A 68,965-nucleotide genomic window follows, 5' to 3' on the forward strand; every position below is an offset into this window, starting at 1 on the left:
AGATCCTTTCTTTGTAGCTCGACAGTATATATATATATGGCTGTCCTATTACTCTATTATGTTGCTTCTAGTTCTGGACATACTACAGAGCATTAATCTGGGGATTAGATTGCTGTTAGGAGTGATTATGCAAAATATATAATCTTTCTTTAATCATAATGATGGATATATTTGCAATCTTCAAGCTTATATCTTTCACCATTGGAGCATGCAATAACATGACGCACGACACATATGGTTCAAATAAACCAGAACCCTTGTGATTTGGATTGGAAACACAAAAGAAAGAATAGTTTGTTCAATAGAAAAAAAACGATACCTATATAAAGGATAAAAAAAATGTGTGTGCAGTCGCAATGCCCGGAAGGTGATGTTTATCTTCATGTGCTTGGAACAAACTACAATGTCGTGGCATGCCGGTGATCTGTGTAAGATTTCTTTGTCATATAATTTAATTACGACACTAAAGAAATATACCAGGAGTCTATTAATCAAAGGATAACTAGGAGTTATTTAACGGCAGATATGCATTTTTGTAACGTCATGAAACTCCTTTTCATACTCCTGTCTAGACCCTCTTGAAACCATTCAGATCTGGCTTCTATATCTACAACAATTTTTAAAAACAAAGTCTTTAATTGACATACAATACCTTGCTCGACACGTCCCTGTCGTATTTAGTGAACTCGATTTAATATTCTTCCATTAGAAGTTCATGAGATCTTTCCCAAATACGTGGAACACATCTTTTACTAGATGTTCATGTATCTTCACCTTTGTTTTAGGCGACAATATCTCTGAAAAGTCGGAGGTTACTATCGTTCAAGAAGCAGTGATCAACTGATCATGAATCTAGTGGAAAGTATAAATTTTTCTTCATCTAGCTAGTGATAAAAAAAAAAGTTGAGAATTGAAAAGGGTTTGTAGAAAGGAGAATGGAGAGAATTCATTTAGTATTTTGCTGCGTAAAAATCAAATATGACTGACTATGACATAAGATAAAGGGGTTGAAATTTAATTTACCTTTTTAAAGATTCCTAACGGTCAAAAGATCTGTTGATTAACGGTTGAGAGGGAATGCACGTTACTCACACCCGATCGGGGAAACCCGCTAAGGATGGCAGCGGTGTTACCGCCTTACCTGCTATATATACCCGATTGAGGGTACCTGAAGGTACACCACCACCCCTAATCAATCGTAATCACAAAACATTAAAATCACCCGCTAAAAATCGAATTGGAGCACAAATAAAGTAATTTAGTTACAACTAAAAGCAACTACATATGTTCTCCCGTATATGCTTGTTTTTACGTTTATACAAGTTTGTATTAATTTCTCCACCAAAATGACAGGTATAACGAAAGAGACCACCAATTCACAAAATTTAATTAGTGCAAATTGGAATCTCATAAACTAAGGAGAATGAAATATTGATGCCCTAAATATCAAATTTAATTCTTGTAAGATGACTTGTCTCCTAGCTCTTGTTTAAGGACGCTGGGAGTTGCATCATGACGCGAAGATTGTGACCAACAGGCAAATGCAAGTGAAGATATCAACATGGTCGTGGCGAAGAATTATTTTTACGTGGTACACTACTTTTAGATGCTTCAGTTTTATGCAGTGGCGGAGGTACATATAAGAGACCGGGTTCGCCCGAACCCGGTGTTTTTTCGATTTTATCTATAGCTTACACTATCGTATTAACGAACGAACCCATTGTTTTCAAGCGAAGGAACCCATTTCATTTTAAAAGAATATTATTGTAAAAGTATTTACTAGTATTCTGGCCGGCAACAGGAATAGAAGAAACGATGATGGAAAAAAAAGATAGAAAAGAAGAAGATGATACAATAAGATATAACTATTTGTCTTTTCTTTTAATAGTGGCTTGTTTGAAAATAAGCCCTCAAAACTTATATATATTCCTATTTATTTATCAATTTCTTTTATTTTTTTTCTCAGATAATTGAAGGTACACCTACCAAAGGTGACTGCTAAATATTTCAAAAATTTTATTAGCTTGTTCTTGATTGTTTTTAACAGTTTTTTATCTTGTTTTTTTTTACTTGAAATGAAATATACCAAAAGTATTTTTACCGATGATATTACTATAGTTTTTATATTATTTTATATAATATTTTCTGTTAGCATTCAAAAATATACATATAATTAAATTTTTGACATATTCTGTAAGCAAAACTTTTAATTAAACGTTAAGATTTGATCAAATTCTTTAATACAAATTACATATGATAAAATAGCTCGACGATAAGTTGGAGTTATTGAAAGATGAATTTTATGTTTGTGTCTTCCATAAAATGACGATACACTATTGTTATAATAATGATATTGCATTTTTTATGTAATCCGACCCGACCCATTTCAACCCGGAAACTTTAACGCCGGATAGTTATTAAATCAATGCAACGAAAAATTCCGAACCCATATGAGCAAATTTCTGGCTCCGCCACTAGCCAGATATAAAAATTTGGGTCGGGCAAAGTTCATTCCATAGTAAAAGTACCATAAAATAATAAAAAAAATAAAGACACTGTCATTAATACATAATATAAACACAATGGGGAAGAGCGGTGTCTGTAACTTTGCATGACTGTAAAAAGTTTATTTTATAAAACGCTAAACATAACAGGCTGCATTAAAAAAAAGTATAGGTTGGTTAGAATTGAACATGTGACCATCATTTTATAAAATGTTAAACATAAACGGTTGATGAGAATTAAACCTACCATCTTCAGTTAAGAACAAATGACTTATCCACTAGACCAATTGCTTGTAATGTAAGAAAGATGGTTCTCTCGTAACTTAAAAGACCAATCGGGTGGTTCTGGGGAACCACCTATTTCTTAAGTAGATCCGTCCCTGGAAAGGGAATGTATTCGGATCGTGATGAAATTTTGTGAAGTGTAATTGGAGACATCAGGATGAGGGATCGGGATGGACGAAAACACCATGCCTCTGTTGGGTTTCAACGGTGGTTCGGAACGAAAATGGTCAAACTATTTTATCCCGTTTTAATATATAATGTTCGTTTAAGTAATTATTAGTTATTTAATATATAAAAACGAACAGAAAAACGCAACGGATATTAACAAGTAAAACGAACCATAAACATAAACCCGAACTCGGATTCGATTACGACATATACGAATGCAATTAATATAAATCACAACCATAGGTAAAGGTTTAAGTTTTTTGTACCTAGGTTATCAAAACCGGGAAGAAACACCGAGAGCTAACAAAATCGAGCTAGGAATGACACAATCAAAGAACTGACAAGAAATCTGGCGAGATCTGCGACAACGGCGGCTGACGACAATCGGCGGAGGTTTCCGGCGGTGACGGTAGCAGCTGGTGGTGGCGGCAGAAGGCGACAGACAGTGGCGGCAACGAACCGAACAACAGTGCTTCAAACAGCAACAGGGTCAACCGGTAGCAGGTTCGCCGGAAAATCGGGTTTGCCGGAAAAGAACCAGGTCGCCCAAAAAATGTGTCTTAAGGTTTCAACAACATCGGGGCTTCTATGGAATAGCGGTGGTGCTTGCGGTGACTGAGGAACAACTGGTGGTGGCTGTTTTAGGTGTACGGCGGCCGGAATTGATTCGCCGGAAAACCGAGCAGCCAAAAAACGGCGCCGGAATTGCGGCTAGAGATGAAGGTGATGGATTAGGGTTTTATGGTAAGTAGGATAATCATAATCAAATGGATATAATTCTATTTATAGAAAAAATAATTAGGGTTTAACCATTTAAACCAATTGGGCTTAAAGCCCAATTACCAAATCAAAGCCTAATCCATCAACTTAACATTCTAATTGATTGTGTCGGCCCAGTTAACGATTAAGTGGGCATATGATTCGTTACCCTCGGTGTAACTCATACCGGGTCATATTCGGGTCGGTCCGCGCTGACTTGACCCGAACCGACCATTAAATACAACAGTCTCCCACTTGGACGGATTTGGGTCAAGTATCACAGCGCTAACAGTTAGAGGCGTTCTAGCTACATATAGCTGTCCCCAACCGATTATGACATTTTTAAATTCATAACCAAAATATCTTGGAATACATTATTGCAAGATAATGAACTTATAGTAATCGTTGTCATCTATCCTTTCTGTAAAAGACATCAATTGAACAATGAGACATGGATCAAATCAATCTCATATAGTGTTCAATTATTGTAGTTCTCGATATAGAGTCAAAGTTGTCCAATCAAACACAAAGTAAGTTTGGGTGAGGCCTCACATTTTACCAGTTTGAATCAACGAGGGCGCCAATATGTCTAACTGTTACATTTTAATGTAAGAGTACAGAATCCCATCTTGACTACATACAACTCCCACTAAACTTCAGAACATTCTCAATCAATGCCTTTATGGCTGGCAGTTACGCAACAGCGGTTGACATAATCAAAGAATATTCCTCGGTAAACGAAAGTTCCAATATGTATATCAGGTCTAAAGATACTAAATGAGCATACTATTATCAAAACATCTTATGATCAAGATCCATGAAGATGATTTGATGCGAGTTACATCCAACGTCATTCATAATGAGGTATGTGAGTTTGGAAGTTAAACTGCTTGAGTCCAAAGTTAGAATAGTCTTAATTCAGAATCGTTCCCACAAGTCTGACCGTCTACGGATAATTTAGAATAAAATATTCATGGATTAAACGTATTAAAAAGAACACAATTGTATTATTCAACGTTTGCATTTAACCATTAAATCAAAAGTGAACAGAGAAGTACAACCGATTAAACGTTTATACATCCAAATACTAAATCAAAATAAATCACTAGCAAGTCTAAGCCCAATAGCCTCTCTATGCTGATCATGCTTGTCCTGAGTCATCGGCTTAGTGAACGAGTCAGCTAGATTTTGATTTGTGTCTACTTTGCTTATCACGATGTCACCTCGTTCCAATATTTCCCTAATGAGATGGAACTTCCTTAGAATATGCTTGTTTTTGTGATGAGACATTGGCTCTTTGGCTTGAGCAATAGCACCTATTTTATCACAGAACACGATTGGTTTGCGAATACTCGGAACCACATCGAGATCGGTGATGAACTTCTTCATTCAAACAACCTCCTTAGCAGCATCTGATGTAGCTATATATTCGGATTCGGTGGTAGAATCCACCACTACACTCTGCTTGGAGCTCTTCCAATAAATAGCTCCTCCATTGAGAGTGAAAACGAAACCTGACTGTGATTGAGAATCATCTCGGTCAGTCTGGAAGTTAGCAACAGTGTAACACCTTACGGTGAGCTCTTCTTCCACTCCCCCAAACACCAAGAACATATCTTTGGTCCTATTCAAGTACCTTAGAATGTTTTTTACATCAGTCCAATGGGCAATGCCAGGACTCTGTTGAAAAGGGCTGGTCATGCTCAAGGCATACGTGACGTCTCGTCTAGTACACAACATATCATACATGATAGAGCCAACCGCAGAAGCATATGGAATTGCTTGCATACGCTTAGATTCAATGTTCGTTGCCGGAGATTGTGATTTTCTCAACACGGTTCCTTTAGTCATTGGAACAGCTCCTTTCTTGGAGTTTTCCATTGAGAAGCGTGACATTACTTTGTCTATGTAAGTACTTTGACTCAGCGGTAGAATCCGCTTAGATCTATCTCTATATATCTTTATTCCCAGAATATATACGACTTCTCCAAGATCTTTCATTACAAAACAAGATTCCAACCAGTGCTCAACTTCCTTAAGCATAGGAATGTTGTTTCCAATTATCAGTATATCATCCATATACAAGATGAGAAATGATATAGTGCTCCCACTTGCCTTTTGGTAAACACATGGCTCATCTCCATTTTTGATAAAACCAAACTCTTTGATTTTCTCATTAAAGTGAAGATTCCAGCTTCGAGATGCTTGCTTAAGTCCATAAATGGACTTGTTCAATTTGTAAACCCTATTAGGATATTTTGGATCGACAAAACCTTCAGGCTGAACCATATAGACATCTTCAGAAAGATGTCCATTAAGAAAAGCTGTTTTGACATTCATTTGCCATATCTCATAGTCATAGTATGCAGCAATGGCAAGCAATATCCTTATTGACTTAGTCATAGCAACGGGTGAGAAGGTTTCATCATAGTCAACCCCTTGAGTTTGAGTAAAACCTTTCGCGACTAGCCGTGCTTTATAGGTTTGCACATTTCTATGCATGTCGGTTTTCTCTTGAAAATCCATTTGCTCCCTACTGCCCGACTAACAGGGGGTAGCTCAACCAAGTTCCAAACTTGGTTATCATGCATGGATTGCATCTCGGCGTTCATTGCATCTCGCCATTTCTCGGATTCCGGATCCAAGATAGAAGATTTGTAGTTAGTAGGCTCGTCGTCAGACTCGGCTACTAATAAGACTTCGGGACCATCTAGATGCCATAAGTATCTAGAATTTGGTACGGGAGTCCTACTACTTCTGCGAACGCTCGTGTTCACGTCTGATGTATCAGCAACAACAACTTGTTGATCAGACGCTCCAACTTCCAAAGCGGTTGTTTGTGGTTCTCGAATCTCTTCAATATCGACAATGTTATCTCCAGTTCCTCGATCGAGAAATTCCTCCTCGAGGAAGTGACCTTTCCTCTTGATAGAAATCGTATTTGTATGTATCAGGATGAAAGAAGTAATAACCGCTTTGGTTATAGTATCCGACGAAAACAACTTTTACGCCGCGGGGATCAAGTTTGTCATCAGACTCACTTTTGACATAAGCATCACATCCCCACACTCTAAGGTAAGACAAATTGGGCTTTCGCCCATGCCATATTCATATGGGGTTTTGTCTACCTTCTTAGTTGGAGCTAGATTGACAATGTGGGCGGTGGCCATAAGGGCGTAACTCCAAAAGTAGTGAGGCAAGTTGGTTCTACACATCATCGATCGAACCATGTTTAGAAAAGTTCGATTTCTCCTCTCGCTCACGCCATTATGTTGGGGTGTGCCAGGTGGAGTGAGCTGTGAAACAATTCCACGCTCTTTTAGATGAGTGATGAACTCTGAGCTGAGATATTCTCCACCTCGATCTGATCGAAGTATCTTAATGGTTTTACCAAGTTGGTTTTCCACCTCGTTTTGAAACTCTTTGAACTTTTCAAAAGTTTCATGCTTGTGTTTCATAAGATACACATAAGCGTATCGACTATAATCGTCGATAAAAGAAACAAAGTATCTTTCATGGTTTCTAGAATTGGTTCCAAAAGGTCCACACACATCAGTATGTATGAGTCCTTACAGATCTCTTGCTCGTTCACTTTATGAGTGAAGGAGTCCTTGGCGAGTTTGCCAGCTAAGAAAGATTCACAATTTCAAAAGAGTCTGGTCCTGTGGATTCAAGAATCCCTTTGGATTGGAGTCTTTTAACTCTTGCTTTACTTATGTGGCCAAGTTGGCAATGCCATAGAAAAGTATCATTGATGCCAGATTTGATACGTTTTGAAAGATGATATACGTTATTATTAGTTTGAACATCAATTTCATAAATACCATTTCGAGGTTTAGCCTCAAAATAGATATCATTCAAGTAAGCAGAAATAGCCATGCCATTAAAAACATACTTAAATCCTTGTTCAAACAACAACGAAACTGAAATGATGTTTTTTGGTCAAGCCAGGAGCATACAGACAATATTCAAAGGAAAAACTAGGCCAGATGGACAAGTAAAAAGAAATACTCCAGTTGCCAGAACTGGTACTCTCTTCCCATCTCCAACGATGAGTTTCATGCTGCCTTTATTCAGTTCCTCCACTTCTCAGGCTCCTGCAAGACATTAACGATGTGGAAACCACATCCAGTATCAAATACCCATGTGTTGCTAGAGACAGTGAAAAGTTCAATAACGTAAATGGAAATACCTCGAGAAGAGCCTTCACCATTGGCTCTTTTCATCTTAATCTCAGTAAGGTAATCGGGACAGTTTCTCATCCAGTGCCCCATCTTGTTTCTCAAAGGGCGGCGGTGGTGGCTTTGCAACTTTCTTGTTAGTGTTGGTGGCAAACTCGGCAGTAACAGTAACTTTCTTCTTGCTTTTTCCCTTAAAACCCCGATTCTTTGGTTTTGTCTTCTTAACACCAGAAGATCGAATCATCAGAACTTGATTGGTCCTTGAAGAAATGTTCATCTCTGTAACACCGTGAAAATTTTGAGTTCAAAGTATCAACTTTTCAAAGTCTAGGTACTAAAATTGCCAAATTCCAAAGTTGAGGGTTAATTATGAAAATTCGGGTTTCCTGACCCATCGCACAACGTCTGCCACATGGCGACACGTGGCAGACCTACGTTGTGACTCACCTGGGCTACGTCGCGGTACGCAACGGGTGCCTAGGAGCCCATCGCGTACCGCGATGGGACACCAGATTTTGCCTATAAATAGCAAGGTCGGGATCTCACTCTTGGCACACCAAAACCTGCTCTTCTTTCTCTCTCTAACATCTTTTTACTATACCACAATCGTATACTCATTTGCCTCGATAAACGTGCCTTGTTTCCTCGTAAAACGTATCCCGAACCTTCAATTGTGTACCAACGATTCCTTGAAGTTTGTGCCACCCTCCACCTTATTCATCAAGAAGGCGTTGTTATGGCAAAGAGTCCCGAAAGACGTGCCGACGAGTGTTGAAGTTGGCATATCAAAGTTGTTCGAGAAAAGTAAAGCGGCTTTGGAGTGCTGCTCAATTCTCTAGAGTTTCTATACGCCACTAAGGTTAGGCGTAATAACGAATTCAATATAATTCAATATTATATTAAAGGGTGAAGCCTTAAGTCGAGGTTATACTCGATGCCTCGATAAAAGAAAAGAAAAGAAAACATAACAAAGAAACGAATAAAAGAATGATATTGAAGATTGTGATAACATATATATGTGTGTAAGTATATATGTATATATTCTTTGTTATGAAGATATTATTTAATGAATAAAGAGTATTCTTAAATAATAAAAGAAAAGATTACGTTTCTTAGAGAAGAAGAAACGTCGGGTTGTGAATATAAACTAAAGGTTTATAATTTACTTTTAAACTAAAGGTTTTCAAGTAAATAAGAATTGAACTAAAGGTTCAATCGAGGATTGAGATATAAGACTAAAGGTCTTAAGCCGGATCGTGTATCCGACTAACAAATATTTATACTCGTACTATAGGTGCGAGATAAAGAAAGGGAAAGACCCTTGGACGGTGAGTGAAGCCGATCCTAAAGAGACAAGGTGAATACGCCCCCAAACTTTTAAACTTGTTTTTAAATGAGTCAAACTTGTTATGTGAAATTTTTTACAAGGAACTATGTGTTCCTAAAACCGTTATAACTATGGGTATAAACCTAGCCCTCAGGCTGTGGTATACGTATGTCTGGATCCTTACATAGGTGGTACTATGCGATGTATGGGCATGATCGCACCACCCTTGGTCGTAGGACGCTCTCCTGCAGGGAGTACGACCTTATGTGTATATTTACGGGTACTTAATTAAGTCGAATGTTGCGGTGTTTGCTGAGGTGACCTAGCTTAGAGGCTCTAGTTTATAATGTGTTATTTGACTTTGTTATTCCTAAGCCATGATGGGCCGAGGCAGGCGTAGTCTCGAGGGGTAATAAAGTAAAAAGAAGTTATTTTGCGTCAGCGTGTTCACCGGCATTCGTTGCTGACGTATTTTCTTACATTTTGAAGGTGAACAAGTTTAGCACTTGGAGTGACGAAGTGCTTTGAATATCCGATGGCTCGGATCTTTTGCTAAACTTAAACTTATAAACACTAGTGGTTTTGTAATGTAAAACAAATAATCTTTTGGAATATTTTGGAAATCTTTTATAATCCCAACTTTTGTATTGTAAATATTTACAACTTAAATCCACAAGTTTTACAAGTCTTCTGCTAAATGAATGCAACTCTGATTTATTTACACTTGTGGTACCAACTATTGATCATACTCCTAGGCCTTAGATAGGGGTGTGACAGGTTGGTATCAGAGCCATCGATTTTAGTGAATTGGGTATCATAAAACAATACCCAAGCTTCGATCCAAGTATAGGAAATAATTGTTTATATGTTTTAGGGATAAGATAGGCTGGTAACCTTTCTTTCCCACTCTATATTCTAAACCACCCATAATATTAGATGTCATTCAAAGCTCACATCGAAGACTTTGTGCGCAAGGCAAAGGAGGCTGGAATTGCCGAACCCTACCCCGAAGACAACATGAGTGAGGGATACTATGAGGCGTACTTCAACCAAGATGAGGAACACGACTTGACCAAATCAGTGTACTACCCCGTAAGCAGGCACTACCCAATAGATGTTCCCGATAGTCCACCGAAACATGGAATTGATCCACCAAGACACTCAAGCTACCATCCACCGACAATACCGATGTATAATCCCTCCGAAATACCAACGTACCACCCATCGGAGATCCCAACTTACCAACCCTCGGAGATACCACAATATTATCCAACCGGATACCTATCAAACTCTCAACCATCCTCCGAGTGGATGAAATATCTCTCAGAACAATAAGAGTGGCATGCCGGAAGTTCCACCTTCAAAGAAGTTAGTTCCCAACCATAAAACGGTGAAGGACCGTCCTGTAGACCCAAGATGAGGGTAATGATGCCTTCTGAGATTTTCCAGATGATCCCAATAAACAATGAAACTACACAACCTATGGAGGAAGATGAACCAGAAGAGAAAGAAGAGGAAGAACCCGAAGAAGAAGAAGAACCCGAAGAAGATATTGAGGAAGAACCGGAAGAAGAGCATCTTGATAACCTTCATGAGACGTCAAGCTTAATGGAAGGATCACTCACTTCCCAAAACGCAAGCTATGGCTCTGTGGATCCATATGTCCAACATCTTGAAAAATTGAGGAATCAAGCTTCATCAAGATTCCCACCATTTCAAGGGGAAATCAAGAGCAAGCCGACGAGATCCGAGAGTAGAATCACGCTGCCAAGACCTACCTCTACCTGTCATCCGACATGGACTATGTTCCGTATCCAGAGCCGGGGAATCATTACGAAATGGTGACTCTGGGTTACCGTGACCCACCTCCGCAGTATGGATATCCCAATATAGTCCCTCAATCGTATGACGAACATCTGGATCGTGCGTTGCACGAAACCGATGATTAGAGGAAGAAGGTAGATGAGGAAGAGAAGAAAAAGAAGAAAGTTGGAGAAACACTCCTTCGTAAGTGCAACAAAATATCGAAGGTTGTGAAGAAGTTTTTGAAGAACTAAAGATGGTAGAATGTAATGAGAAGTTATGTGTGTAAAATAGTTTTGTATGTGATGTGTATAAATAAAGAACGTATGAAACGTTCTTATGTAATGATAGGACCAGCTATATATCGTGGGAACGATATATATATATATATATATGTATGTATTGTAAAAATATATATATCCTTGGGATATATATATATATATATATATATATATATATATCAATGTGTAATAAATAAACGTGTGTTTAATAAAGAAATGTTGTTAAAATTTCAGACCAAATTAAAAAGAAAAAGACAAATATGTCTGAACAAAGTAACAACAACGAGAACGCTCGAAAAGAAAAAGAAATGAGAGATAAGGGGAAAGGCCCTGAGAATGAGCGAGAGGAAGAAATTCCCGAAAAAATACATGAACAAAATCCAAAAGATGATTAAAGATGCGGTTAGGGAAGAATCCACGTTTAGATCTCAATCTCGACAATCTAGACATTCCCGAACTATTAACCCTTCCGTTCATCCATCGAAATCTGTTAAATCTCGTCCTAAACCATTTCATGATGAGGAGAGTGTACATGAGTCTAACGCCGACGATGGCATTAGACGAGAATTGAAAAGGTTGAAAATTAGTGGGTGTGCGTTCAAAGATTTACTATGGACCGAAAGAGTTCCATGGTGGAAAAGGAGCCATCACAACTGTAAGATGGCTTGAGGAGATGGAAACTCTTGTTATCACAAGAAAGTGTTCTGAGGAGGAGAAAATTCAGTACTCTGCCCTAATGTTCAAGGGTGAAGCGCACGAGTGGTGGAATGCGCTATTAATGAGTAAGGGAAGAGATGTGATGTACGGCCTGACGTGGGAAGAGTTTAAGGCCATGGTGATGGGGAAGTTTTGTCCGATGCACGAGACTGATCAAATCCAAACTAAGTTCCTTAACCATAAGGTCGTAAGGACAAACCTTCGAGAATACAATACCAAATTCCTCGAGTACTGTCGCCTTGTTCCCCAGCTGGTTAACCCTGAGTCCAGCAAAGTCACTCGATACATATGGGGATTGCCGCGGGAAATCTGCGACATGGTGAGGTCTCACCTACCTCAAACCGCTGACTCTGCTATGGAGTTGGCCGGTTATTTGATGGGCGGCATGGTCCGCAATAAGGAAGAAGACAAGAAAGTGACACCAACGACTGCTCAAGGAAAGGTTGGAGGAAGTTCCAACTTTAGAGGCAAGGGCGTAAACCAAAGAAACTCTACGCCATGCAAGACTTGTAGAAGGTACCACACGGGTAGATGAAACTTTGCCCCGTCTCCTAAAGTCTGTGAGTCCTGTAACCGTACGGGACATGATGCCGCTAATTGTTGGAAAAAGAAGATGACTTGCTTCAACTGCAAGGAAATGGGCCATTTGAGTTTTGAGTGCCCAAAGAACAAACCCGCTGCTGGTGGTGCGGGTGGAAGTGGCAAAGACAAGAAATGAAACGCTCGAGTCTTTGTACTCGACACAAAAAGGGCCGCTGATATGCCGGAAACCATAACCGGTACGTTTCTAGTCAACGACACCTATGCTAGAGTTTTATTTGATTCGGGTGCCAATTTAAGTTTTATAGATTATAGTTTCTGTAGTCTATTAAACGACCATTAACAAAATTAGATAAAACTCTAAGCGTCGAGACGGCTAGTGGCGAAATCGTTAAGATCTCCGAAGCCCTTGAAAACGGAAAAATACTTCTAATGCTGGTTATATTTTGCCTATATGTTTGTTACCCATGAGTCTGACTGGTTTTGATATTGTACTTGGTATGGATTGGTTATCCGATAACCACGCTCGTATCATCTGCAATAGCAAAACTGTTGAACTTGAAGCCCCCGATAAACGAACGATTCGAATTGAAGGGGATAAAGATGCTGACCAAGTTAGCATAATTTCTATGATTAGGGCTAACAAGTTTTTGAATCAAGGATGCCTCGCATTCATGTCCTACGTCACTAAAGAATCCAAGCCAAAAGAAATCAAAGACGTTCCTATCGTTTCTGACTTTTCTGACGTCTTTCCTATCGAAAAAGAACTTCCTGGTATCCCTCCCGATCGTGAAGTAGAGTTTAGGATCGATCTTATTCCTAGTACTGCTCCGATCGCTAAAGCTCCATATCGTTTAGCGTCGACCGAAAATGAAGGAGTTAAAGAAACAACTCGACGAATTATTGGAGAAAGGTTTTATTCGACCGAGTTCGTCGCCTTGGGGAGCACCAATTTTATTCGTCAAGAAGAAGGATGGATCCATGCGAATGTGTATCGATTATCGTGCGTTGAACAAAGTCACAATCAAAAACCGATATCAACTCCCTCGTATCGATGATCTTTTCGACCAACTTTAAGGTGCTATCTATTTTTCAAAAATCGATCTTCGTTCCGGTTATCACCAACTCAAGTTCAAACCGAAGATATTCCGAAACCGTGTTTCGAACAAGGTATGGACATTATGAGTTCACGGTCATGCCGTTCGGACTTACTAATGCCCCAGCTGCGTTCATGGACATGATGAATCGTATATGCAAACCTTACTTGGATAAATTTGTTGTCGTATTCATCGACGACATACTTATTTACTCTAATTCTAAGGCTGATCATGAAATTCATCTTCGAACATTACTTGAAATTCTTAGAACCGAAAAGTTGTACGCTAAGTATTCGAAATGCGAGTTCTGGTTGCACGAGGTACAATTTCTTGGTCACGTCATTAACGTTAATGGTATTCAATTGGACCCTGCTAAGATTGAAGCTATCTCTAAGTGGGAAGTTCTGAAGTTGCCAACCGAGATCCGAAGTTTCTTAGGTCTGGCCGGCTATTACCGTAGGTTCATCGAGAACTTTTCTCGAATAGCCGTTCCCTTAACTTCCTTAACTCGCAAGAATATCAAGTATGAATGGGGGATGAAGCAACAAGAGGCGTTCGATATACTTAAACAAAAACTCACCCAAGCACCTATCTTGCCTTTGCCGGAAGGTACTGAGGATTTTGTTGTCTTTAGTGACGCATCTCACTCGGGATTGGGATGCGTACTAATGCAAAACAAGAAAGTAATCGCTTACGCTTCTCGTCAACTCAAAGTACACGAAAAGAATTATACGACTCACGATCTAGAGTTAGGCGCCATAATTTTTGCACTTAAGATATGGAGGCACTATCTATATGGAGTAAGATTCATCGTGTACACTGATCATAAGAGCTTGAACACATCTTTTATCAAAAGGAGCTCAACATGCACCAACGGCGATGGATGGAAACGCTCAATGACTACGACTGTGAGATCGTTTATCACGAAGGTAAAGCAAACGTAGTAGCTGACGCCTTAATTCGTAAAGAGCACGAGAAGCCGAAAAGAGTTCGAGCGTTACGTCTAGAGCTTCAAATTGATCTTATTGAACAAATCAAATCCGCTCAAACTCAAGCGATCAATGAAAACCAAATCGCCGATGAAAAACGCAACGGCACCATTGACTCGTTAGTCAAAGGTGACGATGGTATCCTTAGACTCGGTAATAGGATTTGGGTACCAATCGTTGGAGGGTTGCATGAGAAAATTTGGAGCGAAGCTCATAATTCGAAATACATGATGCATCCCAGAAGTGATAAGATGTACCACAATCTCAAAGACAACTATTGGTGGAATGGAATGAAAAGGGATGTCGCTTCGCATGTTGCGAAATGTTTGACTTGTTTGAAAGTCAAAGCTGAACACCAAAAGCCTTCGGGATTGCTTCAGCAACCCGAACTTCCCGTTTTGAAGTGGGAGTTAATCACTATGGATTTTATTACTAAACTCCCGAAGACAACTCGACAACACAATGCTATTTGGGTTATTGTAGATTGTTTAACAAAGTCCGCACACTTCATACCCATCAATGAGTCGTACTCAATGGATAGATTAGCGCGCATCTATGTAAACACCATTGTCGCTTTGCATGGAGTACCGCTGTCTATAATATCTGATCGAGACAGTCGTTTTACGTCTCATTTCTGGAAAAGCTTCCAACAAGCTCTTGGTACAAAGTTAAACTTGAGCACTGCCTATCATCCGCAAACCGATGGGCAAAGTGAAAGAACGATTCAAACGTTGGAAGATATGCTCCGCGCTTGTGTGATCGACTTAGGTGGAAGTTGGGATGACCACTTACCCCTAACGGAATTCTCATACAAAAATAGCTATCACACAAGTATTCAAGCCGCACCATTCGAGCCGTTATATGGTCGAAAGTGTAGAACGCCCGTGTGCTGGTCTGAAACCGAAGACAACCAATTATCTGGACCCGAGATAGTCCAAGAAACCACCGACAAGGTTATACAAATTCGAGAAAGACATAAGATGGCACGTGATCTCCAAAAGAGTTATGCCGATGTCCGTCATAAGCCGTTAGAGTTTAATGTTGGTGACAAAGTGTTATTGAAAGTTTCGCCTTGGAAATGCGTTGTTCGCTTCGGTAAGAAAGGAAAGTTAAGTCCTCGATTCGTTGGACCTTTTGAGGCACTCGAGCGAATCGGCAATGTTGCATACCGTTTGCGATTGCCTGAGGAAATGCAAGGAATACATGATGTATTCCATGTTTCGAATCTGCGTAAGTGCTTGACCGACGAATCTTTGGCTATGCCATTAAAAGACGTGGAAATAAATGAAAACTTAAAATTCGTAGAACGTCCAATTAAAATTAAAGATTTGAAAACAAAGAAATTGAAAAGAAAAACTTTGAAAATTGTGAAAGTTAAATGGGACTCGCGTAGAGGGCCCGAATATACTTGGGAACTCGAATCAGAAATGAAAAGAAAATACCCACATGTGGCACGACGCTTGCCACGTGTCAACACGTGGCACAACGTCTGCCACATGGCGACACGTGGCAGACCTACGTTGTGACTCACCTGGGCTACGTCGCGGTACGCGACGGGTGCCCAGGAGCCCATCGCGTACCGCGATGGGACACCAGATTTTGCCTATAAATAGCAAGGTCGGGATCTCACTCTTGGCACACCAAAACCTGCTCTTCTTTCTCTCTCTAACATCTTTCTACTATACCACAATCGTATACTCGATTTTCCTTGATAAATGTGCCTTGTTTCCTCGTAAAACGTTTCCCGAACCTTCAATTGTGTACCAACGATTCCTTGAAGTTTGTGCCACCCTCCACCCTCATTCATCAAGAAGGCGTTGTTATGGCAAGGAGTCCCGAAAGACGTGCCGACGAGTGTTGAAGTTGGCATATCAAAGTTGTTCGAGAAAAGTAAAGCGGCGTTGGAGTGCTGCTCAATTCTCTAGAGTTTCTATACGCCACTAAGGTTAGGCGTAATAACGAATTCAATATAATTCAATATTATATTAAAGGCTGAAGCCTTAAGTCGAGGTTATACTCGATGCCTCGATAAAAGAAAAGAAAAGAAAACATAACAAAGAAACGAATAAAAGAATGATATTGAAGATTGTGATAACATATATATGTGTGTAAGTATATATTTGTATATTGTTTGTTATGAAGATATTATTTAATGAATAAAGAGTATTCTTAAATAATAAAAGAAAAGATTACGTTTCTTAGAGAAGAAGAAACGTCGGGTTTTGAATATAAACTAAAGGTTTATAATTTACTTTTAAACTAAAGGTTTTCAAGTAAATAAGAATTGAACTAAAGGTTCAATCGAGGATTGAGATATAAGACTAAAGGTCTTAAGCCGGATCGTGTATCCGACTAACAAATATTTATACTCGTACTATAGGTGCGAGATAAAGAAAGGGAAAGACCCTTGGACGATGAGTGAAACCGATCCTAAAGAGACAAGGTGAATACGCCCCCAAACTTTTAAACTTGTTTTTAAATGAGTCAAACTTGTTATGTGAAATTGTTTACAAGGAACTATGTGTTCCTAAAACCGTTATAACTATGGGTATAAACCTAGCCCTCAGGCTGTGGTATACGTATGTCTGGATCCTTACATAGGTGGTACTATGCGATGTATGGGCATGATCGCACCACCCTTGGTCGTAGGACGCTCTCCTGCAGGGAGTACGACCTTATGCGTATATTTACGGGTACTTAACTAAGTCGAATGCTGCGGTGTTTGCTGAGGTGACCTAGCGTAGAGGCTCTAGTTTATAATGTGTTATTTGACTTTGTTATTCCTAAGCCACAACGGGCCGAGGCAGGCGTAGTCTTGAGGGGTAATAAAGTAAAAAGAAGTTATTTTGCGTCAGCGTGTTCACCAGCATTCGTTGCTGACGTATTTTCTTACATTTTGCAGGTGAACAAGTTTAGCACTTGGAGTGATGAAGTGCTTTGAATATCCGATGGCTCGGATCTTTTGCTAAACTTAAACTTATAAACACTAGTGGTTTTGTAATGCATAACAAATAATCTTTTGGAATATTTTGGGAATTTTTTTTGTAATCCCAACTTTTGTATTGTAAATATTTACAACTTAAATCCACAAGTTTTACAAGTCTTCCGCTTTATGAATGCAACTCTGATTTATTTACACTTGTGGTACCAACTATTGATCATACTCCTAGGCCTTAGATAGGGGTTTGACAATCTCAGCTGTCTTGAGCATGTTATGAAGTTCCGGCACTGTCTTCACCCAGCCATTCATGTTGTAATTCATTACGAACTGGTCGTAAGAGCTGGGGAGAGAGTTGAGGATGAAATCAGATGCTATCTCATCGGGCAGGGGATAATCAAGTTTATTGAGCTGATCGATGTGCCCCTTCATCTTAAGAACATGCGCACTGACGGGAGACCCTTCTGCCATCTTGCAACTAATGAGTTGTTTCATGGTGTCGAAACGTTCTTGACGGGCTTGTTTCTGGAACATGCCCTTGAGTTGCTCAAGCATCAGAAGGCTCATAAGTCATGGTGGCTAGCATAATGCAGGAGACATCAGCCGAGTCATCCTTATGCTTCTCAAGAACTTTTCGAGCAGCGGTTGTGTTGTTTTCAGGCTCAGTTGGAACAGGTCCATCGAGAACATACAAGCGCTTTGACATGGTGAGAACAAGTCTCAAGTTGCGGTGTCATTCGATGAAGTTGATACCGTTCAGTTTATCCTTCTCAAGGATAGTCTTAAGGGCGTAGGCTGAGTTTTCGTTTGACGCCATCTGATTAATTAAGCAAAAGTAAATTTAATTAGTATTTTCGATGTTGTAGTCCTATTATTAATGACCCAATAACATTAATGAAATAGGAGCATGAGAATCTATTTTCCAGTTATTAAAGGCAGCTGTAGCATACAACATTAATAAGTGGTTAGGCAGACTGACAACGATTGTCAATTGTGAATAGAGCACAACTCTCGGTTATGAGGCCTATAGAGACAACGGTTGTCTGTATAGATACGTTTAGCCTCATCTTTGCTCACTTTAAGTCTCCAGACAGCTGTAGCACGTAACAAGAGAGTAAAGTAATAGTTTTCCTAGTACAGTGACGTGTGAAAGGGCTAGATGTGTCAACGAAACGTTTTCATCTTGATGGAATAGGCTAGAAAACAAGTGCGTTGCTTTAGCTCCAAACACTCAAAATTTCGCAGTATGCCTCAAGTGTGACTTGTAGTAGGATTGGCATAAACTATTGGTTTTAAATTGGGATTAATTTTAAAATTACCAAATAGAGTAAAAGTCAAATTTTACTGTATTTATTATCGGGATGAATTGATGAATCCTTTCATCTCTCAGGACAATTAGTTTTAAATAACCTATTAAAACTAAGTTTGTCACGATACGGCTAACCAATTTTAAGTTAATAGAAAATCTATTAAGTTATTAGTTTTGGAAATCGAAACGCTTTTAATTTGCAAAATATAATTGGTTAATAAAAATGTTTATTTTCAAATTTATTTGGTATTAGTTCGGTGATATTATAATCCTATTATAAACAATCCAAGCAACCACAATAGCAAATAATAATATGTAAATCATTATGGCCAAAAAGGTGATCGGTCTCGCTAGAGCCAATTAACTCCAAGAAATCAACCACAAGGATGGACTTTTTCGTGCATCCCGTCATCTTGTCAAAACTCCCACTAACTCCAAGAAATCCTTGAGCTCGTCCTCGGTTATCTTCGCGTCTTCTTTATTACAAATTTTAATACTAACATAATATGCCCTATTACAAATTTGAACAATCCAAATGGCCAAAAGAATACCGAAAAATAAATATATAACCGTTTACAACTTTTGAAGCATCCATATGGCCAAATAACAAGCTCAACAACCAAACATAACCAAACAAACATAGGTCGGGGCCGGATTTACATATTCAAAATTAAATAAGTTTCGTATCGTTTTGACTTGGTCAAATAAAATAAACAAAACTTTGACCAAATAAAAAATTACTCGAAAACAAATCTAGATCAAAAACTTTAAACGATTTAAAGTTTATGATGTAGATCCAGTTTAAGTGAACCGCCATCGACTCGTACGTTGTAACCTCGGCTCTGATACCACTGTTGGGTTTCAACGGTGGTTCGGAACGAAAACGGTCAAACTATTTTATCCCGTTTTAATATATAATGTTCGTTTAAGTAATTATTAGTTATTTAATATATAAAAACGAACCGAAAAACGCAGCGGATATTAATGATAAAACGAACCATAAACCGAAACCCAAACTCGAATCCGATTACAACATATACGAGTACAATTAATGTAAATCACAACCATAGGTAAAGGTTTAAGCTTTTTGTACCTCGGTTATCAAAACCGGGAAGAAACAACGAGAGCTAACGAAATCAAGCTAGGAATGACACAATCAAAGAACCGACAAGAAATCCGGAGAGATCTGCGGGCATAGGCGGCTGACGGTAGGGGTGTTCAAAATACCCGAACCCGATTAACCCGACCCGAACCCGAATAAGCTAACTCGGTTCGGGTTAAATAGGGTCAAAAAGTACCCGAATAACCCAAATTATTAAAAGGGTCGGGTTCGGGTTTATTTTTGGAAAAAAGTCGGGTTTTGGGTTAACCCGAATAACCCGATTAGTGGTGATACTTAACTTTATTTACAATAATGAAATGGTGAATTAAGCACTATAAAGGCAATATTGTAAGTTTTGTTGATGAGTTAATTATTTTGCTTGTTCATGAAACGTTAAGCGAAAAGTTCATTTATGTTGTGTTCATTTAATTAAACTAACGAACATGAACACATGTTCCACTCGTTCATTTATGTTTGTGAACGTTCGTTTATAAACGTTCATTTAAGTTCATTCATGTTCATTTGCATATCAATAGAAAATTATTAAATATTATTTGCATTTAGTATATCACCATAATTTATTTTATATTTGTTTGTTTGTGTTTATTTAAATGTGTTCATTTATGTTTGTTTATGTATATTTGTTTGTTAATGTATGTACATATATGTTGCTTCATGTTCATTTATCTTTGTTTAATTATGCTTGTGAATTATTCGTTGAGATTTTAAATAAACGAACAAGAACATGCTTAGTTTTTAACTAACGAACATGAACATAAATATTTGTTCGATTAAGTGTCATGCTTGTTAAAAGTAAAATGAACAAACACGGACATGCCTTTATTCATGTCGATTCGATTCGTTTACAGGTTTATATATGATTTATAAGATAATTACTTGTAAAATAATTTGAAAATCGAGTGGAATGAGAAATTTCGCAACCTATATGTTACAAACACAAAAAACAACTAAAAATTATAAAGTAACATGGTTACCCGATTAACCCAACTAACCGACCCGACTTACCCGAATAACCCGAACCCGACTAACCCGAACCTTAATAGGGTCGGGTTGCGAGTTAGATATTTTTTAAGGAAAACCCGACTAACCCGACCCAATTAACCCGAAACCCGATCGGGTTGACCCGATTAACACCCCTAGCTAACGGCGGTCGGCGGAGGCTTCCGGCGACGGCGGCAGCAGCTGGTGGTGGCGGCAGAAGGCGGCGGACAGTGGCGGCAACGAACAGAACAACAACAGTGCTTCAAACAGCAACAGGGTCAACCGGAAACAGGTTCGTCGGAAAATCGGGTTTGCCGGAAAAGAACCAGGTCGCCGGAAAAACGCGGCTTAAGGTTTCAACAACACCGGGGCTTCTATGGAACAGCGGTGGTGCTTGTGGTGACTGAGGAACAACTGGTGGTGGCTGTGTTAGGTGTGCGGCGGCCGGAATTGATTTGCCGGAAAACCAAGCAGCCGGAAAACGGCTCCGGAGTTGCGGCTAGAGATGAAGGTGATGGATTAGGGTTTTATGGTAAGTAGGATAATCATAATCAAATGGATATTATTCTATTTATAGAAAAAATAATTAGGGTTTAACTATTTAAACCAATTGGGCATAAAGCCCAAATACCAAATCAAAGCCTGATTCATCAACTTAACATTCTAATTGATTGTGTCGGCCCAGTTAACGATTAAGTGGACATATGATTCGTTACCCTCGGTGTAACTCATACCGGATCATATTCGGGTCGGTCCGCGTTGACTTGACCCGAACCGACCATTAAATCCAACAGCCTCACCCCACTCCATATAGATGGACCCAAATCAGCCACCTGGGTGTGGGTGTCCTGCATGTTTCTCATTCAAAAGTGAATCAAACTGACAATAAAGTTGTTAGTTATATTAAGTTAAAGAAGTCCAAATGGATCTCTATAAATAGTTTGGTCTTCCCATGTAATAATAAATAAATAACAAAAACCTCTTCATAAGGACATCATCTTCATCTATAAATACCATTCAGCACTTCATTAGTTTCACGCCACAAAACTAGTTACTAGTTAGTACTTGTAATACTAATTATAAGTTAAAAGCTAGCTAGTTTTCACTTCACAATCATGGCCTTGAAAACAACTGTCTTTCTCCTCACACTCAATATTCTCTTCTTCTCTTTGGTAAGTTCACAGCCACCAGCACCAGCAGCCAGTACTTGCCCTAGAAACGGATTCAAGCTCGGTGCATGTGCCGGCTTGTTCGGTTTTAACGGCATAGTTTTAGGAGACGTACCAACCTCACATTGTTGCAGCCTCTTCCTTGGACTTGGTAACTTTGAGGCAGCAGCATGCCTTTGCAAAGCTATTAAAACTGAGTTCTTGGGTTTTTCCTTGGAGGCGGCGCCCTCGTTGAGCATGTTTCTCAATGATTGTGAAAGGCCAGTCCCTTCGGGATTCAAGTGGGATCAGTGTTGATGGAACCCTTTGAGTTTTTGCGAGTGTGTTAGTTGTTCTTCGTTCAAGTTCCTCTTTTGTTTTATGTTTTTGTTTGATTTGGAGTGTGATGTTTTATTATGATTCTGCCATTGTATTGATTTATCGTCACTGTCACACTTAAATGATGTGATTAGGAGAATTATATTTTATTTGAGTTAAGAATAAAGATGAATGTTCACTAAGAACTTCATTTTTTGGTAATCATGAGAACTTTTTACCCGAAAGCTCACAAGCTACCTACAATATCCTGCTAACTAATGAAATTCTCAAGATTTAACAATATTCGGCTAACCAATGAGATTCTCAAGATTTATTATCTTTGAATAGGACTTGCTTCTTATTCATAAAACAAAAAAGATATATGCAATTTCTTAGAAGGTGGAGGTTATACTCATTAAAATAGCTAGTGAGAGACGTTGGAATTAACTTAAATTAGGGGTGTAAGGTTAGCGGGTCCAAAAATCTGTGTCAAATATTTCAACACTAGCCCGCACATACATAAATTTGGTCGTCTTAAACAAGGCCTATTTAACCCATTTATCAAAAGAAAAATTGAAAACCAAATTAATATAATTTAAAAAAGGTAGAGTAAATGAGTAATATAAATTTATTTTTATTATTATTTATTTGTTTGAAAATTACTAGCATTCTTTAAAAGGAATTGAAAATTACAATTGTAAATTAGAAAAATGGAAAATGAGAAAAAAAAACACAAATAAAATTATACTATAAAAGGTTTCTTATATAGTTAAATGGATTGTGTTAGTCGACCCAAACTGTCCCTTTTTTTAAATGGATTGTGTTCATCGACCAAAAACCTCTTTTATTTTGTGCCGGGTTGGGTCATGTTTTGGTTTCAAATTGTGTTTGGGGTCTGTGTCGTGTCTCGGGTCGTGTCACGTCCCTAACTAAAATCATTATACATGAATTTGAATATCTACCAAAATGCAATTATGCACTATGTTACTAATATTTGATACATTTATAGACCAAGTGTGGTCGGTCGCCTAAGTAAACCCCATTTAGCCTTGAGAAGCCAAAAGCTCGCTCGACGTCTTTTCTAGCCGACTCTTACACCTGAATTCTTAAACCTCTTTTCCTTTCTTACGATTGGATATGGAGTCGCTTTAACCGGCATTGACAAAGTAGGGTGGATCCCATCAGTTAGATAATATCCACGTTTGTATTCTCGCACATTTACATGAAATGGACACTTAGGCGCGATTCTATTTTGCTCGTTGAGAATTATTGGAGATTCTCATACAACATTGATGTCACTGTTTAAGCCAAGAGGACAGAAGAGCGCATGCCAAATTCACAAAGCATTCATGGCCACCACTTGAACATGATCGGTGGGTATGTGTGAATGGTGATAACCTGTCATATAATGCCCTTACCAACAAAATGTTTACAACTGATGCTATCGAGCATCCCGGAAGATGATGTTTATCGTCGCGTGCTTGATACAAATATTCAATGTCATGGCCTGTCGGTTTACGTATGACGTATACTTTTTGTATAATTTAGTTTCGACATTATAGAAAAATCGGGTGGGCAAAAGTAAAATTGCACTAATTTTAACGTTATTTTACTAATCTCGTGAAAATAATGTTAAAAGTGGCGGAAGGTTAATCAGGCATCATGTGGTGGCGTTGATAGCCGAAAGACAATGGTACGTACATGCACCAATCAGCCAGTGTACCGATGATTAAGTGCTATGTGCCTTATGTCCAAGGCTTGATGCAAAACTACTATCGAGTCGGGGGTCTCATCGGAAGCAGCCTCTCTATCCCTATGGGGTAGAGGTAAGACTGTCTACATCTTACCCTCCTCAGACCCTACCATAGCTTTGCTATTGGTGGGATATACTAAGTACGATGATGATGATAATGATTATAGAAAAATTCCAGCCATTTACGGGAGTCCTAGGGGACATACATAAATACTCATTATATTTGTCAGGAGGATTACCGGTTGTGAGTTGTTTAACGGCCGATGAAAATTTTTTAAACATCGTGAAACTCTTTTCCATCCTCCCCTCTGTTGAAACCATTCAAATCTCGCTTCTATATCTCCAACAAATTTCAAAAACAAAATCTTCAACATACGATATACCTTACTCGAAACGACCCTTCATCGTATTTTGGTGACTATACGAAATAATCTTCCACTAAAAGTTCATGAGCTCTTCCTTATCAAGTTAAAAACACGTTTTTTGTTTCCGTGTCTTCACCTTTGGTGTGAGTTAATATTCATGAGAAATTGGAGGCTACTATCATTCGAGTAGCAGTACTCATCCATTGAATCGCATGGAAAGTATAACTTCTATTTTTCATGTCCTGTTTTAAAATCATAAAAATTTCCTAACCATCTAGTGATATAAAAAATATAAATTGAAAAGTGTTTGTAGAAAGATCAAAGATGAACGGAGAAAATTGATTTAGTATTTTGGTGTGTATATAAAAAAATATGACATTAGATATAATAAGGGGTTGAAAGACATGTTGGTCAACGGTCAAGAGGATATGCACGTTCAGTAACTTATACTTGTGGTCTATACCCGATTGGGGGGAATCATAATGGCGGCGGTGGTGTTACCGCCTTAATCGCTATACTCGGTTGAGGGTACCCGAAAGTGCCCCACCACCCTAACCAATTGTAATCACAAAATATTAAAGACAGCCACTACATCAAAATTGGGGCTCTTAAGTATCTTAGGTTCGAAAGTCACACAAAGCTACTAATGTTCTCCCATACTTGTTTTTTCGTTTACGCAACTATTTGTTAACTTTTCCACCAAAAATGACATGTAAAACGTACAAAAGAAACTCGCTATTCACAAACTTTGATTAGTAGAAATAGTTAAAAACAATAATAATGCTAGAATCTCATAAACTAATTAAGGCGAATGAATAATCAATACCCTAAAATTCAAATTTAATCCCTGTAACATGACTAGTCTCCTAGCTCTTGTTTAGGGGCGCTCGAATTGGCATCATGACACCGACATTGTGACCAACATGCAAGGGAAGATATCAAGATGGAAAGGAAATGTATTCAGATCATGACAAGGGGATCACTCCACTCCATCCAGACCGAAGCCACCTGGGTGTGGGTGTCCTGCATGTTTCTCATTCAAAAGTAAATCAAACTAACATTAAAGTTGTTATCAGTATTAATCTATTAAGCTAAACAAGTCCACATGGATCTCAATAAATAGTTTGGTCTTCCCATGTAGCAATAAAATAATAACCAAAAGCTCTTCAAAATGAGATCATCTTCATCTATAAATACCGTTCAGCATTTCATTAGTTTCACACCACAAAACTAGCTAGTGCCTATAATACTTATAATTAAGTTAAAAGCTAGCCAGTTTTCTTCACAATCATGGCCTTGAAAACAAGTGTCTTTCTCCTCACACTCAATATTCTCTTCTTCTCTTTGGTAAGTTCACAGCCAGTACCGACACCTGCAGCCAGTACTTGCCCTAGAAACGGATTCAAGCTCGGTGCATGTGCCGGTTTGTTCAACTATAATGGCATAGTTGTAGGAGATGTACCAACCTCACCTTGTTGCAGCATCTTATTTGGACTTGCTAATTTTGAGGCAGCAGCATGCCTTTGCAAAGCTTTTAAAACTGAGTTCTTCGGTTTTTCCTTGGAGGCGGCATCCTCGTTGAGCGCGTTTCTCAACGATTGTGGAAAGCCAGTCCCTTCGGGTTTCAAGTGGGGCCAGTGTTGATGGAACTCTTGAGTTTTTGCGAGTGTGTTTGTTGTAATTCGTTCAAGTGTGTCCCTTGTTTTGTTTTCTAATTGTTGCGTTGCCTTGCGTTTTCGTTTGATTTGGAGTGTGATGTTTTCTAATGAGATAACCAATTAACCATTAATTGTATTATTGTTTGGTCCTGTCACAGTTAAATGACGTGATTAGGATCATTTGTATTTTTGTTTGAATTATGAATAAACATGAGTGTTTTCAATATTTGTTAGCTTTGAGTACGATTTGTTGTTCCTTATTCCGATAAGAGATATATCGATGGTAAAATTGATAATAACAGTTGGTGGGTGACGATGGCATTAGCTAAAATTAAAATATATACTATATCATGGTAACGGTTGATATATATAGTGGAGAAAAACATTAAGCAAGATGGTGTAAAATTAATTGGTAGGTATTCCCTTATAGACAAATGAGCACATCTCATGACATGTTGCACACATTCTACACATATTTCTCTCTAAAACTCAAGAACATAGACCAGTTTCTGAATTGAGTACTAATTAAGAGGAGACCAACAGCATGGAACTACCAATAAGAAGTGGCGCTGGCAAAGGCTTGAGCACATATTTCAAAAGACATGGACATCTGAAACTGAAAAAAATTAGGTGGTTTTTGGGCACGATTGTTGATCGATGTCGAAAGGTCAATCAAAAATAATTATAAAATATCATTACTAGCTAGGGCAAGTAAGGTGTCGAATCCACAGGGAATCAGTGAAAAGTGCAAGTGGAACTCAATTTCTATTATAGAAATACTTAAAAGTGGACAGACGATGTCAATCGGTTTAGTTGATTAGTTTGTAAACAATTATGTGAAAATAACAGAACTCCAGGGTTAGGGTTTTGCAGCAAGTTAAGGAATTGATAAACTTCTTTGAACGGTTTCTTATAAAATATGTAAATCAAAAGACTTAACGATTGACTTTGTTGATCGTTATAACTGAATCCGAACAATTGACAAAGTTAAATGAATATCTATCTGATAATCGATTTTACTTGTTGAAACACAAATCAATAATATGGTTAATGATAAACGGGTCAATGACGAAAGAACTTAATCCTAATTGTTGATGACCACAAATCAATTAACTGACAAAAGATTAAGCAATCAATTAAGAAAAACCGTTTAAGCACTAAAGCAAACACAAAGAATTGATCAACCGAATGATTAACCAAATCCAAATCCAAAGTTATAGTCACTACAAATAAAAGGCCATTTAGTGGCATACATTTTTATGGCATTAGCTTTTATGCCACTAATTTAGGTTTTTAATGGCACTTTGCGTATGCCATCTTAATTTTTAGTGGCACTTAGTTTTAGTGCCACTAATTTATGATTTTAATGGCACTTTGTGTATGCCACTAAAAATTTTGTGTCACATGTTTTTAATGGCATTTAGGTTTTGTGTCACTAATTTTATTTTTTAATGGCACTTTTTGTATGTTATCTTTGCTTATAACACATTTTAGTGGCACTTAGTTTTAGTGCCACTAATTTACGATTCTAGTGGCACTTTGCCATGCCACTAAAAATCTAGCGCCACACGTTTTTAATGATATTTAGTTTTTGTGCCACTAAGTTAGATTTTTAATGGCACATAGTTTTAATGCCACTAATTTATTATTTCAGTGGCACTTTGCTATGCCACTAAAAAGGTGTTTTTAATTATTGCTATATGATCCTGATACGTTTTGACAATTGATATACGAATTAAACAAAATATGTTATAGACAATCAAATAATATAAAGTCATGTTTGAAAAGTCAAATAAAAAAAGTGTGATACAATTCTATTTATAACACTTTTAATGAGTCACGTTTACTAATAACAAACAAATAAAATATTGAACAAATATGCACATCACTTACCACAAATAAAATATTTTACAACTAATACACCATTGATGAGTCTTATCATATAAATTCCAACCTCAAACCCCTCTTTCTTTCTTTCTTCCTTCCTTCTTCCCTACAAGCAAATAACACGGCAGCTGACATACAAATCAGTAATCGGCAGATCAATCCGTTCTATAACATATTCTGATTCTGAGGGAAAATCAGTCCACGGCAGATCATATTTTGAATCGGAAAATCAGCCCACTGCAAGTGTCTTTCTCCTGTGGTATTAGAGATCTCTTCCATTCTATTTTTCTAATTTGTTATGGATTATTGTTTTTATTTTTTTAATTTGTTATGGATTATTGTTTTGTTATGGTTAATAGCATATTTATTGCAGTGCTTATTTTTCTGATTTATACTTAGAAATGATGCAACTAATTGATATTTTTATCTTAATTCATTTTTCATGAAACTTATTAAAGTGGTTCTCGATTTGACATTGCTAATTAATAAACTTGAAACATTCATGTTATGATTAAGAATTGATTTATGTTTAATAGAATGGAAATTATTAGCTACTGATGATTGTTTAGTTTTAATAGAAATGTGTGAATTGTTTGTTTGTAATTAAGTTTAATTAAATTGTGTGATAATCTTGAATTAGCAATTAGGATTTCAATTTCACCTTGACCTTAATTTGGGACCTGTTGAGACTAAACCAGGGGGATTTAAATGTGTGAATTGTTTTTTTTTTATATATTTCCATTGGGTATGTATTTGAATGATGATTATTTATATATATATACATTTGTGATAATAATCTGTTACTTTTCATTTTGATTAGTCATGGATAGGTCTTGGATGTATTTCGCACCAAGAACAAGCCAAACTTTTGTTAGCGGGGTGTCAACCTTCTTGAATTTTGCATTTGAGAGAGCATGTGTCAATGGGGACACGATAAAGTGTCCATGTACACATTGTCTAAACATGAAATTTCAAAGTAGGCAGATTGTTCTGGATCACCTAATGAAGAAGAAGTACTTCACCATGAAATGAATGAAATGTTGAATGAAAATTTTCCACCAGAAGGCGGAAGTGGAGAAGAGATACATGAGAATACTTACGGTAATAGTCAAGAGACGGACAATAGAGGAAGTAATTTTGATAACCTTGTCAAGGAAGCTGAAGAAAAGGTGTACCCGAATTGCAAGTACAACAAATTATCATGTGTGGTGCATTTGTACCATTTAAAATGTCTAAATGGATGGAGTAACAAATCACTGTCTATGTTGTTAGAGTTTATAAAAGATTTGTTACCTGAAGGAAATGTGTTACCTAAAGCAACACAACAAGTGAAAAAATCATGGCCAACATGGGATTAGGATACGAAAAGATCCATGCTTGTCCTAATGGTTGTATGTTGTTTTGGGATAACAAGGAGAAAGATGAGGTTTGTTCTTTTTGTGGATCTTCTAGATGGAAAGTTCATGAAGCTAATCCAAAAAATGAAGAAAGTCCTCCTCCGAAGAAAGCTTCAAAAATATTACGGTGGTTTCCTTTAAAGCCTAGACTTCAAAGATTGTTTATGTCATCAAAGACATCAAACCTAATGAAGTGGCATCATATAGAGCGTGTGAAAGATGGAAAGTTACGACATCCAGCAGATGCATTAGTTTGGAAATACTTTGATGAAAAGTTTCCTGAATTCGCTAGTGATCCTCGTAATGTTCGTCTAGCTCTGGCAAGTGACGGTTTTAACCCATTTAGGACAATGAATGTGGCACATAGTATCTGGCCAGTTTTTCTTATTCCATACAACTTGCCACCATGGTTGGTTACGAAGCAACCGAATTTAATTCTTTCATTAATCATCCCAGGTCCAAAAGGTCCTGGAAACAAAATAGATGTGTATATGCAACCTTTGATTAAAGAATTGAAGGAGTTATGGGAATATGGAGCTAATACATTTGATGCATCAACAAAACAATACTTCCAATTGAAGGCTTCCGTTATTTCTACCATATCAGACTTTCCAGGTTATGCCAATCTATCCGGGTGGAGCACAAAAGGAGAACTTGCGTGTCCTGTATGTGGTTTTGATACTGATTCAAAATGGCTAACTCATGGAAGGAAGTGGTGTTACATGTGTCATAGGAGGTGGCTTTCACCTGACCATCGGTGGCGTTCAGATATTAGATCCTTTGTTGGAGGCCAGGAGCTTAGAGTTGCTCATGTTCCCCCTTCTGGAGAGGAAGTTATACAACAGCTAGATGATATGGAATTTCTTGTTGACAATGATGCTGGTGGTCCATGGAAAAAAAAGTATATTTTTTATGTTGCCATATTGGGAACATTTGTTGTTACGTCATAATCTTGATGTGATGCACATTGAGAAGAACGTTTGTGACAACATAGTGGGGACTTTATTGGGACAAGAAGGAAAGTCAAAACATAACTATAAAACAAGGCTTGATTTAAAAGAAATGGGTATAAGAAAGGAACTTCATCTAAAAAAGCGACCTAGAAGTGATATTACTTTCATGCCAAAAGCTTGCTATCAAATGACTCGAGGCGAAAAGACTGAATTTTTAAAGACTCTCAAGTTCATCAAGCCTCCCAATGAATTTTCATCCAATATCTCTCGATGTGTACAATTAAATGAGCGCAAATTAATTGGGATGAAAAGTTATGACTGCCAAATGTTGATGCAAGAGTATTTGCCAATCGCATTGCGTGGAACTTTACCAAACCATGTAAGCTCGGTTATAATCGAGTTATGTGATTTTTTAAGACCATTTGCTACAAGGATTTATCTGAAGTTGATCTACATTTTCTTGAGTCTAAAGTTGCTCTCACTTTATGCAAACTCGAGAAGATATTTCCTCCATTTTTTTACTGTAATGGTGCACTTGGTGGTTCATTTAACTAGAGAGGTTAAGTTGGGAGGTCCCGTTGCATTTAGGTGGATGTACCCTATTGAAAGGTAAATAACAATTCTATAAATCTTTTCCATTATTTGCTAATTTTTAATTTTTAAATTATGAGTGACTTGTATGACTCTAACAGGGAACTTCTAAAACTCAGGTCATATGTACATAATAGAGCTCATCCTGAAGGATCAATTGCTGAAGGTTATATAGCTGAGGAAAGTATAACATTTTGCTCGAGATATCTATCAAAAGTAGTAACTGTCTTCACTAGAGAAATTAGGAATGATGATGAGGGTCACCAAAATCACATTGAAGAATCCAACAATCTTAGCCCCGGTCGTGCCATAGGCCGCAAATTGCCTTTGAAAGTGTTCGTTAAAAAAAGAAAGAGATCTTCAAATTCAAAGATTGATGAGAAGTCTCTCACTCAAGCACATCGTCATGTATTATTTAATGTTGAGTCAATTACACCTTTTCGAGAGTAAGATAATCTACGCTTGTTATTAGATACTCTTGCTCTTCATTTATCTATGATGCAAATTTAGTAATATGAGTTTTCTTTTTAAGGGGACACAAACGAATAGTCAAGGGACAATATCGTTCTCATAGGATGCGAGATTATGATATGAACAAGATTCATGTGCAAACGTTTGCTAATTGGTTCAAGAGAAGGGTAATTTTAAATGAATATTGAATATGTTATTACTTGTTATTTGGAATCATAGTGTAATTAATGTGAACAATTGTGTTGTAGGTTGCACGTATGGAAGAGCAAGATGAAGATGTAACTGAAGATCTAAAATGACTCGCTCGTGGTCCACTTAGAATTGTGAAAAGTTACTCTGGGTACCTTGTTAAGGGTTACCGTTTTCACACACAAAAGCGAGAGAAAGTTTTAAAAACTCAAAATAGTGGTGTTGTTATTGTAGAAGGTGCTTATATTAGAAGTACAGGGCCTAATCATGGAGTGGGTAACTACTATGGTAAATTGAATGACATTATTGAGATAAATTACTCCGGTCAAATACGAGTAGTTTTATTCAAATGTGATTGGGTTGACATCAATAGGGGTTGCAAGATAGATAATGGTGTAACATTGGTGAATTTCTCATACAAGACACATACAGGGGCTGAGTTAATTGATGATCCATTTGTCTTGGCATCACAAGTTGATAAAGTGTTCTATGTCACGGATCCTAAGCATAAAGATTGGGAGGTTGTCAGATATGTAAAAGTCAGAGATGCATTTGATATGGGAATTGTTGATATCAAGTTGGTCCTTATTCGACTGATTGCACATTTGATGTGCCCAACTTGCATCGGGTTGGAAATGATGGTGAAGATGGCATGGACATTACATCTGATATAGAACGTGAAGTAGATGCTGAAGAAAGTGATGACGACTCATTTCTTTTTTGATTACTCATCAATATTATAAATTTGTAAGTATTATTTACTGTCACTATATAATAATCTATATTATATGCATTAATTATATTTATTTATGTTTAGTAATATATTCGTGTATATATATATATAATATTAACAGTTGGTATTCTGGGTACATTTAGACAATATACTCTTTTATGCTATAAGGATAATATGGTCTTTTGGCGCAAGTTTTCTAAATTATGAGGGCAAGCATAATCAAATAATCAATTGACCATTTTGCCCAATTGACGCTTTTTGTACAGTTCAAATAATCAATTGACAATATACTCTGTTACTTTGGAATAAAAAAGATTGTTGGAATAAAGATTATAAGTTGTACCATTTGAGCATTTTGGTCATGTTTGACTATTTATGGTCAAACTTAACATTTGGAAGGCCCTGTTGTTTAAGTTCGTTTTATATGTTGGGAGAAGCTGGGGTCAGTAACTTTGCTGCTTCTTATATTAATCAAGGGTAAATTGGTCATTTTTTGCCCTAATAAAAGTCTACATCTTTTGTAGGAAAAGGCAAAATACTTTGAAAATTGGCGTAAAATATGGAAGGGTAGTTCAGGCATTATAGAGCTTTGGGTTGGATTTGAAAGTCGGACATGGTATTTACTCTATTACATTTGCGCGCATCACACTATTTGAAAGTCGGACATGGGTTCATGGATTCAAGACTCTGAATATGTAAAATGTTTTGGGTTGATTTTGGCTCGGCTCGATTCTGAGTCGATCGGCTCAGTTTGATTTGTATACGAGCCAAGAAACAAGCAGGCCCTCGCTCAGTTCGTGACCAACCGTATAATTCGACCAATCAAAACTGGTCTGATAAACAGTTATGTGTGAAGGCATCACATTATGTTCTTTGGCTTATTTCTTTTATTATATCCAAATTTGTTAATAGGTGATATAACTGAATTCAATCGAGATAAGGTTGAAATCTCGTCTCGTGCACTTGCCTCTGGCAGTTTTGGAACGACAACTTTTATGCTTATGGCCAGGATGTGTCTTGAATTACTTTTTGATGCAGATTAAGACGAGATGTTGTTGAAGTTGATGGAACTTGGTTTACAAGATCAGACTATATATACATATTTACTAATGGTGTAAACAAGATAGACCGAGCTTGTTTAATTAACGAGAAATCGAGCTCATTTATTATTTATTAATTAATTAGCGTATAAGCGTTTAAAATTTTTTTACTTTATTTAATTACTTATTATATCAAATAAAATATATAGAAGATAAATTCGTTTAGGCTTGCGAGCCTAAACGAACAAGCTCGGTTCGGGCGCGTTTTATAAAACAAACTTATCTTTATCCTCGTGCACAGGTTTTAACTCATTTTAGCTTAGCTGATTCAGATTTTTAACGAGCCGGTCTCAAGTAGTTCGAGAGCGGCGTTACATATTTACCCTTACACTTGTAATATTTACTTATAGGGACATGTTGAACTCAAAATTTAGTAAGTCAGAATATGTTAATATGTTTTCAATGTGAATGATTATATGTTAATATGTTTTCAATGTGAATAATTATAATTGTATACGCGTAAATAAACCGAAACACACATTACACACACTTATAGTTTATGTCCTTGAATTTACTTTTGGTTCTTCTCTAAATTATCTTAAATCACAATTAATATATGCACGGTTTAATAACTATTCCAAATTAAAATGATCAACTCTCACTTAAACTTTAAATGAGCGTTCATATACATATCGATAGTCCTTTGACTTCAAAACCATTAAGTCTATCACCAAAAAAAAAACCATTAATATATCAAGATTATAAACGAGCGCTCATCCTATCTTTTTATTTGTCTGCACATCACCAAATCTCTGATGATGTCAGCGTCTCTGGTAACCGTCTCCACATCACCAAATCTCCGGCGACGGTAACGTCTACACATCACCAAATCTCTAGCTTAATACGAGCTTAATTGTTTAACGAATTGAAATTAGTTTTAAGTACTTAACTGAAATACGAGCTTAATTGTTTAACTATTCTGAATTGTGATTATGCAATTGAGCTTACTGAAAATAGGTTTAAGTGTTTAACTGAAATTAGGTTATTTGTTATGAATCGTTATTATGCAATTGAGCTTAATTGTTATGAATTGTGATTAAGATGTTAGTTGAAATTAGGTTTACTGTGATTAAGATGTTAGGTTATTGTTTAGCTCAATTATTGAATCATTTAATTGTTGTTTAGTTATTTCTTAACTGACTAATCGTTGCAATCGATTATCGAATCAATCAGTTGCTGTTAGGTTCAGTATGTTAGGTTCAATAAGGTCATACACGCTGTTGAATAATTAATATGCTACTAATGATGTTTGAATTATATGTTTTTTAATAGATAGTATGGGTAAACGCAAGAGGCTATGTATAGTTTCTAGCAACTTGGAAGAGACTGTTGAAGAAAATGTTGTAGATAATGAGCGATATGAAACTCAAGGTGATGATACCAGCAAAATTCAAGGTGATCAATCAGATTCCGGAGAATGTCGATCTACAAATGGACAAGGTGACGATTTAACCTAATTTGACTGTACATGTACACCTGGTTATAATAATGTTTATTTAGTTGTAGTAAGGTACTGATCGTTAACAAGTTAAAATTTCTTTGACCAATACTAGTTAAAAGAGCCTATAACAAATATATAGGCTATTTTGTCCAGGTTATACTTTTGGTTTTCATTGATTCAGTTCAGTTACTTTTTATCTGGTTGTATCATATTTTTTTATTAATTACAACTTGTCTAGGTGCCCCCAAAAATGTCAGAGGTTATACCCAAAAGGCCGAAACATGGAATATGAATAGTGGTCAAAGAATAGCTGTCACATTTAACCAGTTTGGACAACCTGTGGGAGATGAAGGTAATGAACTAGTTCAGTACCTTGGGACACTTGTGAGGATGTCCGATCATGTGTCGATAGAATATACTGATTGGAGAAAGGTTCCTGAGCAAAAGAAAGAAGACATGTATTTACTTGTTAAGGTATAGTCTATTATCAAGCTTGATATGTGGTGACTCATTAAGAGGTATATGCTAATACATAGTTTTTATTTGCAATCCAAATTTGTTATTCATCCAAAAGAAACAGATGAGATTAAGAAATGGATCTTGTGTAGCATGGGGAAAAAATGGAGAACGTGGAAAGGTTCATTGAAGACACGAGCATATGATTCAAGCAAATCTGTTGATGAAATTGTGGCACAACAAACCAAGGATGACAATAGATTGGATCCAACTCAATTTAAAAAACTTGTTACTCGTTGGTTCACTTCGGAATTTCAAGTAACAATGATCTATAACTTTGATGTCTTATACAATATATATAATTACGGAACTATATTGAATAAATCTAATCAAGTATTAATTAACTATTTACCATAGAGTACATGTGATGCTAAAAGATCGAGCCGCTCAAAGATGAATGAGCCTCATGTTACCGGGACAAAATCGTTTGCTAGACTTTCTCATGAAGAGGTATTATTTTAGTTATTTTGAATTAAATTATTGTCTTCTTTTTGTTTCTTGTCCCTTACTAAACATCAAACACAATTGCAGGCTATGAATAATAATGGTGTACAACCAACACGAGGAGAACTATATATAAAAACTCACACTCGTAAAGATGGAACAATTGTTGATGAGGAAGCCGCTAAAGTTGTGGTAATGTATATTTAGTAACAGTGATCAGTTTCTTTCTTGTCAACGGTTTTTGGTAATCAGTTGTGTTCTTTTGTTTATACTTATTGATCTGATCCAAATTCCAACTGTTTCCACACATTCATTTATTAACAGGTTACTTAATTTTGGTTGTGTTTGATCTGAATTTTGGTTAATCAAGATATTTAGCTGAAAGTAGGGGTGTGCTTGCGTCGGGTTGGGTCAGTTCCGAGGTCAAACTGAACCAAAATTTCGGTTATTTGGTTTTTCAACTGTTCAGTTTTGGTTTTTTGTTTTCGGTTTACAAAATGGGTTCAGTTTAACTTTTGTTTTTTGTTTTGTTTATCGTTTGGGCTTTTAATATTTTGGGTCAACAAAATTACAAAAATGACCCAAATAATGAATTTGGGTCCGAAACTTTGGTTGATACCAAAACCGTATCCAAACCAAAGAATTGGCTCTTTGTAAAACATAAAACCAAACCGTTGGTTTTTTTATTGGGTTTGGTTATTTCTGTTTGGTTATGTCAGTTATTCCGGTTACGGTTTGGTTATTTCGGTTTCATGCACACCCTTAGCTGAAAGTGGAACGGGTCAAACGAGCTGAATGTCATTCAAAGTCTCTCTCTAATGTATAAACCTTCTGAATAGATTTAATACAGAGATCTGGAAAATTATTGTAACAATACTAAATTTACTAATTAGTTATATAAGAAATTAAAATGGCCAAAAAGCTGTTGACAAGAAAGAAATTAAGAGTGATCAATTTACTAACATTAAAAAAACCATTAGTTTATTAATATTGTGTGTGCTTAGGTCTTTTTAAAATTACTCACCTTTATTATTTTGTATTTAGGCTTCATTAAAAGCTATTGCAAGTGACTCTACAAGTAAATCCAAAGATCCATGTGATTTTTCAAATGATGACTACTTAAAAGTTAAAGGCCCGGAGAAAAGGGGATACGTTCGATTAGTTGGAAGGATGCCGACCGCAAAAAGTAAAGGTGACTCTTCAACAAATTCACATAAAGTTGATCGACTAATGAGTGTTGTCAATGTTATGTTGAACGTTATTCAAGAACATATTCCCAATGCAAACTTGGCTTCGGTTCTTAGAGATATGAACATAGAGGTACTCACATTTATAAACTATTGTTTATTATTTTTATTGTTACACATCTATAGATTGACATTTTTTCTCATTTATATGTTTTAGGTACCAAGTACAATTTCTTCGGTTAACCAAGTATCATCTTCACGAAATAATAATGGTAATTTGTTTTATGTGATTTGTTTGTAACTTGAGGTGTAAATCCTAACGGTTAACCGAACCAAAACCGGTTACTTTTCAATTGTAACTAATGATTAGGAACCGGTTAGGGATTTTCACATAGGAACCATTTAAACTAAACCGGTTAACGAACATATATATATATATATATATATATATATATATATATATATATATATATATATATATATATATATATATGATAAAAATATTTGCCTCGTTAGCCGGCTCGAGCTCGACAATGAAACTTGGGCTCGTTTATAGAACGGGCTTATTTTTAGGCTCGGGCTAGTTTAGCTTTTTCACAAGCGTTGAGATGGTTGATTTTAATAGGTTATTATCGATTTTAAATTAATAATTAAGTATGCTACACAAGTTAGCGTCCATATTATTTACATATTGAAAAGTTATTATTTTTCTTATTAGGCACCTTGCATGAAGATTGAAAATGGTGAAAGAGGTTAAGAAGTGTGATGAAGTTTTTAGTTTTTATTCGAATATTTGTTATTTTCCTTTTCATATGATTGATATTTGACTTGACGTGAAAGTTATTAGACATGTAATATGCATATGGAATGCGATTGGTGTGTGTTTAAAATGCGATTGAACTTTTAGTTGTGGTCAAGATATTATAATTTCTATGATTGACGGTTTTATTATTATTTTATGTTAGTAGACGGATAAAAATGCCACTGAAAGTCCAGAATGTTATAATGGCATACGAAAAAAATGCCATTAAAAGACCAAAAATAATTTAATGGCATATGGATAAAAATGCCACTGAAATTCCAAAATGTTTTTATGACATACGGATAAAAATGCCACTGAAAGTCCAAAATATTATTAGTGACATATGGGAAAAAATGCCACTAAAAGTTCGAAAATATTTTAATGGCATATGGATAAAAATGCCACTGAAAGTCCAAAATGTTTTAATGGCATATGGAAAAAATGCCACTGAAAGTCCAAAATGTTTTAATGGCATATAAAAAAAATGCCACTAAAATTACAAAATATTTTTAATGGTATACGAAAAAAAGTGCCACTAAAAGCAGAAAAAGTTGTGTGGCAGACGAGAAAAGTGCCACTAAAAGGCTTTAGTGGTAGCGCTTCTAGTGGCACTTTTTTTGTGTGCCACTCATTCCAACAAGGTTTTTTAGTGGCGCTTATTTGGATTCTTGTGACGCTTTTTGTATGCCATTAAATGGCTTTTTATTTGTAGTGAGTATAGAGTATCAAAACCTAACATGCAACTCAACCCTACGCCCGGAGATGGTTATGAAGCCTTTAGCCTTGCATCTTGATCTTCATACTCTTGATGGTTGTGTTAAGGAATGATTTCATAGATCAATTGAATGATTAGAGTGTGTTAAGATGGTTTATGATGGCCTCCAAGAAGTCCCAAAACTGATGGTTATTGAATGAATTCGATATTAAGGCTTTTGGGCTTTAAATATGGAAGAAATCACCAAAAAACCCTTTTTCCGTCAAACCAGACCATAAGCTACGGTCTTGCCACCGTAGCTTACGGTCAGACCGTAAGCTACGGTCTGGTCAATCTGCCTTACGGTCCTGCCAGCCAAAACTGTTTTCTTCATAAAATCTTCGTTTCAACTTCGTTTTCCTCCCTGTTTGCGGCCACGTCTTCGTATTTCAATTCTCTATCATCTCATAGATCATCACTTTCATTTCCACTCCATCATGAATGCTCCAAATTAGCTTCTTTAAGCTCCGTTAAGCTCCGTACACCTGTAACCACAAACACACTCAAAGTAATCGTGTTCACAATATATAACTAATCAAAACACACGACTTTACACACTTAATACACATATTTCTACCAAACATCACATCCCCACACTTATCCTTTTTCGTCCCGAAAAAGATTTAAAATGGAATCAGAACCAGAAACTGTCTTTGCAAAACACTTAGGTTATTTTAATTAATGGCAGATAACACAAAAACCGCGATTTTCAGTATTGTTATCCACTTAAACCCAACCACCGACAAATCAGGCCCCTAATCATGTTTAGATTTGAAGTTCAAGTTAACATATAATCCAAGGGTGCCACACCTGGAATCGCAAATCCACCTAATTTGTTTCAGATATGTCAAAGCAAAGATGAAATCAAAAAGATTTTTCTACCACCATAACCCAAAAGCTTGTAAATGTTGAAACCTAACTTCACAGATGGATAAATAATTTGAGCATTTACATATAATAATATATTAAACCTCACCCATGGAGGTTCACATCGTGGTTGCTAGCCCAGTGAGAAGCATATAAGCTGTTGGTTTTTTATTCATTAACTTTCATTGATCCTCACCCAGAGGCCTATTCGCCAAGCTGCCAACTAGAGGGAAAACACATAGGTTGTTGGATCTTAATCATATTTTTTTTTTCCGATCCTCATCCATAGATGTCATCTCCAAGTCACTATCCCAGAGGGATAGTGACTTTCACTGATCCTCACCCAGAGGCCTATTCGCCAAGCTGCCAACTAGAAGGAAAACACATAGGTTGTTGGATCTTAATCATATATTTTTTTTTCCGATCCTCATCCATAGATGTCATCTCCAAGTCACTATCCCAGAGGGAGACACATTAAATTATTGGATCTTTTCTCGATTATTTAGCTTTTAATGCTCATTTTGATGAATTCATGAATTGCCACACTTTTGTGCCCATTAAGTGAGATCAAATTTTAAAAGTTACAAGGTTTTAACCTATAGTGGTGCTTATTCATTGACTTAGACATTTCAGTTTCTCCACTTTTCTAATATGGGAACCCATAAAACTTAATGATTTTAATTATATGTATATTAATGCATTTTCAGAAATCTTTCATTATCGGTTGGGCCTACCAACACATCCCAAGTTAAGTGTGTTTCCGTCTTTTATTATCTCATATATATATATACTAGTTTTGAAAGACAATTCCAAATTTTTCTATCATTTTCCATTGTTTTGCAAAAAATTAAAAATTCGGGACATTTTTTTTAACGTTTTTCACCTTCTTAAAACTCTTTCCTTAATACTTTTCCGTATCCCCACACTTAAACGTTACATTGTCCCCAATGTATATTTTCATTTAACAATAGAGTGTGGTACACGAAACTTAAACTATTTCAAAAATCAAAGCAAAGGAAAGAAGCGCATGCACCTGATTCAAATCTTATATCTCAAACGGGTCATGTTGATGAGTAATTTTGCAACCTCGACCCGCACTTCTTGAATTATATTATGACAATATCTACTCCACCGAATCTTGACTAAACCACCATGAGCTTCCCCACACTTAGGGCTTACTATGACCACAAAACACAAACAAAAAGTAACACACAAAAAGAAAACCAAAAATAAAGAAAGAAAAACAAAAGAAAAAGGTCGGGTTGTCTCCCTGTCAGCGCTAAGTTTTTGTTAAGGTCTTCAGCCAGAACGTTACCAGATTTGGCGGTTATGATGGTCTAATGGAGTGCTTACCTTCCTCCACCTCATTCTTTTTACTTCTCCAACACAATGGTAGCTCTAATGTCTCCCACCTAGGCCCAAAACATGCCAACCTCCTTTGTTCATTCTCGAATCCGGGTGGTTTCTTTACCGTCTCCTTCTTTGGTGGTTTCTTCCTATTTTTTTTATCCTTTACCTCATTTGTGACATTCGTCAATTTCGGGTCTCGATTCGTATTCGCTTTGTAAACTATATTGATGTAAACCGACCCGTTTTGTAAACCGAAACCTTGGATATAATAAAAATGATGTATTTAATGTTACAATATTGTTTTACACTTGTTGGGTCTTGAAAACATTCACTTTGGTCTTTAAAACGCTTAAAAATCACTTAAAACGAACTTCGGGGGCCAAAACTGCCATTTTTGAAAAGCTGATGAACAACCCCGTCGCGCTACGCGACGGGGGATGGGTGTTGTGGTCGCGGGGCGCGAAGGGAGCCCAGACCTGCACGTTTTGTTTGTTGTTTTGTGTTTGTTTTTTACCCATTTGCATGCAATTTCTTTTGTTTAACACCCATATTTGACCCAACTCTTTCCCATATATATACACACTTTTTCCCCCTCATTTACACCTGTTACATCTTCATTTTCTCTCCTAAATACAAAGATCTTAAGGTTGTTTTCTTAGTGTTCTTGAGTGTTTGACTTCCAAAAGTCAAACTGAGTTTTATCTTTAATTCTAACTTGTTCATCTAACATTACTAACTCTTGAATATGGTGGTACAACATATATATAATACACACCCCTTGTTTCCTTTTAGGTTACTTCACCGACTCCGGTTGGTTAAGTTTTCGAACGTCATAAGGCAAGGCTTCATGGAGGACTTCGTGTTCTTGATATCTATATACACACACATAACTTATTTATACGTATCATTTATGCCTAACTTCTGCTCATTTTAGTTTGTTGGTCACATTTACAAGTCTTGGATATGTGGAGACCATCTATGAACTCATTGTGAGATGGAAACCGAACCAAACCGAACTTTTGTTAAAAAGACTTGTTGTTGACCTTTTAGTTGTAGAACTTAAATATTTTCATTTGTACATCTTTATACAAGATCTATGATATATGGGTATGTAGAATCCATCAATGAACTTGTTGTGAGATGGAAACCAAACCAATCCGACTTTTACTCGCTTAAGACACACAAGTGTGTTTTTAGCTATCAAGACTTGCATATTTCTTTAAAAATAGTTTACAAACTTATTTTAATTATTTTCTTAAGTACATGGAAATGTTGGATCCAACTTGGTCTCATAACATAGTTGGACCGACAAAACCGAGCATTCACTTAACGTACGTTGTTAGTTCTATAACAATAGATCTACATACTTGGTTAAGTGTTATTATGTTTTAATGAGTTATCTCATAATAATTTATATTTTGGAAAGTTGACTTTGAGTTTGACCATTCGTCAAGACCCTAACCGATACCCGAACACTCGTAAAAACCCGTTTTAGTATCTTTGTCCCAATCGAACTTGCATTTTAGCATTTTTCCCACCTTATTACTTAATATTGGTTAAGTAAATATTAATGTTAGATACTTTAACCCGGTTTTGAGCAAACTCACATTTTTAAGTGGTTATTATTATAAATTCTTAGATGGTTACATTTTAAACCTCGAACTTTAAATTGTTTACTTTTTACAACATTCATTTTGTTTAAAGATCTTCAAGGTAATCTTTCTAAATCCAATACTTCTTTTATTTTAGGCTTCATACGTTAACTAGTCGTTCCGGCAAATCTCCAAATAATCAAACTTTCAAGTTTATTACTTGAACGTGAGTAACTTCATACCCCGTTTTCTATCTTTTGTTTTGGGGTGACATTTCATACTTATTCAAATCAAATGCTTTATATTTGAGTCTTAAACCACAAACGTTATTGTATACTTTACTTAAATAAATGCTCGATTTGGTGTTCTATGCTTACATGATTATATGCTTATGTGTTTACCGCTTTTGGAAGGTTGATTCATAAATCCGTGAACTATTTGGTATTCTCTTACAACACGGTGCCGTTAATGTATTCTTATTAACGACTTCATGAAATCCGAATCTATTTGGTATTCTCTTATAGACGGTGCCGCTAATGTATTCTTATTAGCGAGCTCATACTATCCAAATTATTGTTATTTATTTGTGGTTTTGTATACAAGATTGTGGCGTTTCTTACTATATACATATTGTTCAAACTTATGAATTGCTCACCAACCTTTGTGTTGACAAACTTTATTTTATGAAATGTTATAGGTTTGCATCTAGGTTGATTATGGAGTTCGGTGAGGAAAACGTCACAAATACCGTTATAATATTAGCAAAAATGTACAATATTTGATTTGCTATATCACTACGTGAATATTGACTTTTGGCCACACACATGCTCTAGGCGGTTTGCCACACCTCGGTCTAAATGTGTGGCTAAAGATCGCGTTCGCCACACATTTGTTATTCGTGTGACTAAAAACGCACCTGTTAGAACTAAAAACACACCTGTTAGAACCTTTAGCCACATAAATTAGATTTTTGTGGCAAAAAATCACACCTGCTGAAACATTTAGCCACACTTTTTCAATTCGTGTGATAAAAAACACAGTTGTTCGAAACCGTTAGCCACACTTTCATAAAAAAATGTGACTTTTACTAGCCACACTTAGTAAAATATGGCCAAATATGATCTACGCTCACAGTAGTTTGATAACGATGTGGTTAAAAACTAATACATGCGGCCACACTTACGGGTATATGTGACCATAGAGTATTGTTTGTTAGCCACTTATAAGTTTTATGTGTGGCTAAAAGTTAACGGTGACAGAATACAAAACGTGTGACCATTAGTAGTTAATGGCCACACTTTAATTGTTTCATATGTGGCTAAAAGCTTATACATACGGTCACACTTACGGGTTTATGTGACCATAAAGCATTATTTTATAGCCACTTATAAATTTTTATGTATTGCTAAAAGCTAACAATTATATTAAAACAAAAGTGTGGCTATTGATAATTAATAGCCACATTCTAATTCAAGACCAACCAGACATCCACCCTTCAGTAACCAATCTGAACCCTAATCCATCACCTGTTGCTAATACTTTCATCACTCATTAACATCGATTGAAGCTCATCTTGGTTAGGTAGGTGATTTATACTTTAATTTTGAGAAATTTGGGTGTTTGAGGGTTTGAATGTAAGCAATTAGGTCTTGGATTCAATCGATTAGTATTCGTTCTAATTTAAACAATCTTGATACAAGTTGCAAGTGACGTTTTTGAATCTTTACTTTTTATCATTGTTGGATTTATATTTTCTAATGGGGTTTTTAACATGATTAATTAGAACCCTAGTGATGTCATAAACATGTTAGGGTTTGAGTTTTGTTGAGAACAGTTGGCTGACAGATTCGTTCTCATTTATTGATTGGTTTGTAACTCGCTGTTGAACGATGATTATTGATCGATTGTTGATTTTAGGATATAGTATTCTGAGTCTAGTTTCCAGAATGATAAATTTTGTAATTTTTGGATGAGTTTTGAATACCTTTTATGATTTTACAAAAACATATGTCAAAGCTGATTCGGGGAGTTATATTCTGGTCCATTTTTCGGACACCATAACTCCCTAATGACAAACCCAAACGGGTTGGTTCCACTTCTGGAACTTAGTATTATGAGTTTAAAATATAACCCAATTGGTCTTACACAATTTGGTTTAATGAGTTGATAGAACCATTAAACTAGTTTTTGCTGCGCAATCTGCTGAACTGTTAGTACCTATCTGTAATGGTTGAATTATTATGAGTTTTTTATGCTTGAGAAAAATATAATAAAAATTTTTTGAGAAACCTGATTCATATATCATACTGTGGTAAATTTTTAGAATTTATCCTTAATCTTTTCTTTGTGAATAAAATCAGTTTGTACATGCCATAATCTGTCTCGTGAACTGAATGATCATAAATTAAGTTGTATGATGAATATTTGGTTGCTTTGCCATGATATGATGTGTGGATACATGTTAGGAATTTAGGTACTGTTGACATTACTTATTATCACCAACGATTCGTCGGGTCAAGTTTGTGTTTGTGTATGAGTTCATACGTGGGTCTTAGAGTCATGTGTTGTTGAACATACTCTCATAACTTAAAACACTTGTACTAGGTAACAGCTAGCAAGTCAAATGAATTCATTTGGTTTTGAGAAAACTCTGTTACACGTGACACCAGGTTTTGGATTGAAAACACTGACATACTTGCATACTGGTTTTGAAAACACTAAACGTTTGCCTATACTTGCATACTGGGATTGAAAATACAAAATGTTTTAAAGAATTGATTATGTAACCTGCTGAAACGGGCAAAAACGAGCTAAACTGCTGATTTTTTATTGTTGAATTCCTGCAAAACCGGTCAAAACATGCTGAAACGAGCTACTAAGTGCTGAAACGGACTGAAAATCGATGAAACGAGCTATTTAGCATGATGTTTGCTGTAAAAACGAGCTGTTACGAACTGAAAACTTGCTGAAACGAGCTGTTTGCTGTTAAAATGAGCTGTTAAGTGCTGAAACGGACTGAAAAATTGCTGAAACAAGCTGTTTAGCATGTTGTTTGCTGTAAAAATGAGCTGTTAAGTGCTGAAACGAGCTGTTAAGTGCTAAAACGGACTGAAAAATCACTGAAACGAGCTGTTTAACATGATGTTTGCTGTAAAAACAAGCTGTTAAGTGCTGAAACGAACTGAAAACTTGTTGAAACGAGCTGTTTAACATGCTGTTTGCGGTTAAAACGAGCTGTTAAGTGCTGAAACGAAATGAAAAGTCGCTGAAACGAGCTGTTAAGGATGTTGTTTGCTGTAAAAACGAGCTGTTAAGTGCTGAAACGAGCTGTTAAGTGCTGAAACGAACTGAAAAATCGATGAAACGAGCTGTTTAACATGATGTTTGCTGTAAAAACGAGCTATTACGTGCTGAAACGAACTGAAAACTTGCTGAAACGAGCTGTTTGACATGTTACTTGCTTGTAAAACGAGCTGTTGAGTGCTGAAACGGACTAAAAAATCGCTGAAACAAGCTGTTTAGCATGTTGTTTGTTGTAAAAATGAGTTGTTAAGTGCTGAAACGAACTGGACTGGAACATGAACTTTAATGATAAAACTAAAACATTTCCTCCGTTGTCCTTGTTAAAAAAAAGATCCGAAACCTGTTTTGACCCGTTCCGACCTTGACCCATTTTGACCCAAACCCGTTATGACCCGAACCTTTTGACCCTGACCCGTTCCGACCCAAACCATAACAACCTTTTTTTAGTAGACCCGTTCCAACCCTGACACGTTTCGACCCTAACCCGTTCCGACCCATAACCCGTTTCGAGCCAACCCAACCCATTTGCCACCCCTATGTTTAATGTATATCGACGGGTTAGGCGAGCTGTACCTCTTAAGACACAATTTAAAATTATATGCATAATGGGCCATTAGAGATTTCAAGGCCCAATATGGCCCATTAGGACATGTATGACTTGTTTTCGTCTATTATAGTCTAATATGACTCCCTATAACACGATATAACGCTTAAATATCTAATGTTACATATCACATGTCATAATAGGCCACCAAGAGATTACAATCCCTAATATGGCCCATTAGAGCGACTATGACATGAAAAAGGCTATAATGGGCCACTTATACCAACAAGGCCCAATAAGACCTATTGATGAAAGTATCACATGTTATCGGCCATTAACATCTAACTATGATTAATGACATTCCTATACAACCTTCTTAGATCAACTATGATGTGATAAAGGCTATAATGGGCCACAACCACCAGTTAAGGTCCAATAAGGCCCATTGATGAAAGTATGACATATTATTGGGCTTTAACCAAACTATGACTCGCTAAACTCATATTCAATCCTTTTAGAGCAACTTTGATATGATAGTGACTACAATGGGTCACTAACAACAATCAAGGCCCAAGACGGCCCATTAATGCAAATTATGACATGCTACTGGGCGTTAACACCAACTATGAGTCACTACACTCCTATAGAACCTGTTAAATTAACTATGTCATGATATAGATATATTGGGCCATTAACAACAATTAAGGCCCAATATGTTCCATTAATAAAAGTATAACATGTTATTGGGCGTTGACACATGACTATGGCTCACTACACTCAAATACAACCTCTTTGTAGCGACTATGACATGATAGGTGATATAATGGGCCATTAATACCAATCAATGCCATTTGATAAGACCAACTATGACTCCCTACACTCCTGTACAACCTTTTAACGTAACTATGACATGATAGACCCATACTGGCCATTAACAACAATCAAGGTCCAATAAGGCCCATTGATGAAAGTATGACATATTATTGGGCGTAACCAAACTATGACTCACTAAACTCATATTCAACCCTTTTAGAGAAACTATGATATGATAGAGACTACAATGGGTCACTAACAACAATCAAGGCCCAAGACGGCCCGTTAATGCAAAGTATGACGACCAACTATGACTCACTACACTCCTATACAACCTGTTAACGTAACTATGACATGATAGAGACGATATTGGCCATTAACAACAATCAAGGCCCAATATAGCCCATTAATAAAAGTATGACATGTTATCGGGTGTTGACACATGCCTATGGCTCACTACACTCATATACAACCCTCTTGTAGCAACGGGGACATGATAGATGCTATAATGACCACTAATACCAATCAAGGCCCATTGATGAATGTATAACATGTTGGGCCATTGACACAAATCTAAGGCCATATAATGCCTATTTAAGAAAGTATGGTGTGTTTCAGGCTTTAACACCTAACCATGACTAATGACACTCCTATACAACTCTTTTAGAGCAACTGTGACATGATAGATGCTATAATGGGACACTAACACCGATCAATAACTAGTATGACCCACTAATGAAAGTATGGTTTATTGGGCGTTAAAACTGATTACTAAACTCATATACAACTCTTTTAGAGCAACTATAAATATCACTTGTATTTATTTTATATGTTTTTATATTTAAAATACAATTTTTTATATTATTTAAGGTTTAATTAGTTGTTTTATATATATATATATATATATATATATATATATATATATATGTACATTAACAACTCTTTATTTTAATTATTAAAAATAAATTAAATTCATATTTAGTTCATATTAATTTCACTTCCCTAATAATTTTAAATTAAATTTAACCCCCTCTTTTATTTAAAAAATTTTGAATTACCCTCCCATTCTTAAATTTAATTTGACCACATATTTAACCTACCTTTTTTTTTCTTTCTCTTCATTCCTTCTTATTATTCTTCTTCTTCATCTCTTTACACCCACCATAATCCTCAATCATTAATTCTCTAACTCACTCAATTTTTAACCAAATACTTTGATTCCGGGCTCTAATCTATTTATTTTTGCGAGAGGAGTTCACGTGTGGTGTCGGTTTCCATCAATTCTATCTCGATTTTTTCCGGATTCGTGTTGAGTGTGAAGAACACTAAGAACCAAGTTTGAGGATTTTCAATTTTAAGTGTTATTTCTTACAATTGAAGCTTAGTACATCTTCTTTTATCGCTAAAAAGGTATGTATTTCACTTGTTTGATGACCACAGTTTGCTGACAGATTCATTTTCGTTTATTTATTGGTATGTAACTTGATGTTAAACGATTATTACTGAACGATTTTTGATTCTAGGATTTCGCACTATGAGTCTAGTTTCCAGAAAGATAAAGTTTATAATTTTTGGACATATTTTGAATAGTTTTTATGATTTTACAAAAACACTGGTCAAAGCTGATTCGGGGAGTTATATTTTGGCATGTCTTTCGGACACCATAACTCCCTAATGACAAAACCAAACGTGTTGTTTCCAGTTCTTAAAGTTAGTATTATTAGTTTTGAAAACAACCCAATTGGTCTTGCACAATTTAGATTAATGAGTTGAAAGAACCATTAAACAAGTGTTTGTTGTGCAATCTGCTGAACTGTTGGTACATATCTGTAATGGTTGAATTATTGTGAGTTTTGTATGTATGAGAAAATATAATAAAACTTTTTTGAGAAACCTAATTCATATATTCTATTGTGGTAAATTTTGTAGAATTTATACTTAATCTTTTCGTAGTGAATAAAATCATTTTGTACACGCTATAATCTATCTCGTGAACTAAGTGATCATAAGTTAAGTTGTATGATGAATGTTTGGTTGGTTTGTCATGATACGATGTGTGAATACATGTTAGGACTTTTTAGTACAGTTGACATTGATTATTATTACCAACGAGTCGTCAATTCAAGTTTTTGTTTGTGTATACATTATGTCTAATGTGATTGTGCATGATAGTCGTCGTGCTTTGAGGTTTCGCCTCACATTAACCCTTTACTAGTCATGATGCTAATATTTTAACAATTTTAGGTTCAAAATGTTAGAGCCGAAGTGGAAAAAGATGAAAGGAAGTCAACAAAATGAGTTGGAAGAACGAGTGCAACGAATGGAATAAATGGAAAAAGAACTTAAGGAAAATGAAGAAAGGAGGCAAAAACAATTTAATGAGTTTATGAGAAAGTTTGAGGTCGGTAGTAATTAGTAGTAGTTTCAAATATGTTGAATTAATAACTTATTAGTGAAGGTTTGTTAATGTAAACTTGTTTTGAATTTATGTTATTGTGTTTGTTAAACTTATGAAATAGCCACATATATCTATGTGTGACCAAAAGTATGATAATAGCCACACTTTATATTACAAAAGCATTATGTGTGACAAACGGTAAGACAATGGCCACACCACAAACTACAAAAGAGTGTTTGACTGACAAGTTCACATTTTTAGCCACATTGACAATAACCTCCAGTGCCTATATCATATGATTAGCCACACAATACCTCACTATGTGTGACGAAAAGTTTGACAATAGCCACACTTTAAATTACAAAAAGCATTATGTGTGACAAACGGTAAGACAATAGCCACACTATAATCTACAAAGGAGTGTTTGAGTGGCAAGCAAACATTTTTAGCCACTTTTAATGTAATATCCACTTTCTATATAATATAATTAGCCGCACTATTATTAAATTTAAGTGGCCATTGCTTTGCTATATCCACACGGTATAGTTCACAGTGCATGCTTAACACAACCCTATTGGCCACATTATTATAAAATTCATGTGGCTGAAACATTAATTCATGTGGCTTTATACGTGCAATGGTCACTCATAGTAAATAGTCATGTGGTCATTTTCTACCGTTTAGCCACACTTATTGGAGAGGCTTCTTGATGGCCAACAACTAATGCCTGTACCCTTTAGCCACACTTATTACCACATAAGGCCACTAAAAACTGTGTGTGGTCATATCATACCCACGATGTCGCGACCTTTGGCCACATATGACCTGAACCAAATGTGTGTGGCTAAAGGCCTACGGCCACATTTTTTCGTGTGGCCGAAGGTCAATATTCACGTTGTGTATTTTGTTATATTTTGTTGTATTTGACTTATGAATATTTGGTTATATGACATTTTCGATGTTGTGAAATGAAATGAGTTTGTTAAATATTGTCGCTTTAAATAGTGCCATGCGCTTATGGGCAATTGTTACACCCCGGCATGTTCCGCCGCCTTTGGTCGGGGTGTGACAGATTGGTATCATAGCCATGACAATTAAGATGTAACATCCCAACATTTCGAATAATAATAATAATATTGAATATTTACTCGTCATAACAGAAAGTTTACGTGAGCTAATAAATAAATAGTAAAATGGTAAAAAGGGAGAGATAAGTAGGCTAATTAAATAGAATTAATCATTGACCAAAAAGGAAAGATGGGCCTTAGGTCCATGGGATTAAGGGAGTATAAATACCCCTTAAACCCTAAATCTTTCCATTTCCATCCATCTTATCCACCTTATTCTCCCTACACCTCCATAACACACACTCAACCTTTCCATTTACGGCCGCGAGCTAGAACAAGAAACCGAGATCAAAAATCAAACCTTTATTGATAGATCTTTGGGATACAAGCTAAATACAAGGTCAAGGTTCATAACTAAAGCTAGCTATAACCTAGAAACGTCAAAAGGTATGTTCTCTATGATTAAAGGTTACATTTTTATGAACGAGTTGCCATGAAACTTGACCCTAGAGTAGATTGGATCTAGATGTCTCATAAAAATGCAAACTTGGAGGTTAAAATGAACCTAATAGTCTTATGATAGTATTCGGCTCATGTATGAACCCTAGATCTAGTAAAGAACGTTTTATGGCTAAAGGTCCGAGCTTTATGCTAGGAAATGGGCTAAATCCCGATGAGGGAGTGATAACGGATGTAACAGTTATGACTAATAATGAAAAAAGGTTAAAAATGCATGATTTGAACCATTGAACAAGTTAACTGGGCAAGGTGGGAACATAAGATAGAGAAATGAGCTGAGCTGGGTGTTTTCAGCCAAATTTGAGAATCCTTGGTCAAACCATAGGGTTCTCGGTCAAACATGCAGTCACCAAGAGTTCTCGGTGGCCATGTGTTCTCGGTCAGGGTTCTCGGCCGAAAACACGAGTTCTCGGTCAACATGAGATCTCGGTCAAATCTGAGTTCTCGGTCAGATCAGTGTTCTCGGCCATCTCTGTTCTCTGTTTGGATTTGGGCCTGAGTCCTGTTAGGCCCAGATACCATAATGGACAGTTGGGCCTGAATCAGCTAAGCCCATATCCAATTTAGACAAACTAGCCCATTATCTTGGAACTTAATTAGACAAGCCCAACTTAGAAAATAACTTAAAATGTTAACGGAAAATATGTTAAGACAGTTAATGAAAATAAAATTTTTCCAAGCTGACCTGGCAGCTTAACCCCAGCCAGGGGCTCTGCCCCTTGGACCCCGCTAGGGGCTGCCTCCCCTAGAACCTCACTGCCAGGGGCGTTGCCCCCGGACCCCCGTTCGTTGTGGATTATGTAAAGATAGAAATACGATATGAGTAGCAATAGTTAATTGATACATGTACATATTATACAGTTAGCCGTGCACAGCTCAAGAAAGGGATTACCATAAACGGTGAACGTAACCGACTTCAGGTGAGTTTCTAGCCCCATTTTCTTGTTATGTTTTCGGGGCTGTGTGCATACTCGATGTGATAGTTAATACAGTTACCTTAACTGGTAAGTGTATGCCTTATACGGTTCATATGTTATGTATGTATATCTTAAATGTGAATCAAAAGCTTGTCGGTATGTGAACGATCTTCGGATATTGCATGTGCTAACAAGGGAGGTATGTTTATGATAAATGAATGTGTATGATAGATATATGTACAATATATGAATATGTATGAATGATTAAAGAAAGAAAGTATGTTATGGGTATGTAAAGACAGTATGTACGAAGATGAAGAAAGAGGGACCAGACCCTAATAATATCTGAGATAGAGAAAAAGGGACCAGACCCTAATAAAATCTGAGATAGAGAAGTAAAAAGGGACCAGAACCTAATAATATCTGAGATAGACAAGAAAGGGATCAGACCCTAATAATATCTGAGATAAACAAAGGAAAGAGGGACCAGACCCTAATAATATCTGAGATAGAAAAGGAAGGGATCGGACCCTAATAATATCCGAGATAGAAAAGGACGGTAATTTATATAGTATGAAAGTAATAAAGTACGAACGTATGTTTGAGCCTATGTAATGAAAGTAAATTAGTAAAGTAATTATTATGTATCTTCGGATGCATAATGGAAAGTAAGTGTATGTATAGTATTATGTGTGATTAACTAGAACTCACTCAGCGTAGCTGACTTTTAGTATGCACGCAGGTGAGTAGGATGAGGCAGTTCACTTGATGAGGACACATGGCATCGAATTGAAGACACTGGCGTCTCATGGAAATGTTATGATGTTTTAAAGACTATGTTTTGTTTTTAAATGACTACGAATGTTTGATAAGACAAGATTTGAAAGTTATGTAATGTTTTATGGTTGAAGTTTTTATTCCGCGTGAAGTTTTAATTAACCCTGATATTTAGAACTGTGTTTATGAGTAAATCCAACACCAAATGTAGGGCACTGGTAACGGGGCCTTACATAAGATAAGTGGTTAGACGTAACGACCTAGACTTGTTATGCTTAGGGTCCTATACGTGTGTTCATACGTGTTTACTCTATTTTATTGTTCATATCGCATGGTTATTTATAAACTTGTTTAAAATTCACAAATATCCTAAATGTTCACATACACACACTTTCATAGTATTTCCAAGGTATCCTTACCTTAAAACGCAAAAAGTAGATTTTCATTGTGTTTTATGGATTACAAGATTAACTTGGATCCCGTTGTTTCAAATCCCTTAAAGGTTGCGTTTATATCGGGTTTGTAGCCATCATAGAAAACGAGATGCTATAAAATGACCAATTGACAAAAAGATTCCAAGGATCGAAGGTGATTTACTTACCTGGGATGGTTGAGTTATAGTGCTCGTTTTCTAGGCCATAAACCGTGTTATAAATGCCAATTCTTTAAGTAGTCGAATGCGAGCGTTCCGGTCGCCATCCTAATTTTCGGTGTTAAAACAATAAGACTACGGTGGTTTTGTGGACTAGTGTTTTGGCATGACGTTGTATCTCGATTTATTGTGTTATCATTATTATTTGAGTCTAAAACATGAAAAAGTCGCGGTGGTTACGTGCACATGTTTAGACTCCAACGTGGCGTTTTATAAAAAAAAAATTTAGTGTGGGAATATTGAGCCATGGTGATTTCATGCACGGTTTTTCCGACTCTATAAATCTCAAAATCTCAAATTTTCAAGCTTCCACCATCTCAAAAAAAAATCATTTACGTTTTGTTTACGGTTTTGTTATTTATAAACAAAGTTTTATATTTTATCTAACACTAACATCTTCTCCATACTAACTCTAGGATTCACAAATCAAAAATCGAAATCTTATTTTATTTTATACACCTTTATATTCATTTCCTTTACCCAAAATCTTATCCCATTTTCTTTATAAATTTTTAGCATGCCTCCGCTAAGACGTCAACCGCGCAAGAACTCCACCCGGCGCATGGCCGCTCTCGTCGCCAAACAAATGGCTGCTGTGATTCCCGAACTTATAACCCAAATTCAAGTCACACTACCCGCACCCGTTGAACCCAAACCCGCATGTTACCTACTTAAGCAATTTACTAGTGCCAACTCGTCCAAGTTCCTTGGATCCAATTGCGCGACTACCTTGTTGCAATGGTTCGAATCGACCGAGAGTGTGTTTTTACATAGCGAATGCCCCGACGCAAAAAAGACAAATTTTGCGTCAAGCATGTTTAGGAAAACCGCTCTAACATGGTGGGGTAGTATTTGCACCTTCAAGGTTCGGATGTGGCTATGGCTCTTCCGTGGGCCGAGCTCAAGGCATTTATGATGAAGAAATTTTGTCCCAAACACGAGCTCCAAAAGCTTTAGGTAGAATTTTGGGACCTAATACAAGAAGGTGGTGATAAAGCCGCTTACTCGCTCCGTCTCCACGAGCTAAGCGTTCTTTGTCACACCCCCAAATTTCCACTAACGGAGTTTTACCGTAAGGCGGGTGACAAACCAGGATCCGAACACATTAATCACACCAAACGACATCTATATGGTCTCAAAAGTTATAACAAATCAAAATAAAATGTTCAGAGTACTTAAGTGCTAGTGCGGAAGCTAAACAAAGTGCGGGAGCCATCTCCCAAAACAAGTTTAAATAATTCATGGCGCTACAAGCGCAAAACCAATATCAAATAAATGTTTTCAAACTTAAACCAATGCGAGTCCATGCATGCAATGTTATCCTAATCCAAGTGCTTGCTAGTGACCTGAGGAAAACATGCTAAAACGAGTCAACACATATGGTTGGTGAGTTCACAGGTTTTCAAAGTAAGTTATGCTCTATCAGTTCATAAACATTTATAAATAAAAGTGGCCCATGGTTAACTACACTTAGTTAACTCGTTGCCGCATAGTGTTATGTTTCCATCACGACCGAAGCTGACTAGTTATTGCCTCAAGTCAAGTATTGCCAAAACTTAACAATGTTTGGTCAAAGTTACACCCCGTTCGACCTCCAGTCGAGAATAATGCAGGGTGGGGTTTGTCAAACCCAATAGTACTATTTAAATTTACCACGCCAGTTAACCTTAGTTAACGGTCCGATGTTTGTGAGGACTTTCCATGGCAAAGAAACACTACGTTATAAGCAACCAAACGGTTGTGTAAAGATTTAGAGCAAGTAAAACAGTTTTGCATGTTTTCTCCCCCAAAGGAAGAGTATAAAAGTGGGGCCGTAAACTCACCTTGTTGGTGCTTCGGGTATTACACAAATCCGACCGAAGTAAATGCGTCACGTGCTAAGACCCTAAAAATGCAAGTACGTAAGTAACTTGTAGGATGGTTCCTAGAACCACTAGTATCCAACAATCTCCCATTGTTTTTAAAAAGACTTTTGACCAAAGTTTGACTTTTGTTGACTTTGACTAAAGTTGACTTCTATGTTGACCTTTGACCAAGGTTTGACTCCTGTGGACCAAGGACCAAAACTTTGACCGGGTTGACCCGACGACACATTGGTGGCTTATGATCTAACACATTGGCTAACATCAAGCATGTATCAGTTTCAATGGTCAAGCATGACTAACCCCTTTGGTTAAACCGAAAAGGTTCCTAAGTCAAACTTGTGTCCTAGCAACTCATCAAATCATTTAACAAAGATTCATAGCCCTGGACAACACTTATCAAGCAATTTCTAACTAGCAGTCATATAGTGAGTTATAACCTAGCAAAGATGCACGATTCTAGCATAACACCCTAACTCAATAAATTCTCATTATTTTACATAGAATACCTCTATGTCTTAGGATTTCAAAAATATTTTTGTTATAATTTTCTCATTCATACAAAAATTATGAAAATTCATATACTACAGCCGTGCACAATCAGGTCTGTCAGTGACCAATCAAAAGTATAAATTCACCAAAAATTCAATATAACTCTAAATAATGTGAGACCAATTGGAGCATGTTCCTAACATCCTAAATATTCTTCCAGATTTGGAATCATTCAATTATCAATTACCATAGTCAAGATATAACACTTATAGTAAGAAGTAATTTCATAAAATCATAAAAACGTAGCAAACGATCTCCAAAAATTACAAATCATATATCCACAGAAACTAGAAACCAAGTAGTATATCATAGAATCATAAATCGTCCAAAAACATTAATTTATCATCGATTTATCAGCTAAACAATAGTCTAATACGAATCTGATCAGAATCAGATTTATAACAATCACTCAAACAAATCACCAATTAACATTCATAGGATTCAAATCCATGAACCAAACTCTAGAAAACATCAAAACAAAGATTTATACTCTCCATCAAGATGTCATTGAGTATTTTTTTTTTAAAAGATACAACTTTAGGGTTTTCACCCAAGTCAACAAAAGACACTAGTTTTACAAAAACATAATCTTTTCAATTGTTGTTTGAACAAGGATTCCCCATTGATTATCACCCTTGTTGGATACTAGGTTCTCAAGAACCAAAACAAAGAATAATACAAATCAATACACACCACTTACTCTCTTGGATCACTTGCACTTGTATTGATCAAGATCAATATTCAAGCTTTTGCAAGGAAGAGATTGGAGGAGGGTGTGAAAGAGATGAGAGAATGAGAGAATTAGGTTAGAAAATATTTTTTTGTGAATGTGTATAGGGGGGGGGGGGGGCGGCCATATTGGCTTGGCTTGGGGAGGGGGTTTGGTCCTAATTTTTGGTAAGTCTTTTATATTATAAATATTGTTTTATCATCCAAAATTAGTTTTATTAAAAGTCAAATAATTAAATATATTTTTCCAACTTATGTTATAAATAATGTGACATGTTACAACTTTTATTTATATGTTCTAATGTGTCATGTAACATGTAATATCCTAGCATTAGAGGTGGTCAAAAAAACCGGTCCCCGAACCGGTTTGCCGGTTTAAACCGGAAACCGGTTATTTAAAAAACCGGTTTTTTTAAAACCGGTTTGACCGGTTTACAAACCGCCGGTTTGTATATCGGTTATACTTTTTCGAGCCCAAACCGGTTTTCAAACCGGTTATAAAAAAAACCGGTTTTTTAAATTAAACGGTTACTAAAAAACCGGTTAACCGGTTTTTTTTAAAACCGGTTTATTACCGTTTTAGAAAAACCGGTTAACCGGTTTTTTAGTAACCGGTTAACCGGTTAAAAACCGGTTTTATGCCGTTGAGAAACGGCTATATAGCCGTTTTTTTCATTTTTTGACCGTTTTTTTTTTATTTACCATTCTACCCCCACAAACATCTATATATAGTTTAGGTTGGGTATTGGTTAGAACACACTCGACTATACTACTCCAAACGCTCCAAACGCTCTAAACGTTTATTTCATACGCGATTATTTTGTTATCTCACGCTCTATTATACCACATTACCACTCCATACGCTCTTATTTCGTAGTCGATTATCATGGCCTCCCAAAGTGCTGCTTCATCCGTCAACATGGGTGCCTCGAACTCGGGAGAAACGGTCGTTCGGGTCATCCCCACGAAACGAAACCAAGATGTTTGGCAACATTTCGACCTATGCGAAATGTCTAACGGTAGCCAAAAAGCTCGATGCAAACATTGTTTGAAGTTTTATGGCAAAGATGCAAACTCCACTTTAAAAGCGCATGTACAAAGGCCCTTTTGCAAGGCCTTGAAGGACGAATCGGGAAGTAGTTCGCAGCCGGAGATGACGAATCAAGGAACGGTGTTTACGTACGACCTTGAAGCGGTACGTCAACAGTTTTCAAACTTTGTGATTCAAAATACACTTCCTTTCAACCACTTCGACAACCCTCAATTCACGGAGATGATGCAAAAGTATGTTCAACCACGCTACCAACACGTAAGTCGTTCGACCCTTAGAAGAGATTGTCTTAAAGCTTGGAAAAACGCTAAATCCGAACTAATTTCATACTTTTCAAACTTACAAACTGGTGTAAACTTAACAACGGATGTGTGGTCGGTACCTAATGGTTCGCCCGACTAATACATTTGTGTGACGGCTCATTGGGTTGACCCCGAGTCGTGGCAAATGATGAAACGAACCGTTGCGTTTCAATTGTTTGATTACCCGCACACGGGTAGAAATATTTTTAAACTCTTGGATAAAGTCATTCGACAATACAAGATTGAACATAAAATCTTTTCAATTTCGTTTGATAACGCGTCCAACAATACGGCCGCGGTTGGCCATTTAAAATTAAAGTATAAACCTATTTGTGATGGAGCGTTTTTTCATAGCCGATGCATTGCACATATTATCAACTTGGCCGTGCAAGATGGGTTAAACGTGATCGAAACGCAAAGAAACAATTTTAAAAGAATGTTACGAGATGTTTTTAGCAACAATAAAACATTTTCAAGATACAAAAAATTTTGTGTAGAAGCTAATTGTCAATGGTTGGGGCCAAATTGGGATTGTCCAACAAGATGGAACTCGACTTGTGATATGTTTGAGAAAGCCATCCAACAAAAAGAATCACTAGTTGCGTTTCATCAAATTTTGTCAAGTAGGGGTAAATGTGCACCGTACGATCCTAGAAACTGGTTATTGATTGAGATCGTTACGGAGGTCCTTCAAATTTTTAAATCTTGCACAACTAGTTTATCCGGGGTTTACTATCCAACTAGCCCCATTGCTTTACCAAACATTGCTGTCATGTGCACAAAGTTGAGTGAACTACATTGTAGGGGTGCACCTTATTTTGATATGGGTGTAAAAATGAAAGAAAAATTTAGAAAATATTTTCAACAACTACCCGCTGTTTTGACATGTGCTGCTGCGTTAAACCCTTGCATAAATGTTGGTGGTGTTGAAGCTTTAATAGAAAAAATTTGTGATGAGCTAGAGTTAAACGACGATCAAAACCCCTATTATAACCAAACTTTAAAGAATGCTTTCAACACCACCTTGTCTAACATGTATGATGTTTACCTTACAAAATACGGGTCGTCTTCCCAAATTCATGACTCGTTAAGAGCTGTTGCCCAATCCCAATCCCAAACCGACCTTGAAATGGGGATGTACTACATGATTTGGGAAGACGCCGGTAAACGTCAAAAGGTAAACACCCCAAGCAGTGAACTTGGAAGGTATGGTGGTACCAACTTTGTGAAACACATGACTCCAGATGAATTTAGAAGTCTTGATTTGCTGGCTTGGTGGAGAGGTAAGGAGGATGAGTTTCCGATCCTCGCCGCAATGGCCAAAGATTTACTAACGGTCCAAGCTTCCACGGTAGCTTCGGAGTCTGCTTTTTCTGTTTCTGGCATGGTTATATCGATTAGGAGGACTCGACTCACTCCACCAGCTGTAGAGATGTCGATTTGCTACAAGGATTACTTGGACTCTTTAGATAGGGCACAACATCAACGCTCACTCGAGGGGGAAATGGACTATGAGGCGGGCTTGTATGAAGACGAGGTCAATCAAGGACACACTCAACCAATGACCGATGAAGAAGCCGCGTACGACGATTACCTAAGGAATAGCTCGGGATCGGGTAGCGAAGAAAATAATGAGTAAGAAACAGCAAGTTGTTAATGTAATCGTGTCTAAGCATTCTTTAATGTTGGTATTTTTGAGTTACGAATATGTGATAACGATTTAATGTTTGTATTTTTAATGTAAAAGCTATAAATGAAAGTTATGTGTTTTTAATCTTCCAAGCAAAGAACCGTAACAACGAAAGCAAAGAATGGAGTCAGTCTGTTTTGCCTTGTAGTTACCGGTTTGCCTTGTAGTTACCGGTTTGTTTATACTGTGAAAAAATAATGGTTATTTAAAAAAAATTAAAAAAAAAAAACCGGTTAACCGGTTAGACCGGTTATTAAAAAACCGGTTAATAAAAAAACCGGTTTATTAACCGGTTCTAGCCGGTTCCTAAACCGGTCCTAACCGGTTTGACCGGTTATGGTTTTCATACACAAAAACCGGTTATTAACCGGTCCGGTTAATAACCGAACCGGTTTTTTTCCTGGACGAAAAAAACCGATTTGTGCACCTCTACCTAGCATACTTGTCTAGCATATACTAGCATGTAATGTTTTATGTAACACTTCATAACTTGCAACACACTTACACATATAATTCCACCTTTCATGTGATATAACTTAGCATACATAACATATAACTTAGCATATAACACTTTATGTAGCATCATGTAGCTTATCGTTCATAACATGTAACTTAGCATATAGTATTTAACATGTGACTCTTAGCATGTAATAATGATAATCATTTATTATTGTTGTGTTTATAAGACCACCAACGTACTCAGACAGACTCATGTTTGACACGTGACATGCATGTGGACTATGATGAACTAACGGACTTAACTGAGTTTGGTTAACGGAGTTAATCCGGAATTTGCAATTGTCACATCATCCCCTTCTTAAAAGAATTTTCGTCCCGAAAATTAATGTGATGTCACCACTAGACTGGGACATGAAAGGGATAGAAAAGAAAAATTTTAGGTTTGTCACATCATCCCCTTGTTAAAATAATTTTCGTCCTGAAAATTTAAATCGTACCTATGGTTTGGCTTCAGGTTTGAATAGGTGCGGATACTTTTCTTTCATCTGGTCTTTGCGCTCCCATGTTAACTCTGGTCCACGCTTAGAGTTCCAACGAACGCGAACGATAGGAGTTTTACTATGCCTACGGGTCTTTACGTCCTGATCCATGATTTCCACCGGCTCTTCGATGAAACGTAACTGTTCGTCCACTTCTAGTTCCTCCAAAGGAACTATCAAGTTTTCGTCAGCCAAACAATTTTTAAGATTTGATACGTGGAAGACGTTATGTACCCCGCGGAGTTGTTCCGGTAAGTCCAACCTATAAGCCACTGGACCGATTCGTTCCACGATTTCGAATGGCCCTACGTAACGCGGGCTCAACTTTCCCCGTTTTACGAAACGAATAACACCCTTCCACGGTGCCACTTTTACTAAAACTTTGTCCCCGACTTCAAATTCCAAAGGCCTTCTACGCTTATCAGCATAACTTTTCTGACGATCACGTGCTGCTGCCATACGGTTTCGGATCTGAACTATCCTCTCCGTCGTTTCATGAACTATTTCAGGGCCAGTTAGTTGACTCTCACCCACCTCCGCCCAGAAGAGTGGTGATCGGCATTTACGCCCATACAGAGCTTCAAAAGGGGCTGCTTGTATGCTCGTATGGTAACTGTTATTGTAAGAGAACTCAACCAAAGGCAAGTGCGTCTCCCAACTGTTCCCAAAATCGATGATGCACGCCCTTAACATATCCTCCAATGTTTGTATTGTTCGCTCGCTCTGACCGTCTGTTTGTGGATGATAAGCCGTGCTCATATCCAGTCATGTACCCAACGACTTTTGCAACGATTTCCAAAAGTTTGAGGTAAACCTAGCATCACGGTCCGAAATAATCGATATCGGCACACCATGGCGGGAAACGATTTCTTTAATGTAAATGCGAGCCAGCCTATCCGTCTTGTCCGCTTCCCGGATGGCTAGAAAATGTGCGGATTTGGTCAATCGATCCACTATGACCCAAATCATGTCGCAACCGCTGGGTGTCTTGGGTAGTTTGGATATGAAATCCATGGATATCTGTTCCCATTTCCCCATAGGAATTTCGGGTTGTTGAAGTAATCCTGGCGGTTTCCTATGTTCTGCTTTCACTTTGGCACATGTCAGACACTTAGCCACGTACTCAAAAATTTCCTCTTTCATACTCGGCCACCAGTATAGCTCTTTTAAGTCATGGTACATCTTATCTGATCCCGGATGTACTGAGTATCGGGATTTGTGTGCTTCGTCCATGACCAGTGTTCTTAGATCCCCATAACGCGGTACCCAAATTCGATCATGGTAATACCGAATGCCATCCGACTTAACCTCTGAGTTCCCGCCTACACCGCGCAAAGATTCGGCATCGAAATTCTCGGCTTTCAGAGCTTCTAACTGGGCATCTCTGATCTTTTCGGGTAAACCAGAGTGAATCGTTAGTTGTAAAGCCCTAACCCTCCTGGGCTTCAAAGTTTCTTTTCGGCTCAAGGCGTCAGCCACCACGTTGGCTTTACCCGGATGATACTTAATAGCACATTCATAATCGTTAAGCAACTCGACCCATCGTCTCTGCCTCATGTTCAGTTCTTTCTGCTCGAATATGTGCTGGAAGCTCTTATGGTCAGTGTAGATCATACACTGGGTTCCATAGAGGTAATGCCTCCAGATTTTTAGTGCAAAGATGACGGCTCCAAGTTCTAAGTCATGGATCGTGTAGTTCTTTTCAGCGGTCTTCAGTTTTCGAGAAGCATATGCGATGACCTTTTCCCGTTGCATAAGCACACATCCAATTCCTTGCAGTGAAGCATCGCAGTAAACAACAAAGTCTTCTACTCCTTCGGGCAGTGATAGGATTGGCGCACTACACAGCTTGTCTTTCAGAGTTTGAAATGTTGTATCATGTGCCTCGGTCCACTTATACACAATGCCCTTGCGGGTTAAGGATGTGAGTGGTTGAGCAATCTTGGAAAATCCTCCAATAAATCTGCGATAATAACCAGCTAATCCCATAAATTGACGGATCTCGGTGGGAGTTTTCGGGTTTGGCCAATCCTTGATTGCTTCAATCTTGGACTGGTCCACTTGGATTCCCTCCCCACTTACTACGTGGCCCAAAAATTTTACTTCACGCATCCAGAACTCGCACTTCGATAATTTGGCATACAGTTGTTCCTTCATGAGTAGCTCCATCATTAATTGCAAGTGCTCTTCATGTTCCTCCCTTGTCTTCGAATATATCAAGATGTCGTCTATGAACACAATGACGAATTTATCCAAATAAGGCTTACAAACATGATTCATGAGGTCCATGAATACGGCTGGGGCGTTTGTTAACCCAAATGGCATAACGGCGAACTCATAGTGTCCATAACGAGTACGAAACGCTGTTTTCGCAATGTCTTCTTCCCGAACTCGGAGTTGGTGATAACCCGACCTAAGGTCGACCTTCGAGTAGTAACTGGATCCTTGCAACTGATCGAACAGATCATCAATACGTGGCAAGGGATACCGGTTCTTGGTCGTCACCTTATTAAGTTCCTGATAGTCGATACACATGCGTAGAGTTCCATCCTTCTTCTTCACGAATAGGACTGGGGCTCCCCACGGGGATGAACTGGGACGTATGAAACCCTTATCTAGCAGTTCTTGCAACTGCATAGACAGTTCCTCTAACTCCTTTGGAGCAAGGCGATACGGTGCACGAGCTACAGGAACAGCTCCTTGTGTCAGGTTGATTTGGAACTCCACTTGTCTGTGAGGCGGAAGGCCAGGTAGGTCTTCGGGGAAAACCTCAGGAAAGTCTCTAACAATAGGGATCTGGTCGATTGAGACCTCCTCCTCCACAGCCTCGTCAGTACCTTTGTCGGTGATTAGGGCTAAGATCGCAGTATGGCCTTTACGCAGTAACTTCTGTGCCTTCATAAGGGAAATGATCCCACTGTCGAGCTCTCTTTCTCACCATGAACAATAAGAGTTTCTCCCCCAGGGAGAGGTACGCGGACGAACTTCTCGTGACAGACAACCTCGGCTCGGTGCTCGGACAACCAATCCATCCCAATAACTAAGTCGAAGCTACCAAGTTCAATCGGCATAAGATCTATGGGAAACAAATGACTAGACAATTCTACGGTACAACCCTTCAAAATATAGGACACTTGAACGGTTTTACCATCTGCTAACTCGATAGTGTACTTAGACTCTAGGGCAGATGGGGTGCTATTAACCATTTCACAAAATTTAGTTGACACGAAACTTCTATCGGCCCCGGTATCAAATAAAGTAAGCGCATAACAACCATTCATTTTATATTTACCGGTAATAGTTACGGAGTCGTTAGAAGTCTCACCTGAACCACCACCAATAACGAAGGCTCTTCCCCTGCCTTCACCTCCGTTGTTACCATTCCCATTGTTACCATTCTTCCTGTTTCCATTTGCCCCTTCGTTACCAGCATTCTTCAGTTTGGGGCAATTTCTCTTAAAGTGACCCTCCTGTCCACACTCAAAACACCCTTTCGGGGCCTCTTGAGGTGGGGCTTGTTTCTGGGGGTTGTCTGCTCGGCAAAATTTGGTTTCGTGGCCATGTCTGCCACACTTGTTGCAACGGTACTTATCACATTTCCCCGCATGATGGAAGTTACACTTGTTACACTTTGGGAGTTTCCCCTGATATCCTCCCTGTTGTTGGTTCTGGCTCGGGTAGTTGTTCCTGCGAGGAGACTCAAACCGTCTCTGTTGATTGTGGCCTGAAGAGGTGCTCTTGTTGTTGGAGTTGTTGTTGCCACTACTCTCCCACTTGCGTTTATTATCGGATGTGCCAGTAGCAGACTTCTTGGACGAGAGAGTGCCTTGTTTGACGGCTTGATCAGTTAACTTATGAGCTAACCGGACGGCATCGTGAATGTTGGCGGGATTTGCCGACGTCACCATACTCTGGATCTGCGGAGGTAAACCGTCAATATACATTTCGACCCTCTTATAAGAAGGATCGACCATTTGAGGGCACAGTATCGCTAACTCATGGGATCGTGTCGTATAAGCCTCAATGTCGGAACCCTCCATCCGCAAATACCAAAACTCATGCTCTAACTTCTGCACTTCACCATGCGGGCTATACTCGGTCTTGATCAGATTTTTGAATTCCTCCCATGACATAGCATTGGCCGCATTTAGACCCAACAACTGAACTTGGGTATTCCACCAAGTAAGTGCTGACTCCTCGAGAGTCCTTGTAGAAAACTTCACCTGGCTCGCAGCCGGGCAATTACACATAGCAAACACTAATTCTGCCTTCTCTATCCAGCGCAGCAAACCGACAGCCCCCTCGGTGCCTTTAAACGCATGGGGTTTACAATCCATGTAGTTCTTAAAGGTGCACCCTACGGCTCCTAGATTTTTGGTTCACAAAGTAAGTGTTAGTGCCTGAGTTTCGATAGGTCATAATGACAGCAAAGTGTATACTTACTCCCTGCCGCCTGCCCCGGAATCTGGGCGGCTGCAATCGCTGCGGCCACATGCTCGTTGATGAGTGCCGCCAGTTCTGCTGGAGTGAGGTTGATTCTGCCCCTGCCATGGCCACGTCCACGTCCCGACATAATCCTACACAGTCATGAACATAGACCGGATTAATGCCTTAATTCTAGTACATCAATAACAATCAAACAACTAATTTATGAACATCACAACACAATTTAAGAAAACAATACTTGAAAAGATAACTTGTAATCCGATTACAATCATTCAATCCAAACATCGTAGTTCAAAAATATCCTCTGTTGGATGGGAACAACCCTCCCACCTAGGTTCATAAAAGAAAGAAATCCAAACGAATATCAACTGACGACATCACTCGTCAGATACTCCTGATGACCCGCTCACCTCGGGCTCCTCCTCGGGGTCTTCCTCCGGATCCTCCTCGGGGTCCTCCTCTGGGTCTTCTTCAGGGTCCTCCACTGGGTCCTCTGGAGGTGCCACCCGGTCCTCAAGATCCCGAATACGGTTACGAGCAATGTGCTCGTTAGTCAGATCTATCACCCCGTCTGCAAGCATCTGCATCTTCTCACCTAGCCTCTCAACTTCAAAGGTTAACTTATAGTGCATCTCTGACCTCCGATCGCAGAGCTCCCTCAAGAAATCCATCTTATGCTTGGCTCCACTCTGTTTCTGCGCTAGCTTAGCAATGTCCGACTTCATACCCTGTTTCCCACACTGCGCCTTATCCAGGCCAGAAACAAGTGCAGCTATCACCCTCTCAGGAGGCATGGCAGGGCGGGTAGAGTAGGGCAAGAAGGACCTACAACAGCTAGGGGTGGAACCTCCTCCTTCTCAATCATCATGGTCACCACCTCTGGGTACCATTCCCAGTCGCACTGGGGCTTAGGCAAAAACGTGTGCTCGGATGAAGACTCCTCAGCAGTAGATGTGCCAGCATCAGGGATAGTCCGCTGCCTCTTCAGTCTCGGGGACGCAGGTGGTGTGCTCTCCTTAGCGGTGATAGGTGCTTTCTCACGGGCGTGATCAGCTGACGACGAAGACATACTGTGACACAAGGGTTGGGGTTGGGATGAGTGAGTGGTATCTCATGTATATACGTGCAGTGTAACTAATGCATCATGAAAAGCAATAGACCGGACTGCAACCTATATGAAATGGTATGCAACCTGGTTCGCTATAACCAATGGGCTCTGATACCAATCTGTCACACCCCCAAATTTCCACTAACGGAGTTTTACCGTAAGGCGGGTGACAAACCAGGATCCGAACACATTAATCACACCAAACGACATCTATATGGTCTCAAAAGTTTTAACAAATCAAAATAAAATGTTCAGAGTACTTAAGTGCTAGTGCGGAAGCTAAACAAAGTGCGGGAGCCATCTCCCAAAACAAGTTTAAATAATTCATGGCGCTACAAGCGCAAAACAAATATCAAATAAATGTTTTCAAACTTAAACCAATGCGAGTCCATGCATGCAATGTTATCCTAATCCAAGTGCTTGCTAGTGACCTGAGGAAAACATGCTGAAAAGAGTCAACACATATGGTTGGTGAGTTCATAGGTTTTCAAAGTAAGTTATGCTCTATCAGTTCATAAACATTTATAAATAAAAGTGGCCCATGGTCAACTACACTTAGTTAACTCGTTGCCGCATAGTGTTATGTTTCCATCACGACCGAAGCTGACTAGTTATTGCCTCAAGTCAAGTATTGCCAAAACTTAACAATGTTTGGTCAAAGTTACACCCCGTTCGACCTCCAGTCGAGAATAATGCAGGGTGGGGTTTGTCAAACCCAATAGTACTATTTAAATTAACCACGCCAGTTAACCTTAGTTAACGGTCCGATGTTTGTGAGGACTTTCCATGGCAAAGAAACACTACGTTATAAGCAACCAAACGGTTGTGTAAAGATTTAGAGCAAGTAAAACAGTTTTGCATGTTTCCTCCCCAAAGGAAGAGTATAAAAGTGGGGCCGTAAACTCACCTTGTTGGTGCTTCGGGTATTACACAAATCCGACCGAAGTAAATGCGTCACGTGCTAAGACCCTAAAAATGCAAGTACGTAAGTAACTTGTGTGATGGTTCCTAGAACCACTAGTATCCAACAATCTCCCATTGATTTTAAAAACACTTTTGACCAAAGTTTGACTTTTGTTGACTTTGACTAAAGTTGACTTCTATGTTGACCTTTGACCAAGGTTTGACTCCTGTGGACCAAGGACCAAAACTTTGACCGAGTTGACCCGACGACACATTGGTGGCTTATGATCTAACACATTGGCTAACATCAAGCATGTATCAGTTTCAATGGTCAAGCATGACTAACCCCTTTGGTTAAACCGAAAAGGTTCCTAAGTCAAACTTGTGTCCTAGCAACTTATCAAATCATTTAACAAAGATTCATAGCCCTGGACAACACTTATCAAGCAATTTCTAACTAGCAGTCATATAGTGAGTTATAACCTAGCAAAGATGCACGATTCTAGCATATCACCCTAACTCAATAAATTCTCATTATTTTACACAGAATACCTCTATGTCTTAGGATTTCAAAACTATTTTTGTTATAATTTTCTCATGCATACAAAAATCATGAAAATTCATATACTACAGCCGTGCACAATCAGGTCTGTCAGTGACCAATCAAAAGTATAAATTCACCAAAAATTCAATATAACTCTAAATAATGTGAGACCAATTGGAGCATGTTCCTAACATCCTAAATATTCTTCCAGATTTGGAATCATTCAATTATCAATTACCATAGTCAAGATATAACACTTATAGTAAGAAGTAATTTCAGGAAACCCGTAACGGTTTTGATAATCAATTTCATAAAATCATAAAAACGTAGCAAACGATCTCCAAAAATTACAAGTCATATATCCACAGAAACTAGAAACCAAGTAGTATATCATAGAATCATAAATCGTTCAAAAACATTAATTTATCATCGATTTATCAGCTAAACAATAGTCTAATACGAATCTGATCAGAATCAGATTTATAACAATCACTCAAACAAATCACCAATTAACATTCATAGGATTCAAATCCATGAACCAAACTCTAGAAAACATCAAAACAAAGATTTATACTCTCCATCAAGATGTCATTGAGTATTTTTTTTTTTAAAGATACAACTTTAGGGTTTTCACCCAAGTCAACAAAAGACACTAGTTTTACAAAAACATAATCTTTTCAATTGTTGTTTGAACAAGGATTCCCCATTGATCATCACCCTTGTTGGATACTAGGTTCTCAAGAACCAAAACAAAGAATAATACAAATCAATACACACCACTTACTCTCTTGGATCACTTGCACTTGTATTGATCAAGATCAATATTCAAGCTTTTGCAAGGAAGAGATTGGAGGAGGGTGTGAAAGAGATGAGAGAATGAGAGAATTAGGTTAGAAAATATTTTTTTGTGAATGTGTATGGGGGGGGGGGGGCGGCCATATTGGCTTGGCTTGGGGAGGGGGTTTGGTCCTAATTTTTGGTAAGTCTTTTATATTATAAATATTGTTTTATCATCCAAAATTAGTTTTATTAAAAGTCAAATAATTAAATATATTTTTCCAACTTATGTTATAAATAATGTGACATGTTACAACTTTTATTTATATGTTCTAATGTGTCATGTAACATGTAATATCCTAGCATACTTGTCTAGCATATACTAGCATGTAATGTTTTATGTAACACTTCATAACTTGCAACACACTTACACATATAATTCCACCTTTCATGTACTATAACTTAGCATACATAACATATAACTTAGCATATAAC

The 68,965-nt window shown here is 37.5% G+C and overlaps 1 protein-coding gene across 6 annotated transcripts; it reads left to right on the forward strand.

Moving 5' to 3' along the window:
• Nucleotides 1-28,257: 28,257 nt before the first annotated feature.
• On the forward strand, nt 28,258-38,062 carry LOC143594765 (uncharacterized). 6 transcript variants are annotated; one of them, XM_077074001.1, is made up of 8 exons: nt 34,778-35,005; nt 35,245-35,480; nt 35,587-35,780; nt 35,880-35,972; nt 36,054-36,158; nt 37,011-37,286; nt 37,371-37,425; nt 37,872-38,062. In XM_077074001.1, exons 3-8 carry the CDS (start codon nt 35,616-35,618, stop codon nt 37,889-37,891), a joined length of 714 nt encoding a protein of 237 aa, XP_076930116.1. In that variant the 5' UTR covers nt 34,778-35,005; nt 35,245-35,480; nt 35,587-35,615; the 3' UTR covers nt 37,892-38,062. The 6 variants fall into 6 exon arrangements, with proteins under 6 accessions (XP_076930119.1, XP_076930117.1, XP_076930118.1 ...); XM_077074002.1 differs by lacking the exons at nt 35,245-35,480; nt 35,587-35,780 and adding an exon at nt 34,344-34,373 and having other exon boundaries at nt 34,838-35,005; XM_077073999.1 differs by having other exon boundaries at nt 34,779-35,005; nt 35,245-35,780.
• Nucleotides 38,063-68,965: the final 30,903 nt, after the last annotated feature.

Source organism: Bidens hawaiensis, unplaced genomic scaffold (genome assembly GCF_021521415.1).
Source record: "Bidens hawaiensis isolate Kalapana, Puna unplaced genomic scaffold, B.hawaiensis_p1.1 tig00044173_1, whole genome shotgun sequence".
In the NCBI taxonomy this organism is placed as follows: Eukaryota; Viridiplantae; Streptophyta; class Magnoliopsida; order Asterales; family Asteraceae; genus Bidens; species Bidens hawaiensis.

What these genes read in the sequence shown, in the direction of transcription:
- LOC143594765 (XM_077073999.1), top strand. Translation starts at nt 35,529, where the DNA reads ATGCTAATACATAGTTTTTATTTGCAATCCAAATTTGTTATTCATCCA. An exon ending in AGGAAGCCGCTAAAGTTGTG is followed by an intron (nt 36,159 to 37,010) that starts GTAATGTATATT and finishes TTTTGTATTTAG; the next exon opens with GCTTCATTAAAAGCTATTGC. An exon ending in TTAGAGATATGAACATAGAG is followed by an intron (nt 37,287 to 37,370) that starts GTACTCACATTT and finishes TATATGTTTTAG; the next exon opens with GTACCAAGTACAATTTCTTC.